The sequence below is a fragment of the Ammospiza caudacuta genome, chromosome 37 (genome assembly GCF_027887145.1).
Source record: "Ammospiza caudacuta isolate bAmmCau1 chromosome 37, bAmmCau1.pri, whole genome shotgun sequence".
NCBI classification, from domain to species: Eukaryota; Metazoa; Chordata; class Aves; order Passeriformes; family Passerellidae; genus Ammospiza; species Ammospiza caudacuta.
In genome coordinates, this window is record NC_080629.1 from 654,414 (window position 1) to 722,757 (window position 68,344).

A 68,344-nucleotide genomic window follows, 5' to 3' on the forward strand; every position below is an offset into this window, starting at 1 on the left:
TCACGGCGGCAAAAAAACAAATAAAACAAAATTAATGCGGAGATTAGTAAAAAAAAAAAAAAAACAAAAAAAAAACAAACACAAAAACAACAACAAAAAAAACCCCGTGGAAATGGTTCGAAAGGACCCAAAATGGGAGAAATTCCAGCCTGGAACGGGGAAATTCCACCCCAAAATGGCCCCAAAATGGCGAAATTCCACCCCAAAATGGCCCCAAAATGACCCAAAATGATCCAAAATGGGGGAAATTCCAGCCTGGAACGGGGAAATTCCACCCCAAAATGGCCCCAAATGACGCAAAATGGGGAAATTCCACCCCAAAATGGCCCCAAAATGACCCAAAATGACCCAACATGGGGAAATTCCGCCCCAAAATGGGGAAATTCCGCCCCAAAATGGCCCAAAATGGCCCAAAATGAGGAAATTCCACCCCAAATGGCCCAAAATGGCCCAAAATGAGAAAATTCCACCCCAAAATGGCCCAAAATTATCCCAGATGGGGAAATTCCACCCCAAAATGGCCCAAATTGGCCCCAAAATGGCCCAAAATGGGGAAATTCCGCCCCAAAATTACCAAAAATGACCCAAAATGGGGAAATTCCACCCCAAAATGGCCCCAAAATTACCCAAAATGGGGGAAATTCCACCCCATAATGGCCCAAAATGACCAAAAAGGGGCAAATTCCATCCCAAAATGGCCGAAAATGACCCAAAATGACCCAAAATGGGGAAATTCCACCACAAAATCACAGAAAGTGGCCCAAAATGGGGAAGTTCCACCCCAAATGAACCCAAAATGAGGAAATTCCACCTCAAAATGGCCCCAAATGGGGAAATTCCTCCCCAAGCAACCCAAAATGGGGAAGCTCCACCCTAAAGCGGCCCGAAATTACCCAAAATGGGAAAATTTTACCCCAAAATTCCCCCCAAAAAATCCCCCAAAATTCCCAAAAAAGTCCCAAAAAAATCCCAAAAATTCCCCAAAAATTAAAAAAAAATCCCCAAAAATCCCTGAAAATCCCCCCAAAAAATCCTCAAAACTTCCTAAAACATCCAAAAATATTCCCCAAAAAATCAAAAAAAATTCCAAAAAAAAATCCAAAAAAATCCCAAAAAATTCCCAAAAAATCCCAAAAACATCCCCCCCAAAAAACCCCAAAAACTAAAAATAAATTCCCAATAAATTCCCCAAAAACTAAAAAAAAAATCCCAAAAAATCCCCCAAAAAATCCCCAAAAAATTCCCAAAAAATCCCTGAAAATCCCCAAATCGCCCCAAACCCCCCAAAATTGCCCAAAACTGTGAATTTTTTGTCCCTGACCCACCTCTGGTCGCCCTGGCAGCGCCGCCCCCGGCAGGGCTGCCCCTCCCCCCAAATATCCCCAAAAAATCCCCAAAAAGTCCCAAAAATTAAAAATAAAATTTCCCAAAAATTCCCAAAAAATCTCCCAAAAATTCCCCAAAAAATCCGAAAAAATTCCCCAAAAAAATTCCCAAAAAATCCCTGAAAATTCCCCCAAAAAATCCCCAAAAAATAAAAAAAAATCCAAAAAAATCCCCAAAAAACCCCCCAAAAAATTTTAAAAAAATCCCAAAAAATTCCCAAAAAATCTCAAAAATTTCCCAAAAAATCCCCCCCCAAAAAAAAAAAAAAAAAAAAAATCCCAAAAATTAAAAAAAAAAAAATCCCAAAAAATCCCTGAAAATCCCTCCAAAATCCCCAAAAAATCCCAAAAATTCCCCAAAAAAATCCCCAAAAAAATCCCCAAAAATCCCAAACCCCCCAAAATTGCCCAAAACTGTGAATTTTTTGCCCCTGACCCACCTCTGGTCGCCCTGGCAGCGCCGCCCCCGGCAGGGCTGCCCCTCCCCCCGCGCCAGGCGGGTGCGGAACAGGAACGCCGGAGCCCAAAGGGCCAAAGCGCCCGTGACGAACGCCACCGAGGTGAACCCCAGCGTGGAGAGCACCAGGGTGCGGCTGCAACACACAAAAAATCGGAATTTACCAAAAAAAAACCGAAATCCCAAAAAAAACCCCGTTAAAATCGGGCAAAAAATCAAAATTCTGCTCTAAAATGGCTGAAATCCACCCAAAAATGGCTCAAATCCACCCAAAAAGTGAACCCCAGCGTGGAGAGCACCAGGGTATGGCTAAAATACACAAAAAATCAGAATTTACCAAAAATCTCCAAAATCCCCCCAAAAAAATCCTATTAAAATCGGGCAAAATATCAAAATTCTGCACTAAAATGGCTGAAATCCACCCAAAAATGAGTTTGGGGACACCCGTGACAAAGGACACCAAAGTGAACCCCAGCGTGGAAAGGATCAGGGTACGGCTAAAATACACAAAAAAATCAGAATTTACCAAAAATTTCCAAAATCCCCCAAAAAAATCCTATTAAAATCGGGCAAAAAATCAAAATTCTGCATTAAAATGGCTGAAATCCACCCAAAAATGGGTTTGGGGACACCCGTGACAAAGGACACCAAAGTGAACCCCAGCGTGGAAAGGATCAGGGTACGGCTAAAATACACAAAAAAATCAGAATTTACCAAAAATTTCCAAAATTCCCAAAAAAAAACCCCGTTAAAATCGGGCAAAAAATCAAAATTCTGCACTAAAATGGCTGAAATCCACCCAAAAATGGCTCAAATCCACCCAAAATGGGTTTGGGGACACTGAGGACACGCGGTGACAAAGGACACCGAGGGTGACGTCACAACTGGGGGACACAAAAAATCGGAATTTACCAAAAATTTCCAAAATCCCCAAAAAAACCCCCGTTAAAATCGGGCAAAAAATCAAAATTCTGCACTAAAATGGCCAAAAATGGCTGAAATCCACCCAAAATGGGTTTGGGGACAGGCGGTGACAAAGGACACCGAGGGTGACATCACAACTGGGGATACAAAAAATCGGAATTTACCAAAAATTTCCAAAATCCCCAAAAAAACCCCCCGTTAAAATCGGGCAAAAAATCAAAATTCTGCACAAAAATGGCCAAAAATGGTCACTCAGGGTCAGTGGTCACTCAGTGGTCACTCAGTGGTCACTCGATGATCACTGGTCACTCAGTGGTCACTCAGGGATGGTCAGTGGTCACTCAGTGGTCACTCATTGACCATTGGTCAGTCTGTGGTTATTGGTCACTCTATGGTCAGTGGTCACTCAGGGGTCACTCAGTGGTCACTCTATGGTCACTCATTGGTCAGTGGTCACTCAGAGGTCACTCAGTGGTCACTCTATGGTCACTCATTGGTCAGTGGTCACTCATTGGTCACTCAGTGGTCATTGGTCACTCAGTGGTCACTCAGTGGTCACTCAATGGTCACTCAGTGGTCACTCGATGATCAGTGGTCACTCAGTGGTCACTCATTGGTCACTCAGTGGTCACTCAGTGGTCACTCGATCATTGGTCACTCTGGTCAGTATTGGTCACCCCATGGTCAATGGTCAGCGGTCACTCACTGGTCATTGGTCATTCCTTGGTCACTCAGGGGTCACTCATTGGTCACTCAGGGGTCACTCAGGGGTCACTCATTGGTCATTGGTCACTCAGTGGTCACTCAGTGGTCACTCAGTGGTCACTCAGGGATGATCAGTGGTCACTCATTGGTCACTCAGGGGTCACTCAGGGTCACTCAGTGGTCACTCATTGGTCACTCAGTGGTCACTCATTGGTCATTGGTCACTCATTGGTCACTCAGTGGTCACTCAGTGGTCACTCAGTGGTCACTCAGGGATGATCAGTGGTCACTCATTGGTCACTCATTGGTCACTCAGTGGTCACTCATTGGTCACCCAGCGGTCACTCATTGGTCACTCAGTGGTCACCCAGTGGTCACTCATTGGTCACTCAGTGGTCACTCATTGGTCACTCATTGGTCACTCATTGGTCACTCATTGGTCACTCTATGGTCATTGGTCACTCAGTGGTCACTCACTTGCGGCCGAGCTCCCGGAGGTCGTGTCCCCACGAGCGGTCAGCGGTCACCCCCGTGGTCACTCCCGTGGTCACTCCGGTGCTCAGTGTGGTCACTCCCGTGGTCACCCCCGTGGTCACTCCCGTGGTCACTCCCGTGGTCACTCCCGTGGTCACTCCCGTGGTCACTCCGGTGCTCAGTGTGGTCACTCCCGTGGTCACTCCCGTGGTCACTCCGGTGCTCAGTGTGGTCACTCCCGTGGTCACCCCCGTGGTCACTCCCGTGGTCACTCCGGTGCTCAGTGTGGCCGGAGCCCCGTCCAGGCCGCCCCGGGGGGGGTCGCTGACCAGGGCCAGGAGCAGCAGCAGCGCCACGAGCCCCAGGACAGGGGTCACCTGCGGGGTCAGCGGGGTCACTGGGGTCACTCGGGGTCACTCGGGGGTCAGGGGTCACTCGGGGTCACTCAGGGGTCACTCGGGGGTCAGGGGTCACTCAAAGGTCACTCATTCAGGGGTCACTGGGGTCACTCAGGGTCACTCAGGGGTCACTCGGGGGTCAGGGGTCACTCAGGGGTCACCTGCGGGGGCACAGCGGGGTCACTGGGGTCACTCGGGGGTCACTCGGGGGTCACTCAGGGGTCACTCAGTGGTCACTCAGGGGTCACCTGCGGGGTCACTGGGGGTCACTTGGGGTCACTCGGGGGTCAGCGGTCACTCAGGGTCACTCACTCGGGTCACTCGGGGTCATTTGGGATCATTTTGAGGCGATTTAGGGGTCAAAACTGGGGAAATTGGGGGTCAGGGGTCACTCAGGGGTCACTCGGGGGTCACTCAATGGTCAGGGGTCACTCAGGGGTCACTCGGGGTCACTCAGGGTCATTTGGGGTCATTTTGAGGCGATTTAGGGGTCAAAACTGGGGAAATTGGGGGTCAGGGGTCACTCAGTGGTCACTCGGGGGTCACTCGGGGGTCACTCGGGGTCACTCAGGGGTCACTCAGTGGTCACTCGGGGGTCACTCGGGGTCACTCGGGGTCACTCAGGGGTCGCTTGGGGTCACTCAGGGGTCACTCGGGGTCATTTTGAGGCGATTTAGGGGTCAAAATTGGGGAATTTGGGGGTCAGGGGTCACTCAGGGGTCACCCAGAGGTCATTCAGGGTCACCCAGGGGTCAATTTCGGGGCACCTTGGGTGAATTTTTGGGGTAATTTTTGAGGTATTTTCGGGGTGAATTTTGGGCAATTTTGGGGTATTTTTGGGGTAATATTTGGGGTATTTTGGGTGAATTTTTGGGGTGAATTTTGGGGATATTTTGGGTGAATTTCTGGGGTATTTTGGGTGAATTTTTGGAGTAATTTTTGGATGAATTTTTGGGGTATTATGGGTGAATTTTTGGGATGCTTTGGGTGAATTTTTGGGGTGAATTTTGGGACGTTTTGGGTGAATTTTCGGGGTAATTTTTGGGGTATTTTGGGGTGAATTTTTGGGACGTTTTGGATGAATTTTGGAGTGAATTTTTTGGGTATTTTGGGGTGAATTTTCGGGATATTTTGGGTGAATTTCAGGATATTTTGGGGTGAATTTTTGGGGTATTTTGTGTGAATTCCTGGGATATTTTGGGTGAATTTTTGGGGGTGTTTTTGGGGTGAACTTTGGGATATTTTGGGGTGAATTTTTGGGGTATTTTGGGGTGAATTTCGGGAGAATTTTTTGGGGTGTTTTTGGGGTGAATTTCGGGCCATTTCGGGGTGAATTTTTGGGGTATTTTGGGGTGAATTTCGGGCTATTTTGGGGTGAATTTTTGGAGTATTTTGGGGGAATTTTGGGGGTATTTTGGGGTGAATTTCGGGCCATTTCGGGGTGAATTTTTGGGGGTGTTTTTGGGTGAACTTTGGGATATTTTGGGGTGAATTTTGGGATATTTGGGAGTGAATTTTTGGGGTGTTTTTGGGGTGAATTTTGGGCCATTTTGGGGTGGTTTTGCTGCCCCCCGCTCCTCCCCCGCTCACCCGCAGCGCCCAGCGCCAATCGGCCGCCAGGTCCTTGACCTTTGACCCCGCGATGTAACCCAGCCCGCTGCGGGGGGAGGGGCGGGGTCAGTGGGGGGGGGAGGGGCAGCCCCAGACCCCCAAAGCCCCTCCCCCGCCCCCGTAACCCACCCCAGCCCCTCCCCCACCCCAATTATCGATCCCAGCCCCTCCCCCCCGAGCCCCTCCCCCTTCGCCGCCCCTCCCCCACCCAGGCGCCAATAACAGGCCCTCCCCCCAAGCCCCGCCCCCTTTTCCTGCCCCTCCCTCCAACCCGATTGCAGCCCCTCCCCCACCCCAAACTGCCCCTCCCCCACAGCCCTTCCCCCCCCCACTCATCCTCCGTTCCCATTAGCGATCACAGCCCCGCCCCCATTCCCATAGCCCCGCCCCCACGTTTAGCCCCGCCCCATTCCCTCAGCCCCGCCCCCATTCCCTCAGGCCTGCCCCCTCTCACCTGCCCAGGGGCACGGCCAGGTAGAACCCACAGCCCCGCCCCCATTCCCTTAGCCCCGCCCCCATTTTTAGCCCCGCCCCATTCCCTCAGCCCCGCCCCCATGTTTAGCCCCGCCCCCTCTCTCTCACCTGCCCAGGGGCACGGCCAGGTAGAAGCCATAGCCCCGCCCCCATTCCCTTAGCCCCGCCCCCATTCCCTCAGCCCCGCCCCCTCTCTCTCACCTGCCCAGGGGCACGGCCAGGTAGAAGCCATAGCCCCGCCCCCATTCCCTCAGCCCCGCCCCCATGTTTAGCCCCGCCCCCTCTCTCTCACCTGCCCAGGGGCACGGCCAGGTAGAAGCCATAGCCCCGCCCCCATTCCCTTAGCCCCGCCCCCATGTTTAGCCCCGCCCCCTCTCTCTCACCTGCCCAGGGGCACGGCCAGGTAGAAGCCGCCCAGGGCGCGGCTGCGGGCGGGGCCGCGGAACAGGTCGGCCACCAGGGTGGGCGCCAGGGTGGAGTAGGCGGCCTCGCCCACGCCCACCAGCGCCCGGCCGGCCAATAGCGCGCCGAAATGCTGCCGGGGGGCGGGGCCGCGTCACTGACCCCGCCCCCAGCCCGCCGAACCCACCCCCTGCCCCGCCCGGCCCATCCCCCGCCCCGTGTTCTGCCCCAGGTGTGTTCTGGGCGTGCCCAGGTGTGCCCAGGTGACCCCAGGTGTGCCCTCAGGTGTGCCCAGGTGTGCCCACGTGCATCTCAGGTGTGACCCCAGGTGTGACCCCAGGTGTGCCCAGGTGTATCTCAGGTGTGCCCAGGTGTGTTCTATCTATCTCCAGGTGTGTTTTGGGTGTGCCCAGGTGTATCTCAGGTGTGCCCAGGTGTGTCCCTCACCTGAGGTGGCACGAAGCTGGTGGCCAAGGTGACGCCCGACCACAGCGCCAGCCCCAGGTGTGCCCAGGTGTGTCTCAGGTGTGCTCAGGTGTGTTCTATCTATCTCCAGGTGTGTTTTGGGTGTGCCCAGGTGTGCCCAGGTGTATCTCAGGTGTGCCCAGGTGTATCTCAGGTGTATTTAGGATACTCTCAGGTGTATCCCAGGTGTGCCCAGGTGTGTCTCAGGTGTGCTCAGGTGTGTTCTATCTATCTCCAGGTGTGTTTTGGGTGTGCCCAGGTGTGCCCAGGTGTATCTCAGGTGTATTTAGGATACTCTCAGGTGTATCTCAGGTGTGCCCAGGTGTGCCCAGGTGTGTCTCAGGTGTGCTCAGGTGTGTTCTATCTATCTCCAGGTGTGTTTTGGGTGTGCCCAGGTGTGCCCAGGTGTATCCAGGTGTACCCAGGTGTATCTCAGGTGTGCCCAGGTGTATCTCAGGTGTATTTAGGATACTCTCAGGTGTATCCCAGGTGTGCCCAGGTGTATCCCAGGTGTGCCCAGGTGTGTCTCAGGTGTACCCAGGTGTGTTCTATCTATCTCCAGGTGTGTTTTGGGTGTGCCCAGGTGTATCTCAGGTGTGCCCAGGTGTGTCCCTCACCTGAGGTGGCACGAAGCTGGTGGCCAAGGTGACGCCCGACCACAGCGCCAGCCCCAGGTGTATCTCAGGTGTGCCCAGGTGTGCCCAGGTGTGTTCTATCTATCTCCAGGTGTGTTTTGGGTGTGCCCAGGTGTGCCCAGGTGTATCTCAGGTGTATTTAGGATACTCTCAGGTGTATCTCAGGTGTGCCCAGGTGTATCCCAGGTGTACCCAGGTGTATCTCAGGTGTGCCCAGGTGTATCTCAGGTGTATTTAGGATACTCTCAGGTGTATCTCAGGTGTGCCCAGGTGTATCCCAGGTGTGCCCAGGTGTGTCTCAGGTGTGCTCAGGTGTGTTCTATCTATCTCCAGGTGTGTTTTGGGTGTGCCCAGGTGTGCCCAGGTGTGCCCCTCACCTGAGGTGGCACGAAGCTGGTGGCCAAGGTGACGCCCGACCACAGCGCCAGCCCCAGCGCCAGGAGCCGCTTGCGGCTGTGCCGATCCCCGAGGAAGCCGAAGAGAGGAGCCAGCACCAGGTAACTGCTGATGAACACTGCCACAGGTACGGCACAGGTGAGCGAAAATTAAAATAAATAAAATTAAAAAAGGAAAAAAAAAAAACAAAAAAAATCAGCCAAAAATGACCCAAAAAAAACCGGGAAAAAACAACCCAAAAATGGGCACAAAACACCCCAAAAATGCTGATGAACTCTGGGACAGGTACGGGACAGGTGAGCCAAAAATTTAAATAAATAAATTAAAAAAAAAAAAAAAAAACCAAACCAAAAAAAATGCCCCAAAAAATCAGCCAAAAATGACCCAAAAATGGAAAAAAAAGACCCAAAAATGGGCACAAAACACCCCAAAACTGCTGATGAACACTGCCACAGGTACGGCACAGGTGAGCGAAAATTAAAATAAATAAAATTAAAAAAGGAAAAAAAAACCAAAAAAAATCAGCCAAAAATGACCCAAAAAAAACGGGAAAAAACAACCCCAAAAATGCTGATGAACACTGGGACAGGTACGGGACAGGTGAGCCAAAAATTAAAATAAATAAATTTAAAAAACAAAATAAAACCAAACCAAACCAAAAAAAATGCCCCAAAAAATCAGCCAAAAATGACCCAAAAACAAAAGGGATAAAACAACCCAAAAATGGGCACAAAACCCCCCAAAACTGCTGATGAACACTGGGACAGGTACGGGACAGGTGAGCCAAAATTAAAATAAATACAATTAAAAACAACAAAAAAAAACAAACAAAAAAAAATCCCCCAAAAAATCAGCCAAAAATCACCCAAAAATCACCCCAAAATGACCCAAAAAACACCCAAAAAAGGAAAAAAAAAAACCAACCCAAAAATGGACAAAAAAGACCCCAAAACTGCTGATGAACTCTGGGACAGGTACGGGACAGGTGAGGGAAAAATTAAAATAAATAAATTTTAAAAAAAAAGACAAAAAACCCAAAAAAAATCCCCCAAAAAACCCCCCCAAAACCACCCCAAAATCAGCCAAAAATGACCCAAAAATGGAAAAAAAACGACCCAAAAATGGGCACAAACCACCACAAAACTGCTGATGAACACTGGGACAGGTACGGGACAGGTGAGAGAAAAATTTTTTAAAAAGAAATTTACAAAAACCCAAAAAAATCCCCAAAATATCACCCAAAAATCACCAAAAAATTACTAAAAAATCACCCAAAAATGACCCAAAAAAAGGGAAAAAATCGACCCAGAAATGGGCACAAACCACCCCAAAAATGCTGATGAACACTGGGACAGGTATGGGACAGGTGAGGGAAAAATTAAAAAAAAAGAAATTTACAAAAACCCAAAAAAATATCCCCAAAAAATCACAAAAGAAATTACCCAAAAATCACCCAAAAATCACCAAAAAAATCACCAAAAAAATGACCCAAAAATCACCCAAAAATCACCAAAAAATCACCAAAAAAATGACCCAAAAATCACCAAAAAATCACTAAAAAAATCACCAAAAAAAGGGAAAAAACCGCCCCAAAAATGGGCACAAACCACCCCAAAACTGCTGATGAAACTGCGACAGGTGAGACACAGGTACGGAAAAAAATTTAAAATAAATAAATTTAAACAATCAAACAAACAAATAAATATAAAAAAATTAAATTTTTAAAAAATCCTCCCCCCTTAAAAAAACCCCAAAATCACCAAAAATTAAAACCATTCCCAAAAAAAAAAAAAAAAATCCCCCCCCAAAAAAATTAGTTTTTAAAAATTTTCCCCCCAAAACCAAACCCGACCCCCCCCCGGGGACTGTGGGCGTGGCCGGGGTGGGCGTGGCCGGGGGTGGGCGTGGCCAGGGGGTGGGCGTGGCCTCACCTGTCTGCAGGAGGCCGGAGCTGCTGTCGCCGATCCCGAAATAATCCTCGACCTCGGGCAGCACACCTGGGGGCGGGGCAACGATGGGACACGCCCACAAATCACAGGGACACGCCCACAAATCCATGGGACACGCCCACACACTGTGGAAACGCCCACAAACCCATGGGACACGCCCACAAATCACAGGGACACGCCCACAAATCACAGGGACACGCCCACAAATCCATGGGACACGCCCACACACTGTGGAAACGCCCACAAACCCATGGGACACGCCCACAAACCCATGGGACACGCCCACAAATCACAGGGACACGCCCACAAGCAAGGGACACACCCATAAATCCCTGGGACACGCCCACAATGGACACGCCCAAAAAATAAATGGGAGACGCCCACAAATAAATGGGACACGCCCACAAATTACAAGGACACGCCCAAAAACCCCTGGGACACACCCAGAAATTACTAGGACACGCCCACAAATAACTGGGACACGCCCACAAATAACTGGGACACGCCCACAAATCCATGGGACACGCCCACAAACAATGGACACGCCCACAAATCCCTGGGGCACGCCCACAAATGACTAGGACACACCCACAAATCCTTGGGACACGCCCACAAATCCATGGGACACGCCCACAAATCCCTGGGACACGCCCACAAACGACTAGGACACACCCACAAATCCTTGGGACACGCCCACAAATAACAGGGACACGCCCACAAATAACAGGGACACGCCCACAAACAAGGGACACGCCCACAAATCCATGGGACACGCCCACAAACTGTGGACACACCCACAAACAACTAGGACACGCCCACAGACAACTAGGACACGCCCACAAAAAATGGACACGCCCACAAAGCCCCGGGACACGCCCACAAATTACTAGGACACGCCCACAAATCCCTGCGACACTAATTAATTACCTGCTACGGTGAAGCTGTCCATGTAATTAAGAAAATTAATCAAGCACTAATTAATTACCTGCCAGAGTGAATCTGTCCATGTAATTAAGTAAATTAATTAAGCACTAATTAATTACCTGCCACGGTGAAGCGGTCCATGTAATTAACTAAATTAATTAAGCACTAATTAATTAACCCCGCCCCCATTAATTAATTACCTGCCACGGTGAATCGGTCCATGTAATTAAGTAAATTAATCAAGTAGTAATTAATTACCTGCCACGGTGAATCGGTCCATGTAATTAAGCAAATTAATTAAGCACAGCACGGCCACGCTGAGGTGGGGGCGGGGCGGAGGGGGCGGGGCTTTGCCCGCGGGGGGCGGGGCCACCTCCGGCTCCGGCCCCGCCCCCACCGTGACGTCATCGGGGCGAGCCAGGGTGGGGGAGGGGCTGGGGGCGGCCATGGGGGGGGGGGGGAGGGGCTGGGGGGGGGAGAGAAAATGGAACAGAATCAACCAAAAGCGGCAAAATTCACCCCAAAAACCCAAAAATGTCAAAATTCACCCCAAAAAGAACAAAAATTCACCCCAAAACCCCAAAAATGTCAAAATTTACCCGAAAAAATCCCAAAATGAACAAAAATTCACCCAAAAAATCCCAAAATCAGCAAAAATTCACCGAAAAAATCCCGAAATCAACAAAAATTTACCCTAAAAAAAACCAAAATCAACAAAAATTTACCCCAAAAAGAACAAAAATTCACCCCAAAAATATCAAAATTCACCCCAAAATGAACAAAAATTCACCCCAAAAAATCCCAAAATGAACAAAAATTTACCCCAAAAAAATCCCAAAATGAACAAAAATTTACCCCAAAAAACCCAAAATGAACAAAAATTCACCCCAAAAAACCCAAAAATATCAAAATTTACCCCAAAAAGAACAAAAATTCACCCCAAAAAACCCAAAATGAACAAAAATTCACCCAAAAATCACCAAAATTTACCCCCAAAATACCAAAATTCATCCCCAAAATCACCAAATGAACAAAAATTTACCCAAAAACCCAAAATTTTACCCCAAAAATACCAAAATTTACCCAAAACCCCCAAAATTTACCCCAAAATTACCAAAATTAACAAAAAATTACCACAAAACCCCCAAAATTTACCCCAAAAATCCCAAAATGGACCAAAAATTACCCCAAAAAATCCCAAAATTTCACCCAATAGCAAAATTAACCCCGAATTTACCCCAAAAATCCCAAAATGAACAAAAATTTACCCAAAAAAACCCCAAAATTGACCCCAAACCCCCCAAATTGACCCAAAAATACCAAAATTTTCCCAAAACCCCCAAAATTTACCCCAAAATCACCAAAATGAACAAACAATTTTTGCAAAAACACCAAAATTTACCCCGAAAATACCAAAATTTACACAAAAACCCCAAAATTTACCCCAGAAAAACCAAAATTCAACCAAAATCCTCCCAAAATCGACCAAAATCCACCAGAAATTCAACAAAATTCAACAAAATTCAACAAATTTCCCTAAAATCGCCCCCAAATTGATAAAAATTCACCCGGCCGACCCCAAAGTGACCAAAATCCCCCCAAAATTTTCCCAAAATTCCAAAAAATTTCCCCAAATTCTCCCCCGAACCCCAAATTTCCCCAAATTTCCCCCAAATTTGCCCAAAATTCCCCATTTTCCCCCACATTCCCGAATTTCCTGCCCCAAACCCCGAAATCCAAAAATCCCCAAAAATTCCCCTCAAAAAATCCCCGAAAATTCCCGAATTTCCCCCAAAAAATTCCCAAAACTTTTCCCCAAATTCCCGAATTTTCCCCAAAAAATTCCCAAAACTTTTCCCCCAAAATTCCCGAATTTACCCCAAAAAAAATCCCCAAAAATTCCCGAATTTACCCCCAAAAAATTCCCAAAACTTTTCCCCCAAAATTCCCGAATTTACCCCAAAAAATTCCCAAAACTTTTCCCCCAAATTCCCGAATTTCCCCCAAAAAATTCCCAAAACTTTTCCCCAAATTCCCGAATTTACCCCAAAAAAAATCCCCGAAAATTCCCGAATTTACCTCAAAGAAAATCCCAAAACTTTTCCCCCAAATTCCCGAATTTCCCCCAAAAAATTCCCAAAACTTTTCCCCCAAAATTCCCGAATTTACCCCAAAAAAATTCCCAAAACTTTTCCCCCAAAATTCCCGAATTTCCCCAAAAAAAATTCCCAAAACTTTTCCCCCAAAATTCCCGAATTTACCCCAAAAAAAATCCCCAAAAATTCCCGAATTTACCCCCAAAAAAATTCCCAAAACTTTTCCCCCCAAATTCCCGAATTTCCCCCCAAAGAAATTCCCAAAACTTTTCCCCCCAAATTCCCGAATTTCCCCCAAAAAATTCCCAAAACTTTTCCCCAAAATTCCCGAATTTCCCCCAAAAAAATTCCCAAAACTTTTCCCCAAATTCCCGAATTTACCCCAAAAAAATCCCCGAAAATTCCCGAATTTACCTCAAAGAAAATCCCAAAACTTTTCCCCCAAATTCCCGAATTTTCCCCAAAAAATTTCCCAAAACTTTTCCCCCAAATTCCTGAATTTCCCCCCAAAAAATCCCCCAAAATTCCCGAATTTCCCCCCAAAAAATTCCCAAACTTTTCCCCCAAATTCCCGAATTTCCCCCCCCGGATCCCAAAACTCGCGCTCGGAACCCCCAAATTCCGCCCGAATTCCCCCCAAAATGCCCCGAACCCCCACGGATTTCTTTAAACTCCCCCAAAATTCCCGAATTTCCCCCAAAATTCCCAAATTTTTCCCGATTTTTCCCGAATTTTCCCGATTTTTCCCCAATTTCGCCGCCGGTACCTCAGCCGGGCCCCTCACGTGACCGCGCCCCTGCCACGTGACCGCGCCGCCCTCACGTGACTTCCCCCCCCACCGAACCCCGCCCGCGCCTCGCGCTGATTGGCTGGAGCCGCCAAACCCCGCCCTCCTACCGAATTTTCGCTCCTGATTGGCTGAAGCGCCGACGGTGGCGGGGATCTCGGCGCTGATTGGTTGAGGGGCGGGGTCTGGGGAAGGGGGCGGGGCCAAGGCGCCGCTTCGGAGCCGTTTGGGCCAAATTTGGACCAGTTTGGACCAGTTTGGACCAGTTTGAGCCCAGTTTGTCCCAGTTTGTCCCAGTTTAAAGCAGTTCGGACCAGTTTAATCCAGTTTGAGCCCAGTTTGGACCAGTTTGGACCAGTTTAAACCAGTTTGAGCCCAGTTTGAGCCCAGTTTGAGCCCAGTTTGTCCCAGTTTGGACCAGTTTGGACCAGTTTGGACCAGTTTGGACCAGTTTAAAGCAGTTTGGACCAGTTTAGTCCAGTTTGAGCCCAGTTTGTCCCAGTTTGTTCCAGTTTGTCCCAGTTTGTACCAGTTTAAAGCAGTTTGGACCAGTTTAATCCAGTTTGAGCCCAGTTTGTCCCAGTTTGGACCAGTTTAAACAGGTTTTGAGCAGTTCGGACCAGTTCAGACCAGTTTAAACCGGTTCAGACCAGTTTGTCCCAGTTCGGCACCAGTTTGAGTCCAGTCTGAGCCCGTTTCGACCACTTTGGACCGGTTCAGACCGGTTCAGACCCGTTTGGTCCAACTTTGGACCAGTTCGTCCCAGTTTGGGCCCACTTCAGACCAGTTTGGGACCCTTTGGGACCAGTTTGTCCCAGTTTGAACCAGTTAGGACCAGTTCAGACCGGTTTGGGCCGGCTTTGGACCGGTTCAGTCCAATTTGGACCCGTTCAAACCAGTTCAGACCGGTTTGGGCCCAGTTTGGACCGGTTTGAACCACTTGGAGCCCAATTTAAACCAGTTTGGACCAGTTCAGACCAGTTTAAACCAGCTTGGGACCAGTTTGGACCAGTTCAGCCCAGTTTGGACCAGTTTGACCTGGTTTAAACCAGTTTAAACCAGTTTGAGACCAATTTCGACCAGTTCAGACCAGTTCAGCCCAGCATGGACCAATCTGGGACCAGTTCGGACCAGTTTGAACCAGTTTAGGACCAGTTTGGGCCCAGTTCAAACCAGTTTGGACCAGTTTGGACCAGTTTGAACCAATTTGGGCCCAGTTCAAACCGGTTTGGACCGGTTTGATCCCAGTTTGGGCCCAGTTTGGGACCGGTTTGGACCAGTTTGAACCAATTTGAGCCCAATTTGAACCAGTTTGGACCGGTTTGATCCCAGTTTGGGACCAGTTCAAACCAGTTTGGACCAGTTTGGGACCAGTTTAGGCCCAGTTTGGGACCAGTTTGGACCAGTTTGATCCCAGTTTGGGACCAGTTCAAACCAGTTCAAACCAGTTCAAACCAGTTTGATCCCAGTTTGGGCCCAGTTTAAACCAGTTTGGGACCAGTTTGAACCAGTTTGGATCGGTTTGGGACCAGTTTGGGACCAGTTCAAACCAGTTTGGACCAGTTTGGGACCAGTTTGAACCAGTTTGGACCGGTTTGGGATCAATTTGAGCCCAGTTCAAACCAGTTTGAACCAGTTTGAACCAATTTGAGCCCGATTTGGACCAGTTCGAACCAGTTTGGACCGGTTTGTTCCCAGTTTGGGACCAGTTCAAACCAGTTCGGACCAGTTTTGGACCAGTTTAGGCCCAGTTTGGGACCGGTTTGGACCAGTTTGAACCAATTTGAGCCCAATTTGAACCAGTTTGGACCGGTTTGATCCCAGTTTGGGACCAGTTCAAACCAGTTCGGACCAGTTTGATCCCAGTTTGGGACCAGTTCAAACCAGTTCGGACCAGTTTGGACCGGTTTGGCCCCAGTTCGGTCCCAGTCCATCCCAGTTTGCCCCCCCCGCTTTCGCCGCCCCCTGTTCCCCTCCCCCCCCGTGCCCGGGTGGGGGAGGGGCAGCGGCAGGTGCGCGGCGGGGGAGGGGCGGCGGTGGGGGAGGGGCGGTTTCTATTTTGGGCCTCTGCCCCTTTAAGGGAACCCCGGGGCGCTCTGGGGGGGTGGGGGAGGGGCCCGGGGGGAGGGGGGGAGGGGTTCGGGGTGGGGGAGGGGCCGCCCCTCCCCCCCCTCCCCCCCCCCCCCCCCGGGGGCCATAAAAGGCGCGCGGAGGCTCCGGAGCCCCCCGGGAGACCCCGAGGGAACCGAGAGAGGAGAGAGCGGCCATGGTGAGGATCCCCAAAAACCCCGGCATTCACCCCAAAATTTACCCCAAAATTACCCCAAAATTTACCCCAAAACCCCCGGAATTTACCCCAAAATTTACCCCCAAATCCCCAAAATTTACCCCAAAATTTACCCCAAAATTACCCCAAGATTTAACCCCAAACCCCCGGAATTTATCCCCAAAATTTACCCCAAAATTACCCCAAAATTTACCTCAAAACCCCCGGAATTTATCCCCAAAATTTACCCCCAAATCCCCCAAATTTATCTCAAAATTTACCCCAAAATTACCCCAAAATTGTCCCAAAACCCCCGGAGTTTATCCCCAAAATTTACCCCAAAACCCCCGGAATTTACCCCAAAATTTACCCAAAATTACCCCAACATTTAACCCCAAACCCCCGGAATTTATCCCCAAAATTTACCCCAAAATTACGCCAAAATTTACCCCAAAACCCCCCAAATTTATCTCAAAATTTACCCCAAAATTACCCCAAAATTGTCCCAAAACCCCCGGAATTTACCCCAAAATTTACCCCAAAAACCCCCGGAATTTATCCCCAAAATTTACCCCCAATTCCCCCAAATTTATCTCAAAATTTACCCCAAAATTACCCCAAAATTTACCCCAAAACCCCCGGAATTTATCCCCAAAATTTGCCCCAAAAATTCCTGAAATTTACCCCCAAAACCCCCTGAAATTTGCCCCAAAATCTCCAGAATTTACCCCTAAAGTGCCCGGAATTTACCCCAAAATTTACCCCAAGATAGCCCTGAAATCCCTGAAATTTACCCCAAAATTCCTAAAATTTATCCCCAACATTTACCCCCCAACCCCCGGAATTTACCCCAAAATCTGCCCCGAAAACCCCGGAATTTACCCCAAAATAACCCTGAAATTTACCCCAAAATCCACCCACAATAACCCTGAAATTTACCCCAAAATTTACCCCAAATTTACCCCCAAATCCCCGGAATTTACCTCCAAAAATCCCCAGAATTTATCCACAAAATCCCCCGGAATTTACCCCAAAATCTGCCCCTAAACCCCCGGAATTTACCCCAAAATTTTCCAATAAACCCCTGGAATTTACCCCAACATTTACCCTAAAACTTACCCTAAAATTTACCCCAAAAATCCCTGGATTTTACCTCAAAATAGCCCTGAAATGGACCCCCAAATTCCTGGAATTTACCCCAAAAATTTACCCCAAAATATCCCCAGAATTTACCCTCAAATCCCTGAAATTTACCCCCAAATCCGCGGAATTTACCCCGTAAATTTACCCCAAAATAGCCCTGAAATTTATCCCAAAAATCCCCAGAATTTACCCCGAAATATCCTCGGAATTTACCCCAAAATAGCCCTGAAATTTACCCCAAAATTTACCCCAAATCCCTGGGAATCTACCCCAAAATCTACCCCAAAATTACCCCAAAAATTTACCCCCAAATCCACAGAATTCACCCCAAAAATCCCCGGAATTTACCCCAAAATAGCCCCAGAATTTAGCCTAAAATTTACCCCAAAACAACCCTAAAATTTATCCCCAAAATCCCGAAATTTACCCCCAAAAAAACCTGGAATTTACCCTCAAAACTTACCCCCAAATCCTCGGAATTTACCCTGAAATCCCCGGAATTTACCCCAAAAATTTACCCCAAAACAGCCCCAAAATCTCGAAAAAAAATCCTCCTGAAATCCCCCCCCGTGATGCCCAAAATTTCCCCCAAAATCCCCCAAATTTCCACTTTAAAGCCCTAAAATCCCCCCCAAAAATCTCCAAAAAATCCCCAAAACCCTAAAAAAAAAAACCCAAAACCCCCAAAAATCCGGGATTTTTCCCCAATCCAGGCCCCCAAGAAGGCAAAAACCTCCCCAAAAAATTTCCCCCCAAAATCCTCAAAAATTCCCTTTAAAATCCCTCAAACCCCCCCAAAAAATCCCCAAAACCGCCCCAAAAAATTCCCCAAAAATCCCAAAAAATCCCCAAAACCCCAAAATTCCCCCAAAGCCCCAAAATTTGGGATTTTTGCCCCATTTCCAGGCCCCCAAGAAGGCGAAGCGCCGCGCGGGGCGCCGAGGGCAGCTCCAACGTCTTCTCCATGTTCGACCAGACCCAGATCCAGGAGTTCAAGGAGGTGGGGGAGGGGCCGAAGGGTGGGGGAGGGGCTTGGAAAGGTGGGGGAGGGGCTAAAGTGGGGGGAGGGGCAAAAATCGCGGTGGTTTTAGGGCAAAAAATGGGGGAGAAATGGCCAAAAATGGTAAAAGGGGCGGGGCTAAATAAGGGGGGGTGGAGCTTAGAGAAGTGGTGAGGAGGTAAAAAGGGGGAGGGGCTAAATTGGTGGGAGGGGCAAAAATTGCGGTGGATTTAGGGCAAAAAATGGGGGAGAAATGGCCAAAAATGGGAAAAGGGGCGGGGCTAAATAAAGGGGAGGGGCTTAGAGAGGTGGAGAGGGGCTACAAAGGGGGAGGGGCTAAATTGGTGGGAGGGGCAAAAACCGCGGTGGTTTTAGGGCAAAAAATGGGGGAGAAATGGCCAAAAATGGTAAAAGGGGCGGGGCTAAATAAGGGGGGGGTGGAGCTTAGAGAAGTGGTGAGGAGGTAAAAAGGGGGAGGGGCTAAATTGGTGGGAGGGGCAAAAATTGCGGTGGATTTAGGGCAAAAAATGGGGGAGAAATGGCCAAAAATGGGAAAAGGGGCGGGGCTAAATAAAGGGGAGGGGCTTAGAGAGGTGGAGAGGGGCTAAAAAGGGGGAGGGGCTAAATTGGTGGGAGGGGCAAAAACCGCGGTGGATTTAGGGGAAAAAATGGGGGAGAAATGGCCAAAATTGGTGAAAGGGGTGGGGCTAAATAAGTGGGAGGGGCTTAGAAAGGTGGGGAGGGGCTACAAAGGGGGAGGGGCTAAATTGGTGGGAGGGGCAAAAATCGCGGCGGTTTTAGGGCAAAAAATGGGGCAGAAATGGCCAAAAATGGGGAAAGGGGCGGGGCTAAAAGGGGGTGGGGCTAGATAGGGGGAGGAGCTTGAGGAAAAGGGGATGAGCTTTAAGAAAAGGGGAGGAGCTTGAAGAATTGTGGGCGGAGCTTATAGCAAGCGGGAGGAGCCTCCGCTTTTTAAAAACGCCCCAAAATCCCCAAATTTTTCCCGTTTTTTACCCGGATTTTTTTGGGGGGGCGGGCATTTCTCGGGTGGGCGTGGCCACGACGCCCCTCCCCCATGACGCCCCGCCCCCATTTTGCCCCGCCCCGCCCCCAGGCGTTCACGGTGATCGATCAGAACCGCGACGGGATCATCGATAAGGACGATCTGCGCGAGACCTTCGCCGCCATGGGTGGGTGGGGCCTGGAGAGGGGGCGTGGTCACAGCCGGGGGGCGTGGCCAGCTCTGGGGGGGCGTGGTCTGGGTGCGGGTGGGGCAGGAATGAAAATGGGGGCGGGGTTTTTGGGGGAAAGGGGGCGGGGCTTCAATGGAGGGGCGAAGATTAAGGGGTTGGAGGGAAGGGGAGGGGCTTGAAGAAAAGGGGCGGAGCTTAAAGGGGAGGGGCTTAAATAGAAGGGTTAATGGAAGGGGGAGGGGTTTAAAGGGAAAGGGGAGGGGCTTACATAGAAGGGGCGGGGCTTAAAGGAAATGGGAGGGGATGAAACGGAAGGGGAAGGGATAGGAAGGGAAGGGGAGGGGCTTAAAGGGAAGGGGAGGGGCTTAAAGGGAAGAGGAGGGGCTTAAAGGGAAGAGGAGGGGCTTAAAGGGAAGGGGAGGGGCTTAAAGGGAAGAGGTTTAATGGAAGGGGAGGGGCCTAAAGAAGGGGAGGGGCTTAAAGAGCATGGGAGGGGCTTAGAGGGAGTTAATAAAGGGGTGGGGCTGAACGGGGTAAAATTAGAATGGGAGGGGCTTCATGAGAGTGGGAGGGGCCTAATTGGGCAAAAAATCAGAGTGGCGCAAATGAAGGGGCGTGGCTTTGGTATTTAAGCAAAGTGGGCGTGGCTTAGAGAGGCGTGGTCTGCCTGAAACGGGCGCGGCCGAGCTTTGTAAGCAAAAGGGGCGGGGTTCGATTGCTGTGGGCGGGGTTTGCGAGGGCGTGGCTGGTGTGGGCGTGTCCCGACGTGGCCCCGCCCCTTCCTCCCAGGGCGGCTGAACGTGAAGAACGAGGAGCTGGACGCGATGATCAAAGAGGCCTCGGGGCCGATCAACTTCACCGTGTTCCTCACCATGTTCGGGGAGAAACTCAAGGGTGAGGACCCCAAAAAACCCCAAAATCTGGAAAATTCACCCCAAAATATCCCAAATAGCGAAAATCCCATCCGAAATAACCCAAAATAACCCAAAATAATCCAAAATAACCCAAAATAACCCAAATTCCACCCAAAATAACCCCGATCAACTTCACCGTGTTCCTCACCATGTTCGGGGAGAAACTCAAGGGTGATGGACCCAAAAAACCCAAAATCTGGAAAATTCACCCCAAAATATCCCAAATAGCGAAAATCCCATCCGAAATAACCCAAAATAGCCAAAATTCCATCCAAAATAACCCAAAATAACCCAAAATAACCCAAACCAACTCCACCGTGTTCCTCACCATGTTCGGGGAGAAACTCAAGGGTGAGGACCCCAAAAAACCCCAAAATCTGGAAAATTCACCCCAAAATACCCCAAATAGCGAAAATCCCATCTAAAATAACCCAAAATAACCCAAATCAACCTCACCGTGTTCCTCACCATGTTCGGGGAGAAACTCAAGGGTGAGGACCCCAAAAAACCCCAAAATCTGGAAAATTCACCCCAAAATATCCCAAATAGCGAAAATCCCATCTAAAATAACCCAAAATAACCCAAAATAACCCAAATTCCACCCAAAATAACCCAAATTCCACCCAAAATAACCCCGATCAACTTCACCGTGTTCCTCACCATGTTCGGGGAGAAACTCAAGGGTGAGGACCCCAAAAAACTCCAAAATCTGGAAAATTCACCCCAAAAATGTCCCAAATTCAACTCAAAATAATCCAAAACAACCCCAAAGTAACACAAAACAACCCAAAAATGCCCCAAAATTCACCCCAAAAATGCCCCAAAAATCATCCTGAAGTGCCCAAAATTCAACCCAAAATGCCCCAAAATTCACCCCAAAAATGCCCCTAAAATCATCCTAAAGTGCCCAAAATTCACCCCAAAATTTCCCAAAATTCACCACAAAAATGCCCCAAAATTCACCCCAAAAATGCCACAAAAATCACCCTAAAGTACCCAAAATGTCCCAAAATTCACCACAAAAATGCCCCAAAATTCACCCCGAAATCCCCAAATTTCACCCCAAAACTCCCCAAATTCCCCCCAAAATCCCCCCTGGCGCCACTGGGGGTGGCTCCCCAAGCCCCTCCCCCTTTTCCCCTATGGCCACGCCCCCCGGGGCACTGACCACGCCCCTTTTCCTTTGGCCACGCCCCTTTAGGGGCGGATCCCGAGGACGTCATCATGGGCGCCTTCAAGGTGCTGGACCCGGACGGGAAAGGGTCAATCAAAAAGAGCTTGTGAGTGGGGGCGGGGCTAAAGGGGGCGGGGCCAGAGTGGGCGTGGCCTAAATGGGGAGGAGCCCAAAAGGGGAGGAGCCAATGAGAAATGGGGAGGAGCCAAAGCAGGGCTTTGTTTAATTGGCTCCTCCCCCCCGGTCAATCAAAAAGAGCTTGTGAGTGGGGGCGGGGCTAAAGGGGGGGGCGGGGCCTGAGTGGGCGGGGCCTAAAGGGGCGTGGTCAGACCGGGGTGGGGGAACTTTAAATTGGGAGGGGGGAGGGGCCAAAATTTGGGGGGAGGGGCTAAAATTTGGGGGGGATGGGGGGAGGGGCTGAAATTGGGGTCGCGGGGGAGGGGAAACCTCAAATTTGGGGGATGGGGGAGGGGCCAAAATGGGGGGGCGGGGCTAAAATTCCGTGCGGTGGGGGAGGGGCTGAGATTCGGGGGTGGGGGAGGGGCGACCCCAAATTTGGGGGGTGGGAGGAGCCAAAATTAAAGAGGGTGGGGGAGGGGGAGCCCCGAATTTCGGGGGGGGGGGAGGGGTGGAAATTTTGGGAATTTGGGGCAATTTGGGGAATTTGGGGCAATTTGGGGGAGGGGTCTGAGGGATGTTTTGGTGTGACCCCTCCCCCCCCCCCCCCCGTGCCCCTCCCCCAGCCTGGAGGAGCTGCTGACGACGCAGTGCGACCGCTTCACCCCCGAGGAGGTGAGACCGAATATCCCCAAAATCGGCCCCAAAAGGGCCAAAATCGGCCCAAAAATCGGCCCCAAAATGGCCAAAATAAGGCCCAAAATCGGCCCAAATATGGCCAAAATCAGCCCAAAATCGGCCCAAAAAGGCCAAAATCGGCCCAAAAATCGGCCCCAAAATGGCCAAAATAAGGCCCAAAATTGGCCCAAATATGGCCAAAATCAGCCCAAAAATCGGCCCCAAAAAAGGGCCAAAATCAGCTCAAAAATCAGCCCCAAAATCGGCCCCAAAATGGCCAAAATAAGGCCCAAAATCGGCCCAAATATGGCCAAAATAAGGCCCAAAATCGGCCCAAATATGGCCAAAATCAGCCCAAAAATTGGCCCAAATATGGCCAAAATCAGCTCAAAAATCAGCCCCAAAATCGGCCCCAAAATGGCCAAAATAAGGCCCAAAATTGGCCCAAAAATGGCCAAAATCAGCCCAAAAATCGGCCCCAAAAAGGGCCAAAATCAGCCCAAAAATCAGCCCAAAAATGGCCAAAATAAGGCCCAAAATCAGTCCCAAAATGGCCAAAATCAGCCCAAAAATCGGCGCCAATATGGCCAAAATCAGCTCAAAAATCAGCCCCAAAATCGACCCCAAAATGGCCAAAATAAGGCCCAAAATTGGCCCAAAAATGGCCAAAATCAGCCCCAAAAATCGGCCCCAAAAAGGGCCAAAATCAGCTCAAAAATTGGCCTAAAAATCGGCCCCAAAATGGCCAAAATCTGCCCCCCAAAACCCCTAAATGGGCCCCAAAATTCACTTAAAAATCAGCCAAGATCGGCCCAAAATCGCCCCAAAAATCAGCCCAAAAATAGCCAAAGTCAGCCCAAAAATACCCCAAAATCAGCCAAAATTGGCCCAAAAATAGGAAAAGCCAGCCCCATAATCAGTGACCCAAACACCCCTAAATCACCCCAAAAATCGGCCCCAAAATCACCTCAAAATCAGCCCAAAAATAGCCCAAACACCCCTAAATCAGCCCAAAACTTGGCCCAAAAAAACTCCAAAAATCACCCAAAAATCACCCAAAAAATCACCTCAAAATCAGCCAAAATCACCCCAAAAATCGCCCAAAAATTCCCAAAAATCACTCCAAAAAAATCACCTCAAAATCAGCCAAAATCACCCCAAAAATTCAAAATAAATTCCCAAATTTTCTCTAAAATCCCAAATTTCCCAAAGTTCCGGAATTTTCCGTTCCAGATCAAGAACATGCGGGACCCCAAACCCCTCCAAAAAAATTTCCCCTTTTAGACCCTTTAAACCCCAATGAATCCCAATTAAACATCCCAAAATTCAAATTTTCCCCCAAAACTTCCCCAAAAAATTCCTAAATTTCACCCAAAATTTGCCCGGATTTCCCTCCAGCATTCCCATCCCAAAATTCAAAATTTCCCCCTAAACTTCCCCCAAAAATTCCTAAATTTTGCCCAAAATTTGCCCGGATTTCCCTCCAGAATTCCCATCCCAAAATTCAAATTTTCCCCCAAAACTTCCCCAGAAAATTCCTAAATTTCCCCCAAAATTTGCCCGGATTTCCCTCCAGCATTCCCATCCCAAAATTCAAATTTTCCCCCAAAACTTCCAAAACTCCCCCCAAATTTGCCCCAATTTCCCTCCAAAACCCCCAAAACTACACCCAAAACCCCCTCCAGAATTCCCAAAAATCCCCAAAATTCCCCCCAAATTTTCCCCCCAAAATTCCAAAATCTCCTCCCAACATTTCAATATTCAGCCCAGAATTGAGAAAAAAAAATCCCAATTTTCCACCTGAAATTCCCCAAAAATCGCCTAAAAATGGCCCAAAAATCGCCAAAAAATCACCAAAAAATCGCCAAAAAATCCCCAAAAATTGCCTAAAAATCACCAAAAAATCGCCAAAAAATCACCAAAAAATCACCAAAAAATCGCCAAAAAATTCCCAAAATTCCCAAATTTCCCAAATTGCCGATTTTTGTGTTTTAGATCAAGAACATGTGGGCGGCGTTTCCGCCGGACGTGGCGGGGAACGTGGATTACAAGAACATTTGTTACGTCATCACCCACGGCGAGGACAAGGAGGGCGAGTAGGGACCCCAAAATCCACCAAATTCAGCCCGAAAAATATTCAGGAATTTACCCCGAAACGCCCTGGAATTATCTCAAAAAATTCATTAATAAAGCTTGAAAAATTCAGGAATTATCCCCAAAAAATCTGGGAGTTTACCTCAAAATACTCTGGAATTATCTCCAAAAAAATTCATTATTAAAGCTCAAAAAATTCAAAAATTAGCCCCCAAAAATATTCAGGAATTTACCTCAAAACACCCTGGAATTAAATAAAAAAAAAATCAGGAATAAAGCTTGAAAAATTCAAGGATTATCCCCAAAAAGTTTGGGAATTTACCTCAAAACACCCTGGAATTATCTCAAAAAAAATTTCAGGAATAAAGCTCAAAAAATTCAAGAATTATCCCCAAAAAATTTGGGAATTTACCTCAAAACGCCCTGCAATTATCTCAAAAAAAATCAGGAATAAAACTCAAAAAATTCAAGAATTTTCCCCAAAAAATTTGGGAATTTACCTCAAAATACCCTGGAATTATCTAAAAAAAAATTCAGGAATAAAGCTCAAAAAATTCAGGAATTATCCCCCAAAAATCTGAGAGTTTACCTCAAAATACCCTGGAATTATCTCAAAAAAATTCAGGAATAAAACTCAAAAAATTCAGGAATTATCCCCCAAAAATCTGAGAGTTTACCTCAAAATACCCTGGAATTATCTCAAAAAAATTCAGGAATAAAACTCAAAAAATTTAGGGATTATGCCAAAAAAATCTGGGAATTTACCTCAAAATACCCTGGAATTATCTCAAAAAAATTCAGGAATAAAACTCAAAAAAATTAGGAATTCTCCCCCAAAAAATCTGGGAATTTGAGGATTTTCCGGGGGAATTTGGGGGCGATTTTTGAGGTTTTCAATTGGAATTTTGGGGTTCTTTTGTTGTAATTTTGGGGTTTGGGGATGGAATTTTGGGGATGGAATTTTGGGGATTTTCGGGCGGAGTTTGGGGTTTTTGGTCGCAAATTTTGGGGATTTTTTTGGGACGAAATTTTGGGGTTTTGGGATGAAATTTTCATTTTTGGTTGGAATTTTGGGGGTTTTTGGGGGGGTTTTGGGCGGAATTTGGGACACTGCCCCTCCCCCCCCTTTCCCCGCCCCTCCCCCCCTCACAAACCACACCGCAAAAGGGGGCGTGGCCAAACCCGCTTTATTCCACATGGTGGGCGGAGATTGGTGGTGACCACGCCCCCTTCCACTGCCCCTCCCACGCACAAACCACACCCCAAAAGGGGGCGTGGCCAAAACCGCTTTATTCCACATTGTGGGCGGAGATTTGTGGTGACCACGCCCCCTTTCCACGCCCCAGTAACACAAAAAGGGGGCGGGGCCAAATCCTCTTTATTCCACATTGTGAGGGCGGAGCTTGGTGGTGACCACGCCCCTCCCCCCACACCTCCCTCACAAACCACACCCAAAAAGGGGGCGGGGCCAAACAATATTCATTCCACATTGAGGGGGCGGAGCTTGGTGGCGACCACGCCCCCTTTCTTCGCCCTCACAAATCACACCCAAAAAGGGGGCGGGGCCAAACATTCTTTATTCCATTGTGGGCGGAGCTTGGTGGTGACCACGCCCCCTTTCTTCGCCCTCACAAATCACACCAAAAAGGGGGCGGGGCCAAACATTCTTTATTCCCTTGTGGGCGGAGCTTTGATGTGACCACGCCCCCGGTTTTTTTCCCATACGGGCTTTTTTGGGGGTGGGGGGTGGGGCCTGGGCGTGGTTTGGCCCCTCCCCCTTTGGCAGAAGGGGGGTGGGGGCGGGGCCGGAAGTTGGGGGCGGGGCTTAGGAGCCTTTCCGGGCCCGCTCGGCCGCGTCCAGGGCGGCCACGCCCCTCAGGGCCCCGCCCAGCTGCAGAAGGTTCAGGAAGGATTTGAGGGCGGCCAAAGGGGCCGAGAGCCACAGGAGGAGCCGGAACAGCCCCGGCGAGCCCGGGAACGCTGCGGGAAACCAGAAAAAAACCGGTCAGAACCAGTACAAACCAGCACAAACCAGTACAAACCAGTACGGAGCAGTACAAACCAGCAGCAGTTAAAAAAAAACCCCAAAAAACCTGAAAAAAACGGTTAAAAAACCGGTAAAGAACAGTTAAAAATGGTTTAAAACCAGTCAAGACCAATTAAGGACCAGTAAGATCCAGTTAGAACCAGCACAAACCAGTACAAACCAGTATGGAGCAGTACAAACCAGCAGCAGTTAAAAAAAACCCCAAAAAACCGGAAAAAAACGGTTAAAAAACCGGTAAAGAACAGTTAAAAATGGTTTAAAACTGGTCAAAACCAATTAAGGACCAGTAAGATCCAGTTAGAACCAGTACAAACCAGTACAAACCAGTACGGAGCAGTACAAACCAGCAGCAGTCAAAAAAAACCCCCAAAAAACTGGAAAAAACGGTTAAAAAACCGGTAAAGAACAGTTAAAACTGGTTTAAAACTGGTCAAAACCAATTAAGGACCAGTAAGATCCAGTTAGAACCAGTACAAACCAGTACAAACCAGTACGGACCAGTACAAATCGAAAATCCTAGAAAAACCCCCCGGGAAAACGGTAAAAAAAAAAAAACAGTTAAAACTGGTTAAAAACCAGTTAAGAACCAGTTAAACCCGGTTTGAAACCAATTAAGAACCGCTACAAACCAGTTAGAACCAGTATAAACCAGTACAAACCAGTACAGACCAGCACAAATCTGAAAACCTAGAAAATACGGCAAAAACCCCAGGAAAAACAGTAAAAAAACCCAGTTAAAACGAGCTCAAAACCGGTTAAAACCAGTTTAGAAACCAGTTAAACTCTGCAAGGAGCAGTTAGAACCAGTATAAACCAGTACGGACCAGTATAAACCAGTACGGACCAGTATGAATTAAAAAAAAAAAAAAAAAAAAAACCAACAGAAAAATTGGTAAAAAAAAACAATTAAAACCAGCCTGAAACCAGTTAGAACCAGTTTAAGCGGTTTTGAATCAATTAAACCAGTATAAACCAGTGCAAACCAGTATAAACCAGTGCAAACCAGTATAAACCAGTATAAACCAGTATAAACCAGTCCAAACCAGTATAAACCAGTCCAAACCAGTATAAACCAGTCCAAACCAGTACAAACCAGTATAAACCAGTATAAACCAGTATAAACCAGTATAAACCAGTATAAACCAGTATAAACCAGTCCAAACCAGTTCAAACCAGTTCAAACCAGTATACACCAGCATGCACCAATGGTTTCCTACAATCGGGCGCCATCTTGGGCGGCCATTTTGGGCGGCCATCTTGTGAACTCTAGTACAGGCCGCCATTTTGAATAAATCCCTTAAACACAAAATACACCAGTACAAACCAGTACAAACCAATACAAACCAGTACAAACCAGTACAAACCAGTATAAACCAGTATAAACCGGCACAAACCAGTCCAAACCAGTATAAACCAGTCCAAACCAGTACAACTCACGTTTTGGGCCCTCTCCCCAGTACAGCAGGTACAGGCAGCAATGGAATCCCTCATTTCCGGCGCACAGGAGGAAGAGGAGGGGCTGGGGGGTGTGGCCAAAAGGGGCGTGGCCCAAAAAAGAGGCGGGGTTATTTTGGGTAGGGACACGCCCATTCCCAGTTTTGGCCCCGTTTTATTCCCAGTTCTGTCTTTAACCCTTCCCAGTTTAAACCAGTTCATCCCAGTATAACCAAGCTCATCCCAGTTCATCCCAGTTTGTCCCAGTTCTCTCCCAGTATAAACCAGTTCATCCCAGTTCACTCCCAGTCCCTCCCAGTTCATCCCAGTTTTATTCCCAGTTTCATCTCGAACCCCTCCCAGTATAAACCATTCCCTCCCAGTTTGATCCCAACCCCTTCCCAGTACAAACCAGTACAAACCAGTACAATCTAGCCCCCCATTAACCCCTCCCAGTCCATCCCAGTCCATCCCAGTTTGTTCCAAATCCCCTCCCAGTGCCCCCCAGTATAAACCAGTTCACCATTAACCCATCCCAGTCCCTCCCAGTCCATCCCAGTATAAACCAGTCCCCCATTAACCCCTCCCAGTCCAACCCAGTCCATCCCAGTTTGTTCCAAATCCCCTCCCAGTCACCCCCAGTATAAACCAGTTCACCTTTAACCCCTCCCAGTACAAACCAGTACAAACCAGTACAATCTAGCCCCCCATTAACCCCTCCCAGTCCATCCCAGTTTGTTCCAAATCCCCTCCCAGTCCATCCCAGTATAAACCAGTCCCCCGTTAACCCCTCCCAGTACAAACCAGTACAAACCAGTCCCTCCCAGTCCCCCATTAACCCCTCCCAGTACAAACCAGTCCCTCCCAGTTCCCCGTTAACCCCTCCCAGTCCATCCCAGTCCATCCCAGTTTGTTCCAAATCCCCTCCCAGTCCATCCCAGTATAAACCAGTCCCCCGTTAACCCCTCCCAGTCCCTCCCAGTACAAACCAGTTTATCCCAGTCTCACCCTGCTCTGGTAGTAGCGCCTCAGCAGGGGGTGCCCCTCCCCCCCCACGCTCTTGTGCGACGACGCCCCCTGGAGGGTGGAGCTAAAAAAAAGAAAAAAAAAAAAAAAAAGAAGGGGGCGTGGTCAGACAACGGACACGCCCACATAGCCATAAACGGCGTGGCGATAAACAACGCCGCCATATATGGAGCGGTGACCACGCCCGCATTGAAAAATATGGAAATAAACCCACATTAGCATAAGTGAAGGCGAGGCCACGCCCACATTGCCATATATGGAGTGCAAACTCCCCCCCCATATTACGGAATATGGAGCAGAGGCCACGCCCACAGTGCCATATACGGAGTGGAATAAACCGCATTGCCATATATGGAACATAGGCCACGCCCACACTGACAAATATGGAGCGTGGCTGCCATATTGTGATATGTGAAAGAGGCCACACCCACATTGCCATATATGGAGTGCAACCCCCCCATATTACGCAATATGGAGCAGAGGCCACGCCCACATTGACAAATATGGAGTGTGGCTGCCATATTGTGATATGTGAAAGAGGCCACGCCCACACTGCCATATACGGAGTGCAGCCGCCATATTGCGATAAATTAAATTGCGGCCACGCCCACAATTCCGTATATGGCCTAGTGGCCACACCCGGGGTCGATCCCAGTTAACCTCACCCACATAAACCACGCCCCCTTCCAATTTAAACCACGCCCCCAACTCCCCATTTCCCAATTTCTTCTCCATTTTCCCAATTTTCCCCTTTTTTCCCCATTTTTCCCCGCCTGACCCAAGCCAGACCACACCCACTTAAGCCCCACCCCTTCACATTCAAGCCACGCCCACTCCCACTAAAGCCACGCCCCCAACCCCCATTTCCCCCTCAATTTCTTCCCCATTTTCCACCATTTTCCCTTTTTTTTTCCCATTTTCCCCCCAATTTTTTCCCTCCCAGCCCCACCCTGACCCCACCCCATAAGCCACGCCCCCTCCCATTAAACCACACCCCCAACTCCCATTTTCCCTCCAATTTCATCCCCATTTTCCCCTATTTTCCCCCATTTTTGCACCTCCCGACCACGCCCCAACAAGACCCACCCCTAACACTTAAGCCACGCCCCCCTCCCAATAAACCACGCCCCCAAACCCCCATTTCCTCCCAATTTCCCACATTTTTTCCCCCCATTTTTTTCCCCTCGAGGCCCCGCCCACCAGTGCATGTGCAGCCAATGGCTGGCGACGTCGAGCGCCATGCTGAGCTGGAAGAGCCCCGCCCACTGCGGGTAGAGCAGCGCCAGGTTGAGCAGCAGGCACAGGGAGCTCAGCCTGTCCGTCAGCATGTCCAACATGGCCCCCAGCCGCGAGCCTGGGGGGCACAAACCAGTACAAACCAGTACAAACCAGTACGGACCAGCACGGAGCAGCTTTGGGGCGAGAAAAGCCGAAAATCGGCGAAAAAAGTCGGAAATTCTGGAGGTGAAATGTCAAAATTCTGAGGGGGAAAAGCCACAAAAGGGGAATCCAAGATGGCGGTGGGGGCGTGGCCAAATGGGAGCTCGAAGTTTGGGGGCAAAAAGTCGAAATTCTGGGGAGAAAATGTCAAAATTCGGGGGGAAAAAGTTCAAAATTTGAGGTAAAAAAAAGCCAAAGTTTGGAGGGAAAAGGAGGAAAGGAGAATCCAATATGGCGGAGGGGGCGTGGCTTAATGGACGCACCCATTTAGACCACACCCCACTGAAATATTTCAGCATAAACCACGCCCACAATGACATCATAGCTAAACAAGGACGCATGGCGTCATCTACACAAACCACGCCCCCATCACATCACTCACCTCCGGCCACGCCCACAAATTCCCAAGCCACGCCCCCAGATTTTAAACCACGCCCCCAGTTACCAAACCACGCCCACCGCCGCCATTTTGGGCCCTTCCCCATCCCCTTTTCACCCGCCCAGTTCATCCCAGTTTGTCCCGACCCGCTCCCAGTATAACCCAGTAAAAACCAGTACAACCAGCACAAACCAGTATAAACCAGTATAACCCAGTATAAACCAGTATAACCCAGTCCCCTGTCCCAGTACAAACCAGTACAAACCAGTATAGCCCACTATAACCAATACAAACCAGTATAAACCGGTATAACCCAGTGCCCCCAATGCCCCATCCCAGTACAAACCAGTATAAACCAGTATAGCCCACTATAACCAGTACAAACCAGTATAACCCAGTACAAACCAGTGCTCCCAGTGCTCCATCCCAGTACAAACCAGTATAAACCAGTATAAACCAGTACAAACCAGTGCCCCCAATGCTCCATCCCAGTACAAACCAGTACAAACCAGTGCTCCCAGTGCTCCATCCCAGCACAAACCAGTACAAACCAGTATAAACCAGTATAGCCCACTATAACCAGTACAAACCAGTATAACCCAGTACAAACCAGTGCTCCCAGTGCTCCATCCCAGCACAAACCAGTACAAACCAGTATAAACCAGTATAACCCAGTACCCTGTCCAAGCATTCTGGCCGCGTGTCCGTCCACGGCGTCCAGCAGTCCGGCCAGGAGCCCTCCCAGTACAAACCAGTACAAACCAGTGCTCCCAGTGCTCCATCCCAGCACAAACCAGTACAAACCAGTATAAACCAGTATAGCCCACTATAACCAGTACAAACCAGTATAAACCGGTATAACCCAGTGCCCCCAATGCCCCATCCCAGTACAAACCAGTATAAACCAGTATAGCCCACTATAACCAGTACAAACCAGTATAACCCAGTACAAACCAGTGCTCCCAGTGCTCCATCCCAGTACAAACCAGTATAAACCAGTATAAACCAGTACAAACCAGTGCCCCCAATGCTCCATCCCAGTACAAACCAGTACAAACCAGTGCTCCCAGTGCTCCATCCCAGCACAAACCAGTACAAACCAGTATAAACCAGTATAGCCCACTATAACCAGTACAAACCAGTATAACCCAGTACAAACCAGTGCTCCCAGTGCTCCATCCCAGCACAAACCAGTACAAACCAGTATAAACCAGTATAACCCAGTACCCTGTCCAAGCATTCTGGCCGCGTGTCCGTCCACGGCGTCCAGCAGTCCGGCCAGGAGCCCTCCCAGTACAAACCAGTACAAACCAGTGCTCCCAGTGCTCCATCCCAGCACAAACCAGTACAAACCAGTATAAACCAGTATAAACCAGTATAACCAGTACCCTGTCCGAGCACTCTGGCCGCGTGTCCGTCCACGGCGTCCAGCAGTCCGGCCAGGCCGTAGCAGGCGGCCGCGGGGCCCGGCCGGGTCGGCATCAGCCAGAAGGAGACGGCGGCCAGCAGGATGCGGGCGTACCCTAAAAACCAGTAAAAACCAGTAAAAACCAGTATGGACCAGTATAAACCAGTATGGACCAGTATGGAGCAGTGTTAACCAGTATAACTCCAATTTCGGGCACCAAAATGGCACCAAAATGGGTCCCTGAGTGATGGAGGTTCAGTGGATGACCAGTATGGACCAGTATAAACCAGTATGGACCAGTATAAACCAGTATAAACCAGTATGGACCAGCATGGACCAGTATGGACCAGTATAAGTCCGGTTTTGGGCACCAAAATGTCCCCAGATGGCACCAAAACGGGTCCCTGGTTGGCACAGAGTGAGAAGGATGACCAGTATAAACCAGTATAAACCAGTATGGAGCAATATAAACCAGTATAAACCAGTATAAACCAGTATAAACCGGTATGGGTGGGCGTAAACCAGTATAAACCAGTAACACTCCCAGTACAGCCCCACTGGGAACGCCCCAATCCCCTCCCAGTCCATCCCAGTATAAACCAGTAACCCCGAGTTCTCTCCCAGTCCATCCCAGTCCATCCCAGTATAAACCAGTACCCCCAAAACCCATCCCAGTATAAACCAGTTCCCCCCAAAACCCCTCCCAGTCCATCCCAGTATAAACCAGTGTCCCCGAGTTCTCTCCCAGTCCATCCCAGTTCCCTCAAATCCCCCTCAGACCCCTCCCAGTCCATCCCAGTATAACCCAGTTCCCTCCCAGTCCACCCCAGTCCCCTCCCAGTTTATCCCAGTCCCTCCCAGTCACCCCAAATCCCCCTCAATCCCCTCCCAGTTTGTCCCAGTATAACCCAGTTTCCCCCCAAACCCCTCCCAGTCCATCCCAGTATAACCCAGTTCCCTCCCAGTCCCCTCCCAGTTTATCCCAGTGCCCTCCCAGTATAACCCAGTCACCCCCAAACCCCTCCCAGTCCACCCCAGTCCACTCCCAGTTTATCCCAGTCCCTCCCAGTGACCCCAAATCCCCCTCAATCCCCTCCCAGTTTGTCCCAGTATAACCCAGTTCCCCCCAAAACCCCTCCCAGTTTAACCCAGTCCATCCCAATCCCCCCCAAACCCTTCCCAGTCCCTCCCAGTATAACCCAGTTCACCCCAGTCCCTCCCAGTCCCTCCCAGTATAACCCAGTTGACCCCAGTCCCTCACAATCCCCCCCCCCCCCCCCATTTCCCTCCCAGTTTATCCCAGTTTGGCGCTCACCGATCAGGTTGGGCACGAACAGGAACACGCTCCTCACGTCCTCCCCCCCCATTGGCCCCGGGACCCCCCAAAATTCCCCAAAATCCCCAAAATTCCCCCAAAAATCCCCCCCAAAAAAATCCCCGGGCGCGGCGCGGCCCCTTTAAGAGCGCCGCGGGTCACGTGGTGCCGGAAGCGGAAGGAACGCAGGAGTCGCAGCCAATCAGAGCACGGCTGAACGCGCCTGCGCCAATCACAGCACTCCAATAAACACCTCAGCCAATCAGAGCTCGCCTAGCGTAGCCGCGTACACTAGAGCCCCCCCTAAAACGCCTCCACCAATCAGCGCACGCGAAGCAACGCCGTAACCAATCAGACCCCGCCTAACAACGCTGCAACAGATCAGAGCCCGCCTGGCAACGCTGTAACCAATCAGAGCGCTCTTAGCAACGCCTTAGCCAATCAGCGCCGCATCCCAACCTAGCCGCGCTTCCGCATTGGACCACGCCCCCTCACGTTGCCATGGCAACCCGGAAGTGCCGCGTTATTAGCGCGGTAATTATGGGATGGGAATTATTAATTATTAACGCCTTAATTAGGAACCGCGGGGGTCATTAACGATTCCCAACGCCCTCCCGCGTCCCCCTGACTCGGTTTCCCTTTAATTAACCCCTTAATTAATCCCTTAATTAACGCTACATGCCACAAAGAGGGCGGAGCCAATGACGTCACCAGCGTCCTGTTTATTAATATCATTAATGAGCTTAATTAACGCCTCCGTTTAATTAGAGGCGGGGAAAGGGGGGTTGGGAGCTGATTTTTCCTCCCAAGTGAAAGTTTTGGGGATTTTTTCCCAATTTTTGGGGTTTATCCCCCAATTTTTGGTGTTTTTTGGGGTTTGGCCCTCAGGAAAAATTAAATTTTGGGGTAAAATTGGGCGATTTTGGGTCCCTGCCGGTCAGAAAATGGGGAATTGGGGGAATTTGGGGAATTGGGCCCAGACGAGCTCCGGGAATTTCGGGATCTTTCCGGAACGTTCCGCCCGCGGCCGCTCCGGAACCTGAGGGGGAAAAACGGGGAGGGAGCCCCAAAATCCACCAAAAATAACCCAAAATAATCCAAAAAAATCCGAAACTGCGCCCCAAAAAACCCAAAATCCCAACAAAAACATGAAGTTCCACAGAAATCCCCCAAAAAAACCCCAAAATTTCACTCCAAGAAATCCAAATTGCAACGGAAAAAATCCCAAATTCCACCCAAAGAAAGCGAAAAAATCCACCCATAAAAAAGAAAATTCCACCCAAAAAAACCCAAAGTTCCACCCCAAAAGATTTAGATTTCACTAAAGTAACCCAAAATTCCACCCAAAAAACCCCAAATGGCAACAAAAAACCCCAAAAGTCCCACAAATAAAAACCAAAATTCACCCGAAAAATTCCAAATTCCACCCACAAAAACCAAAATTGCAGCAAAAAACCCCAAAATTCCACAAAAAAAATCCAAGTTGGAACTGAACACCCAAATTCCACTCAAAATAACCCAAAATTCACCCCCAAAAAATCCAATTCCACACAAAATCACAAATTTTACCTGAGACACCCCAAAATTCCAACAAAAACCCCAAATTCCCAGCAAAAAATCCCCAAAATTTCCACAAAAAAATCCCCAAATTTATCAATTTTCCCTCGAAACCCCCAAACCCTCAAAAATTCCTTTTTTCCCCCTAAAATTTCACTTTTCCCTCCCAAATTTCCATTTTTTCTCTCCCAAGTTTCAATTTTTACCCCCAAAATTTCCGTTTTTCCACCCCAAGTTCGTTTTTTTTTCCCCAAAATTTCCATTATTTCCCCCCAAAAATTCCATTTTCCCCTCCCAGAACAACCCCAAAAAACAAACGAAAAAGGAAAATCTGGATGTTTTAAATAATTATATTTTAAATAAAATTAATTGCAAAGAAAACGACAACGAAACCAAAGAATAAAATCCAAAAAAAAACCCCGAAAATAACAAAAATTCCAACAGAAAAAAAATCTTAAATTTAAAAAAAATGGGAAAAATAAACAAAAACATCCCAAAATGACCCAAAAGCGCCACCCCTCCCCCCAAAAATGGAATTGGGGGGATCCCTCTGGGAAAATAAATACGGAAAAAAAGGAGAGACCCCAAAAGTTTGGTGGAAAAAAGCTCAAAAAATTGGGAAAATCCCAAATTTGGGGAGTTTAAAAACCAAATTTTGGGATTTTTTGAGGCAAAATTTTGGGGGTTTTGAACCCCAAGTTTTGGGTTTTTTTTTTCCTTTTTACCCAAAAACCTCCCCCAGATTTGTGAATTTTGGGGTTTTTGGAGCTTTAGACCCCAAATTTTTGATTTTAACCCCAAGACCATCACAAATTTTAGGATTTTTTGGGGATTTTGACCCCAAATTTTTGCTTTCAGCCCCAAAACCATCCCCATATTTGGGGATTTTGGGGTTTTTTTTTACCCCGATTTTTGGGATTTTGGGGCTTTTTGACCCCAATCTTCTGATTTTTGGCTCCAAAACCGTTCCCAAACTTTGAGGATTTCTGACCCCAAATTTTTGGTTCTGCCCCCAAAATCGTCCCCAGGTTTGGGATTTTCGGGGTTTTCGACGCCACATTTGGGATTTTTGGGGATTTCGACCCGAAATTTTTGGTTTTGGCCCCAAAACCTCCCCCAAAATTTGGGAATTTGGAGATTTTTGGGGTTTTTCGGACCCCAAATTTTGGCGTTTTTGGGGTCCCGTAGTGTCCGGCCGCCCCTCCCCCCCCTCCCCTCCCCCCATCACCTCCAGGGCCTGCGGGGTGGGGGAGGGGCGGGGTGGGGGAGGGGCCCCCCCCGATTTTGGGGTCCCTTTTTGGGGGGTGGGGGGAGGGGCCGGGGGGCGGGGCGGGGGATGCGGCTGGGTGGGGGAGGGGCGGCTTTCCCGCCTTTCAAAAAGCCCCAAAACCTCCCGAAAAAAGCCCAAAAAACCCTCCTGGATTTATCGACAAATCCCAAAAACCTCCGGGAATACCTGGAGGAGGAGGAACCCCCACCCCGAGAGCGTTTTTGGGGCACGGGGAGGCGGCTCCTGAACCTCATTTTGTTGGTTTTGGGGAAAAAAGCGAAAAGGCCTCGCTCGGAGGCCAAACCCAAGCGGGAAAAGGCGCGGAAAAGAGGAGGGGGCAACCCCAAAAGCGCCCTGAGCCACCAACGATGGGCGCGACCCCCTCGGGAGAGCTCGCCCAGGACGTAAAGAGGTAAAAACAACCAAGGAGAAAACCAAAGTTGGGCGGCCAAAACCACCACGGGAACGTAAAGGCGGCGGCGCCGAGCGCTGAGACCTAAAATGGAGGCCAGGCCCAAAATGGCCGCCAGGGCTGAGGCGGCCGAGGAGGGACCCCCGAGGTGAGGGTGGAGGGGGAGGAGGGCGTGGGCCAGCGCCAGCCCGGTGGCGCCGCACTCCAGAGCGGAGAGAAAACCCCGAAATCGCCGTTTTTGAGCCCAAAGCGCGACCAGGAGGAGGAGGAGGGAGGGGGGTGAGGGGTGGAGGGCGGCGGTGAAGGCCAGCAGGGAGCAGAGGAAGTGGGGGAGGAGGGAGGGCGTGGGGACGGGGATGGTGGCGCGGCGAGGGGTGGGAGGGGGGTAAAAGGAAGGGTGGCGGGAGGAAATGGGGGTTTTGGGGGAAAAAATGGAGGTTTTGGGGGGAAAAATGGGAGTTTTGGGCGGGAAAATGGAGGGGGTGGGCGGGGACAAGATGGCGGCCAGAGAGGAGAAAATGGCGGGCTGAGGGAAAGGGGGGTTTGGGGAGGGGGGATTTGGGTCTGGGGGTGGTAAAATGGCGTTTTCTGAGGGGAGATTTGGGTCTGGGGGGGATAAAATGGGGTTTTCAGGGGAAAAAGTGGGGTTTTGAGGGGAAAAAGTGGGGTTTTGGGATGGCAAAATGTCAGTGGGGTGGGACAAAATGGCCGATGGTGGGGGCGATGTGTTCAGAGGTAAATCGGGGTTTTGTGAGGGGAAATTTGTGTCTGAGAAGGATAAAATCGTGGTTTTATGGGGTGAAATTGTGTTTTGAGGGGATAAATTTGTGTTTTCAGGGGGGAAATTTGGGTCAGAAAAGGGTAAATCGGTGTTTTGAGGGCATGAGGTCGGTGAAGACAAAATGGCGGCCTGAGGGGAAGAGGGAGGGAAAATGGCGGCGGAGGGGGGTGAGGGGGATGAAAGGGAGTTTTGGGTAGAAAAATCGGGATTTTGGGTGCAGGAAATGGGGGTTTGGGTGCAGGGAATGGGGGTTTGGGGGGAAAAAAGGGGATTTTGGGGGGAAAAAAGGGGATTTGGGGAGGGTAAAGTTGAGGAGTTTGGGGTGTCTGGGGGAGACAAAATGGCGGCCTGAGGGGACAAGATGGCGGAAATGGCGTCGTCCTGAGGAGAGAAAATGGGGAAAAATGAGGGGAAAACGGGAAAGAAACAAGGAAAAAATGAGGGGGAAATGTGAAAAAATGAGGGGAAATGCCAAAAAATGAGGGGAAAAAATGGGGGGGAAAGACCAAAAAAAAAATTGAGGGGAAATGGGGGAAAAATTGGGAAAAAATGGGGGAAAAAAACAAGGAAAAAATGAAGGGAAAATGAGGTGAAAATGGAAAAATGGGGGGAAAATGGGGAAAGAAACGAGGAAAAAATGAGGGGAAAATGGGGAAAAAATAAGGAGAAAATGGGACGAAAAAGGGGAAAAAAAGGAAAAAGTGACGGGAAAACGGGAAAAAAATGAGAGGGAAAAAATAAAGGAAAAATAAGATGAAAGTGAGAGGAAAATGGGGAAAAATGAGGGGGAAATGGGAATTATGGGGGAAAATGATAGAAATAGGAAGAAAAGGGGAAAATTGAGGAAAAGGGGATGGAGAAAAAAATTGGCACCAAGGAAAACAAAATGGCGCCGTTTGTGAGGGAAAAAAGAATAAAAATTTTTTTTTAGAGAAAAACGGCAAAAAATTAAAAATAGTGGGCCGTTTATGAGGAGAAAAATGGGATTAAATGTAATCTTTAGGGAATTTTAGGACAAAAATCGATGTTTTTGAGAGAAAAATGAGATTTAAAAATGAGATAAAATTTCCTCACAAGTTTTTGAGGGTCGAGAGGGAATTTTTGGGAGGGAAGGGAAGGGAAAGGTGACCCCAAAAGGAAAGAGCCCAAAACCCCCCAAATTCCACCCAAAATTCTCCCAAAAGCATCAAAATTCCCCACAAATCTCCCAAATTCTTCCCAAAATTCCCCCAAAACCTCAGAAAATTCCCAGTTTTCCCAGATTTCTCCCAAAGTTCCCAAATTTTCCCAGAATTACCCAAAATTTCCCCCAAAATTCCCCAATTTTCACCTCAAATTTCCCTCAAAATTTAAAAATTCCCCCAAATTTTCCCAATAATTCCCCCATAATTCCCCCCAGTCCCCAAATTTCTCCCAAAATTCCCCAAAAATTCCCAAATTTTTTCCAAATTTCCCCTTCAAAATCCCAAATGTTTCCCCAAAATTCACCAAAAACTCCCCAAAGTTTCCCCAAAATTCCTCGGAAAATTAAAAAAAAATCCCTCAAATTTTCCCCAAAATTCCCCACATTTTCCCAAAATTCCCACATTTCTTTCCAAATTTCCCCCCCAAAATCCCAAATTTTCCCCAAATTTCCCCAAAAACTCCCAAATTTTCCCCAAAATTCCTCAGAAAATTTTAAAAAAATCCCTCAAATTTTTCCCAAAATTCCCCCAAAATTCCCAATTTTTCCCCAAATTTTCCCCAAAATTTCACCAGAAAACTCCCCAAAATTCCTCAGAAAATTTAAAAAAAAATCCCTCAAATTTTTCCCAAAATTCCCCAATTTTTTTTCCAAATTTCCCCCCCAAATCCGAAATTTTCCCCAAAATTCCTCAGAAAATTTAAAAAAAATCCCTCAAATTTTCCCAAATTCCCAAAATTTTCCCGGAATTATCCAAAAATTCCCAATTTTTTTCCAAATTTTCCCCCAAAACTCCCCAAAATTCCTCAGAAAATTTAAAAAAAAAAAAAAAAAATCCCTCAAATTTTTCCCAAAATTCCCCAAATTTTTCCCGAATCCCCTCCCCCACCCCGACTCACCTGAGGGGGGGTCCCCGGGGGTCCCTCCCCTCCCCCCTCGGCCTCGGGGTCCCCCGGGCTGGGGGGGTCGCTGGGGGGGTCACTGGGGGCGTCGCTGCTCAAACTGGGAGAACTGGGAGCGCTGGGGGAGGGGCTGGGCCCCGCCTGCGGGGGGGAGGGGGGGAAACGTTGGACTGGGTAAACTGGGATGGACTGGGAGGGACTGGGAATGGACTGGGAGGGGCTGGGAGGGGTTTGCGTTATACTGGGATATACTGGGAGGGACTGGGATATACTGGGATAGACTGGGAACGGACTGGGATAGACTGGGATAGACTGGGAACGGACTGGGAATGGACTGGGTTATACTGGGAATGGACTGGGTAAACTGGGATAGACTGGGAATGCACTGGGTTATACTGGGAATGGACTGCGTAAACTGGCTTATACTGGGAATGGACTGGGTTACACTGGGAATGGACTGGGTAAACTGGGATAGACTGGGAATGGACTGGGAATGGACTGGGAGGGACTGGGAATGGACTGGGTTACACTGGGAATGGACTGGGTTACACTGGGATAGACTGGGATAGACTGGGTTATACTGGGAATGCACTGGGTTATACTGGGAATGGACTGGGTAAACTGGCTTATACTGGGAATGGACTGGGTTACACTGGGAATGGACTGGGTTATACTGGGAATGGACTGGGTTATACTGGGAATGGACTGGGTTATACTGGGATAGACTGGGAACGGACTGGGAGGGACTGGGTTATACTGGGAATGCACTGGGTTATACTGGGAATGGACTGGGTAAACTGGGAATGGACTGGGTAAACTGGGTTATACTGGGATAGACTGGGAATGGACTGGGTTATACTGGGAATGGACTGGGAGGGACTGGGAATGGACTGGGTTATACTGGGATAGACTGGGAACGGACTGGGTTATACTGGGATAGACTGGGAATGGACTGGATTATACTGGGATAGACTGGGAACGGACTGGGTTATACTGGGATAGACTGGGAATGGACTGGGATATACTGGGATAGACTGGGAACGGACTGGGATATACTGGGATAGACTGGGAATGGACTGGGATATACTGGGATATACTGGGAATGGACTGGGTTATAGTGGGATAGACTGGGAATGGACTGGGAATGGACTGGATTATACTGGGAATGCACTGGGTTATACTGGGAATGGACTGGGAGGGACTGGGAACGGACTGGGTTATACTGGGATAGACTGGGTAAACTGGGATAGACTGGGAACGGACTGGGAATGGACTGGGAATGGACTGGGTTACACTGGGAATGGACTGGGTTATACTGGGATAGACTGGGAACGGACTGGGATAGACTGGGAATGGACTGGGAGGGACTGGGTTATACTGGGAATGCACTGGGTTATACTGGGAATGGACTGGGTAAACTGGCTTATACTGGGAATGGACTGGGTTACACTGGGAATGGACTGGGTTATACTGGGAATGGACTGGGTTATACTGGGATAGACTGGGTAAACTGGGATAGACTGGGAACGGACTGGGAATGGACTGGGTTATACTGGGATAGACTGGGATAGACTGGGATAGACTGGGAATGGACTGGGAATGCACTGGGTTATACTGGGAATGGACTGGGTAAACTGGGATAGACTGGGAACGGACTGGGAATGGACTGGGAATGGACTGGGTTATACTGGGATAGACTGGGATAGACTGGGAATGGACTGGGTTATACGGGGATATACTGGGAATGGACTGGGAATGGACTGGGAGGGACTGGGTTATACTGGGATAAACTGGGAATGGACTGGGTTATACTGGGATAGACTGGGAGGGACTGGGAATGGACTGGGAGGGGTTCAAGGGGGACTGGGATGGACTGGTTTGTACTGGGAGGGGACTGGGAGGGACTGGGAACAAACTGGGATTCATACTGGTCCATACTGGTTCATACTGGTCCATACTGGTCTATACTGGTCCATACTGGTTTCTATGGATTTCCATGGATTTTCACGGGGATTTTTGGGTCCATACTGGTCTATACTGGTCTATACTGGTATATACTGGTTTCTATGGATTTCTATGGATTTTTATGGGGAATTTTGGGTCCATACTGGTCTATACTGGTCCATACTGGTTTCTATGGATTTCCATGGATTTTCACAGGGATTTTTGGGTCCATACTGGTCTATACTGGTCCATACTGGTTTTTATGGATTTCTATGGATTTTTATGGGGATTTTTGGGTTCATACTGGTCTATACTGGTCCATACTGGTTTCTATGGATTTCCATGCATTTTCATGGGGATTTTTGGGTCCATACTGGTCTATACTGGTCTATACTGGTCCATACTGGTTTTTATAGATTTCCATGGATTTTCACAGGGATTTTTGGGTCCATACTGGTCTATACTGGTCTATACTGGTCTATACTGGTTTCTATGGATTTCCATGGATTTTCACGGGGATTTTTGGGTCCATACTGGTCTATACTGGTCCATACTGGTTTCTATGCATTTCCATGGATTTTCACGGGGATTTTTGGGTTCATACTGGTCTATACTGGTCCATACTGGTTTCTATGGATTTCCATGGATTTTCACGGGGATTTTTGGGTCCATACTGGTCTATACTGGTCTATACTGGTTTCTATGGATTTCCATGGATTTTCACGGGGATTTTTGGGTCCATACTGGTTTATACTGGTCCATACTGGTCCATACTGGTGTCACTCACCCCGTCCCTGGCGCTGGTTCTGCGCAGCAGCTCCGGGATCACCCCTGGGCGGCGCTGCTGGGCCAGGAACTCGTGCTGGGAACACCGAAAATTGCAGCTTTTTACTTTATTTTTGGGGTTATTTTGGGGGTATTTTTGGGGTTATTTTGGGGTATTTTTTGGGTTATTTTTGGCGTTATTTTGGGGGTATTTTTGGGGTTATTTTTGGGTCATTTTGGGTTATTTTTGGGGTTATTTTTGGGGTTATTTTGGGGGTATTTTTGGGGTATTTTTGGGGTATTTTTGGATTATTTTAGGGGGTTATTTTATGGGGTTATTTTAGAGGGAATTGTGGGTTATTTTTGGGGTTATTTTTGGGTTATTTTGGGGTATTTTTGGATTATTTTAGGGGGTTATTTTAGGGGGTTATTTTTGGGTTATTTCTTGGGTTACTTTTGGGGTTGTTTTGGGGTATTTTTGGGGGTTATTTTGGGTTATTTTTGGGTTATTTTTGGGGGTTATTTTGGGTTATTTTTGGGTTATTTTTGGGGGTTATTTTGGGTTATTTTTGGGGTTATATTGGGGTATTTTTGGGGGTTATTTTGGGTTATTTTCGAGGTTATTTTTTGGGTTATTTTTGGGTTATTTTGGGTTATTTTTGGGGTTATTTTTGGGTTATTTTTGGGGTTATTTTTAGGTCATCTTGTGTTATTTTGGGGAGTTATTTTTGGGTTATATTTGGGGTTATTTTTGGGTTATTTTTGGGGGTTATTTTGGGTTATTTTTGGGGTTATTTTTGGAGTTATTTTTAGGTCATTTTGGGTTATTTTTGGGGGTTATTTTTGGGTTATTTTTGGGGTTATTTTGGGTTATTTTTAGGGTTATTTTTGGGGTTATTTTTAAGTCATTGTTATTTTGGGGGGTTGTTTTTGAGCTATTTTGGGGGTTATTTTTGGGTTATTTTTGAGCTATTTTGGGGGTTATTTTTGGGTTATTTTTAGGTCATTTAGGGTTATTTTTGGGGGTTATTTTGGGGTATTTTTAGGGGTTATTTTTGGGGTTATTTGGGTTTATTTTTGGGTTATTTTTAGGTCATTTTGGGTTGTTTTCAGGGTTATTTTTGGGGGTTATTTTTAGGTCATTTTGGGTTATTTTCGGGGTTATTTTCGGGGTTTTTGGGGCCCACCTGCAGCAGCTCCCGCGCTCGGGGCCGTTCCTGCGGAAGCTTCCGGAGACAGCGAGAGACGAAATCCAGAAAGTGCCGGGACCTGGGGGGGGATGTGGGGCAGGGATTGGTGATCTATGGGGTGAATCTGTGGGGCAGGGATGGAGCTGTGGGGTGAATCTGTGGGGCAGGGATGGAGCTGTGGGGTGAATCCGTGGGGCAGGGATTGGTGATCTATGGGGTGAATCTGTGGGGTAGGGATTGGTGATCTATGGGGTGAATCTGTGGGGCAGGGATGGAGCTGTGGGGTGAATCCATGGGGCAGGGATTGGTGATCTATGGGGTCAATCTATGGGGTCAATCTATGGGGCAGGGATGGGTCTGTGGGGCAGGGATGGAGCTGTGGGGTGAATCCGTGGGGCAGGGATGGATGAGCTGTGGGGCAGGGATGGATCTACGGGGCAGGGATGGATGATCTATGGGGTAAATCCGTGGGGCAGGGATGCAGCTGTGGGGTGAATCTATGGGGTGAATCCGTGGGGCAGGGATTGGTCATCTATGGGGTGAATCTATGGGGTGAATCCGTGGGGCAGGGATGGAGCTGTGGGGCAGGGATTGGTGAGCTGTGGGGTGAATCTGTGGGGTGAATCTGTGGGGCAGGGATGGATGAGCTATGGGGTGAATCTATGGGGTAAATCTATGGGGCAGGGATTGGTGAGCTGTGGGGTGAATCTATGGGGCAGGGATGGATGAGCTGTGGGGCAGCGATGGCTCTGTGGGGCCGGGATGGATGATCTATGGGGTGAATCTATGGGGCAGGGATGATCCATGGGGCACATCTATGGGGCAGGGATGGATCTGTGTGGCAGGGATGATCTATGGGGCACACAGGATGATCCATGGGGCAGATCTATGGGGCAGGGATGATCTATGGGGTGAATCTATGGGTTCCTCACCACTCCATGGGGTGTTTGAAGCTCGGGGGCTCCCTCTGTGCGATGTGGTACAGGGCGCTGTGGGGCAGGGATGGATCTATAGGGCAGGGGTTCAGGATCTATGGGGCAGGGATGGATCTATGGGGCAGATCTATGGGGCAGGGATGATCCATGGGGCAGATCTATGGGTCACACAGGATCTATGGGGCAGCGCTCACCACTCCTGTGGGTATTTTAACGTGGGGGGCTCCCTCTGTGCGATGTGGTACAGGGCGCTGTGGGGCAGGGATGGATCTATGGGGCAGGGATGGATCTATGGGGCAGATCTATGGGGCAGGGATGATCTATGGGGCAGGGATGGATCTATGGGGCAGGGATGATCTATGGGGCAGCGCTCACCACTCCGTGGGGTGTTTCAATGTCGGGGGCTCTCTCTGCGCGATGTGGTACAGGGCGCTGTGGGGCAGGGATGGTCTATGGGGCAGGGGTTCAGGATCTATGGGGCAGGGATGGATCTATGGGGCAGGAATTCAGGATCTATGGGGCAGGGATGGATCTATGGGGCAGGGATGATCCATGGGGCAGATCTATGGGTCACACAGGATCTATGGGGCAGCGCTCACCACTCCGTGGGGTGTTTCAATGTCGGGGGCTCTCTCTGTGCGATGTGGTACAGGGCGCTGTGGGGCAGGGATGGATCTATGGGGCAGGGATGGATCTATGGGGCAGGAATTCAGGATCTATGGGTCACACAGGATCTATGGGGCAGCGCTCACCACTCCTGTGGGTATTTTAACGTGGGGGGCTCCCTCTGTGCGATGTGGTACAGGGCGCTGTGGGGCAGGGATGATCCATGGGGCAGATCTATGGGGCAGGGATGATCTATGGGGCAGCGCTCACCACTCCGTGGGGTGTTTGAGGCTCGGGGGCTCTCTCTGCGCGATGTGGTACAGGGCGCTCATGGCGTTCAGCTGGAACAGGGGCGGCCTCCGCTCGGCTGTGGGGCGGCAAAACCGCACCAAAAATTGGGGATTTTGCCCAAAACTCAGGCCCCAAAACGCCCTGCAGACCCCTCCCCAAATATCAGCAGCCCCCTCCCCAAATTCCCTGCAGACCCCTCCCCAAATTCTCTCCTCGTACCCACCCCAAAATGCCCCAAAACCACCCAAAAATCCCCCCCAAAAATACCCAAAAATCCCCCCCAAAAATACCCAAAAATGGCCAAAAAAACTCCAAAAAATGCCTGGAAAAAAAAAAACCCAAAAAAAGCCCCAAACCACCTCAGGACCCCTCCCCAATATCAGCAGCCCCCTCCCCAAATTCCCCTGCAGACCCCTCCCCAAATTCTCTCCTCGTACCCACCCCAAAATGCCCCAAAACCACCCAAAAATCCCCCCCAAAAATACCCAAAAAACGCCAAAAAAAAAACCCCAAAAAATCCCAGGAAAAAAAACCCCAAAAAAACCCAAAATACCCTGGAGACCCCTCCCCAATATCAGCAGCCCCCTCCCCAAATTCCCCCCTCTTACCCACCCCAAAACCCCCAAAACCACCCAAAAATCCCCCCCAAAAAATCCCCAAAAATGGCCAAAAAAAAACCCCAAAAAAATCCCGGAAAAAAACCCCAAAAAACCCAAAATTCCCTGGAGACCCCTCCCCAATATCAGCAGACCCCTCCCCAAATTCTCTCCTCGTACCCACCCCAAAACCCCCCAAAAATCCCCCCCAAAAATCGCCAAAAAACCCCAAAAAATCCCTGGAAAAAAAACCCCAAAAAACCCAAAATCCCCTGGAGACCCCTCCCCAAATCCCCCCTGAAGCCCCCTCCCCAAATTGGGGCTGACCCATCTCGATGCAGGCGATGCCCAGGGACCCCAAACACCCCAAAAATATCCCCAAAAATCGCCAAAAATCGCCAAAAATCCCGGGAAAAAAACCCCCAAAAAAGCCCCAAACCCCCTCAGGACCCCTCCCCAAATCCCCCTGAAGCCCCCTCCCCAAATTGGGGCTGACCCATCTCGATGCAGGTGATGCCCAGGGACCACACGTCGGCCCTGCCGTCGTAGATCCCCTCGTCCATGGCCAGAATCACCTCGGGCGCCATCCTGGGGTCGGGGGTCAGAGGTCACGGAGGGGTCACGGTCTCGGGGGGCGACCCCTGACCCCTGACCCCCGGCCCCGCCCCCCCCTCACCAGTACGGGGTCCCCACCAAGGAATTGGCCGGGGCGGCCTCGGCGGCCGAGCCGAAATCGCCGAGCTTGACCCGGCCCGGGGGGCACAGCAGGATGTTCCCCGCCTTGATGTCCCTGTGAGGGCAGAGGTCAGAGGTCACTTGGGGTCATTTGGGGTCACTAGGGGTCAGGGGTCATGGAGGGGTCAATGACCCGGCCCAGGGGCACAGCAGGATGTTCCCCGCCTTGATGTCCCTGTGAGGGCAGAGGTCAGAGGTCATCTGGGGTCACTAGGGGTCAGGGGTCATGGAGAGGTCAGGGGTCATGGAGGGGTCAGGGACCCGGCCCGGGGGGCACAGCAGGATGTTCCCGGCCTTGACGTCCCTGTGAGGGCAGAGGTCAGAGGTCACTTGGGGTCATTTGGGGTCATTGAGGGGTCAGGGGTCATGGAGGGGTCAGGGACCCGGCCCAGGGGCACAGCAGGATGTTCCCCGCCTTGACGTCCCTGTGAGGGCAGAGGTCAGAGGTCAGGGGTCATCTGGGGTCATCTGGGGTCATTTGGGGTCAGGGGTCATTGAGGGGTCAGTGACCCGGCCCAGGGGCACAGCAGGATGTTCCCCGCCTTGACGTCCCTAAAAGGGCAAAGGTCAGAGGTCAGGGGTCATCTGAGGTCAAAAGTTAAATGTGAGGGGTCATTTGGGGTCAGGGGTCATTTGGGGTCACTGAGAGGTCGTTTGGGGTCACTGGGGTCACTGAGAGGTCATTTGGGGTCACTGGGGTCAGGGGCTCTCAGCAGGAAGTTCCCCACGTCGATGTCCCTGAAGGGGGCAAAGGGCAAAGGTTAAAGGTCAAACGCCAGGATCTGTGGGGCAGGGATGGATCCATGGGGCACAGGATCCGTGGGGCACAGGGGATGTGTGGGGCACAGGATCCATGGGGCACAGGATCCGTGGGGCACAGGATCTGTGGGGCACACAGGGTCTATGGGGCACACAGGGTCTATGGGGCACAGGGATGATCTATGGGGCACAGGGGATGTGTGGGGCACAGGATCTGTGGGGCACACAGGGTCTATGGGGCACAGGGGATGGATCTATGGGTCAGACAGGATCCATGGGGGCACAGGATCTGTGGGGCAGGGACGATCTATGGGGCACAGGGGATGTGTGGGGCACAGGATGTGTGGGGCAGGATCTATAGGGCAGATCTATGGGGCAGGGATGGATCTATGGGGCACACAGGGTCTATGGGGCACAGGGATGATCTATGGGGCACAGGGGATGTGTGGGGCACAGGGGATCTATGGGGTGGATCTATGGGGCACAAGGATGATCTCTAGGGCAGATCCATGGGGCACAGGATCTATGGGGCACAGGGATGATCTATGGGGCAGATCCATGGGGCACACAGGATCTATGGGGCAGATCCATGGGGCACAGGATCTATGGGGCAGATCCATGGGGCACACAGGATCTATGGGGCACAGGGATGATCTATGGGGCACAGGATCTATGGGGCACAGGGATGATCTATGGGGCAGATCCATGGGGCACAGGATCTATGGGTCAGACCTGTGGATGACCCCCAGGCCCTGCAGGGATGATGATCTATGGGGTGAATCAATGGGGTCCATGGGGCACAGGATCTATGGGGCACAGGGATGATCCATGGGTCAGGATTCCAGGATCTATGGGTCACACAGGATCTATGGGGCACACAGGATCCATGGGTCAGGATTCCAGGATCTATGGGGCACACAGGATCCATGGGGCACACAGGATCTATGGGGCACAGGGATGATCTATGGGGTGAATCAATGGGGGCACACAGGATCTATGGGGCACAGGGATGATCTATGGGGCACACAGGGATGATCTATAGGGCAGGATTCCAGGATCCATGGGGCAGCCCCACACCTGTGGATGACCCCCATCCCGTGCAGGTACCCCAGGCCCTGCAGGGCCCCCTCGGCGATGGCCCCGATCTCGTCCTCGCGCAGCGGCTGCTGATGGGCTGGGGGGCACAGACACAGCGGGGGCTGCGCCAAAACCCCCCAAAACCGACCCAAAAACCCACCCCAAACACCCCAAAACCAACCCAAAAACCCACCCCAAACACCCCAAAAATTGACCCAAAATTACCCCAAAAACTGACCCAAAAATCCACCCCAAACACCCCAAAACCAACCCAAAAATTGACACAAAATCACCCCAAAAATCGACCCAAAAACCCACCCCAAACACCCCAAAACGAACCCAAAAATTGACACAAAATTACCCCAAAAATTGACCCAAAAACCCAGCCCAAACACCGCAAAACCAACCCAAAAATCCACCCCAAACACCCCAAAACCAACCCAAAAACCCACCCCAAACACCCCAAAAATTGACCCAAAAATCCACCCCAAACACCCCAAAAACTGACCCAAAAATTGACCTAAATTACCCCAAAAATCCACCCCAAATACCCCAAAACGAACCCAAAAATTGACCCAAAATTACCCCAAAAGTTGACCCAAAAACCCACCCCAAACACCCCAAAATGAACCCAAAAATCCACCCAAAATTACCCCAAAAATTGACCCAAAATTACCCCAAAAATCGACCCAAAAATCCATCCCAAACACCCCAAAATGAACCCAAAAATCCACCCCAAATACCCCAAAAATTGACCCAAAATTACCCCAAAAATTGACCCAAAAACCCACCCCAAACACCCCAAAAACTGACCCAAAAATCCACCCCAAATACTCCAAAATAAACCCAAAATCCACCCCAAACATCCCAAAAATTGACCCAAAAATCCACCCCAAATACCCCAAAATGAACCCAAAAATCCACCCCAAACACCCCAAAAATTGACCCCAAATTACCCCAAAAATGCACCCCAAGCACCCCAAAATGAACCCAAAAATCCACCCCAAACACCCCAAAAATTGACCCAAAAATCCACCCAAAATACCCCAAAAATTGACCCAAAAATCCACCCGAAATACCCCAAAATTGACCCAAAAATCCACCCCAAACACCCCAAAAATTGACCCAAAAATCCACCCCAAATACCCCAAAACCGACCCAAAAATCCACCCAAAATTACCCCAGAAATTGACGCAAAATTACCCCAAAAATTGACCCCAAAATCCACCCCAAACACCCCAAAATGAACCCCAAAATCCACCCAAAATTACCTCAAAAATCCACCCAAAATTACCCCAAAAATTGACCCAAAAACCCACCCCAAACACCCCAAAATGAACCCAAAAATCCACCCCAAACACCCCAAAAATCCACCCCAAACACCCCAAAAATTCACCCAAAATTCCTCAGAAAATGCCCCCAAAAACTAACCCAAAATTCCCCAAAAATCCCTCAGAAAAAGCCCCAAAATTCCCCGAAAATGCCGAATTTCCGCAGCTCTCACCTTCCAGCAGATCCAGGGCCGATCCCACACAGAACTCCATGGCCAGCTGGGGACCCCGGGACCCCAAAATGATCCCAAAATCTCCCCAGAAATCTCCAACATCCCCCCAAAATCCCCCCCAAAATCCCCCCCAAAACCCCAAAAATTCCCTCAAAATTCCCCAAAATTCCCTCGAAAGTCCCCCCAAAATACCCTCAAAAATTCCCCAAAAATCCCTAAAAAATTCCCCAAAATTCCCTCGAAATTTTCCCCAAAATTCCCTCAAAAATTCCCCAAAATTCCCTCAAAAATTCCCCTGCAAATTTCCTCAAAATTCCCCAAAATTCCCTCAAAAATTCCCTCCAAATTCCCCCCAAAATCCCTCAAAAATTCCCAAAAATCCCCCAAAATTCCCTCAAAAATCCCCCCAAAATTCCGTCAAAATTCCTTTGAAATTCCCCCCAAAACCTGCCCAAAATTCCCTCAAAAATTCCCCCAAATTCCCTCAAAATTCCCCAAAATTCCCTCAAAAATTCCCTAAAATTCCCTTGAAATTCCCCCCAAAACCCCCCCAAAATTCCCTCAAAAATTCCCCAAAATTCCCCCAAAAATTCCCCAAAAATCCCCCCAAAAATTCCCCAAAATTCCCTCAAAAATTCCCTCCAAAATCTCCTCAAAATTCCCCCCAAAAGCCCCCAAAATTCCCCCCCAAATCCCCTCAAAAATCCCCCAAAATACCCTCAAAAATCCCCCCAAAAATTCCCCAAAATTCCGTCAAATTCCCCCGAATTCCCTCAAAATTCCTTCAAAAATTCCCTAAAATTCCATCAAAATTCCCCCCAAAATTCCCTCAAAAATTGCCCAAATTCCCCCAAAAATCCCCCAAAATTCCCTCAAAATCACCCCCAAAATTCCCTCAAAAATTCCCTCGAAATTCCCCCCAAAACCTCCCCAAAATTCCCTCAAAAATTCCCCCAAATCCCCCCCAAAAATTCGCCCAAATTCCCTCAAAAATTCCCTCAAAAATCCCCCCAAAATCCCTCAAAAGTCCCCAAAATTTCCCCCAAAATTCCCTCAAAATTCCCCCAAATCCCCCAAACTTCCCTCAAAAATTCCGCCCCAAAATCCCCCCAAATTGCCTCAAAATTCCCCAAAATTCCTTCAAAAATTCCCCAAAATCCCCGAGAAATTCCCCAAAATCCCCCCAAATTCCCTCAAAATTCCCCCCAAAATTCCCGAGCCCCCTCCCCACTTTTGGGGACCCCTCCCCAGTTTTGGGGCTCACCCAGGCCGTGTTGTCCCTGAGGTAGCAGCCCCTGAAGGCCAAAAATTGCCCCCAAAACCCCTCAAAAACCCCAAAAAATCCCTAAAAAATTCCCAAATCCCCCCCAAAAGTCCCCCAGGACCCCTCCCCACTTTTGGGGACCCCTCCCCAAATTCAGGGTCTCACCCAGACCGGTTTTTATCACCCCTTGAACCCCTAAAACCCCCCAGAAATCCCCAAAAAATTCACAAAAAATCCCCAAAAACCCCCCAAAAAATCCCAAAAAATTCCCAAATCCCCCCCAAAAGCCCCCCAGGACCCCTCCCCACTTTTGGGGACCCCTCCCCAGTTTTGGGGCTCACCCAGGCCGTGTTGTCCCTGAGGTAGCAGCCCCTGAATGCGACGGTGTTGGGGTGTCGGAGCCTCTGCAGCACCTTCACCTCCCTGACGATGTCCTGCCACTTCTGGGGGGCAAAACACCAAATTTTGGGGATTTTTAAATTTTTTAAAGAATTTTTTAAGAATTTTTAGGAATTTTGGGGGGATTTTGGGGGATTTTGGGGGGATTTTGGGGGTTTTACCTCGCTGGAGGCTCGGCCTCTGTACGACATTTTCTTGATGGCCACCAGCTCGTGGGAGCGCAGGTCGCGGGCCTGGGGAGGATTTGGGGAGAATTTGGGGGATTTTGGGGAAATTTGGGGATTTTTGGGGGTTTTTGGGAAAATTTTGGGGTTTTGGAAGAAAATTTAGGGGATTTTGGGGGGGTTTAGGGCGATTTTGAGGGGATTTGAGGGGAGGTTTGGGGGGGATTTGAGAGAGTTTTGGGGATTTTGGGAAATTTTGGGGTTTTGGGGAGAATTTGGGGGATTTTTGGGAAATTTTTGGGGATTTTGGGGTTTTGGAAGAAAATTTAGGGGATTTTGGGGGGGTTTAGGGGGGTTTTGAGGGGATTTGAGGGGAAGTTTGGGGGGGATTTTTGGGAAAATCTTGGGGTTTTTGGGGAAATTTGGGGATTTTTCGGGGTTTTTGGGAAAATTTTGGGGTTTTGGAAGAAAATTTAGGGGATTTTGGGGGGGTTTAGGGGAGTTTTAGGGCGATTTTGGGGGGATTTGAAGGAAGGTTTGCAGAGGATTTGAGGGAGTTTTGGGAAAATTTTGGGGGATTTTTGGGTAATTTTGGGGAAATTTGGGGAATTTGGGAAATTTCGGGGGATTTTTGGGGTTTTGGAAGCAAATTTAGGGGATTTTGGGGTGGTTTAGGGGGGTTTTAGGGGGGTTTAGGGGGAATTTGAGGGGATTTGAGGGGAGGTTTGGGGAAGATTTGAGGGAGTTTTGGGAAAATTTTGGGGAATTTTGGGAAAATTTTGGGAAATTTTGGGGTTTTGGGGGCAATTTTGGGGATTTTTGGGAAATTTTGGGTTTTGGAAGAAAATTTAGGGGATTTTGGGGGATTTTTGGGGATTTTGGGGAGATTTAGGGGGGTTTTGGGCAATTTTGGGGGATTTTGGGGAAATTTGGGCAATTTTGGGGGATTTTGGGGAGATTTGGAAGATTTTGAGCAATATTGGGGGGATTTGGGGGCATTAGAGGAGATTTTTGGGGGGTTTTGGGAGAGTTTAAAGGAGATTTGGGAAGGATTTGGGGAATTCAGGATATTTAAGGAAGCTTTGAAGGGATTTGAGGCATTTTAGGGAGTTTTGGGGTTTTAGGTGATGCCACACAAATTTGGAGATGGTTTGGGGGTCCCTCAGGAGTTTTGGGGTGATTTTGGGGCGGTTTGGATGAATTGGGGCTATTTTGGGCTGCTTTGTTAAATTTCATCAAATTTGTGTGGATTTTGAAGCTTTTCAAGACATTACGGACAAACTTTAGGGCATTTTAGAGAATTTAACTTCAATTTAGCCACATTTGAAGCCGATTTTAAAAAGTTTTGGCCTCTTCCGGGTGGATTCTGAGGCGTTTTATTGGATTTTGGGGCTGGTTTCGGATAAATTTCAGGCGGATTTTGGTTTTTTTCCCCACTCACACTGAACACAGCCCCGAAACTGCCGTGGCCGATCTCTCGCAGCTCCCCAAAAACCTTCTCGGGATCATCTTTGAGGAACAATTCCGCAACTTCGGGGTCCCGGAGGCTCCCGGGCCGGGCTGGGGGACGAGGAGCCGGCATGGCAAGAGTGAAACTGAGGAAAAAAACCCGAAATTCACCCTAAATCCCCTTTTTATCCCACAAAAATCCACCCCCAAACCCACCTTTACCCCTCAAATCCGTGAGGGGCCTCATGATTCCCTCATGGTTTACCCATAAATTTTGAAATAACCCCTCCAAAGTTCGAAAAGCGGCTCTAAATTGAACGAGAGACCCTAAAAAAGGCAAAATTGCCTCAGGACCCCCCCCCAAATTCCGCTTTCCCCTCAGGCCGCCCCCCCCGCCCCTCACCGGCGGCTCCAGCTCCGCTCCCGGCGGGCGCTGGGGGAGCCCGGGCCGCCCCCCCCCCGGCCGCTGCAGCTCCGGGGGGGGGCTCCGGTCTCCCCCCGACGCCTCCTGAAGGTTCGGGAGGCTCAGAAGCCCCAAAATCGCCGAATTTCACCTCAAAAAAGCGGCGGGAATGAGGCGGGGGGGGGGGGAACCCCCCCGGTGCCGCCTCAGCGCCCCGGGCAAGATGGCGCCGGCGGGAGGAGAGGAAAGGGACTGCGCATGCGCGGTGACGTCGGTGAAGGCGGGAGGGGCGCGTGCCAGGAGTCGGGCGGAAATGAGGCAGCCAATGAGAGTAAAGAGCGGGAAAAAAAGAGGAGCGGGATTGGTGGAGAGAGGAAGAGGGCGGGAAGAAAGGAGGAGTGGGATTGGTGGAGACACGAAGGGGCGGGACGATGTGGGGAGAGAAGGGCTGTGATTGGATGAGAGGGGAGGAGAGAAAGGCGGGAAGCTGTGAGGGAGAAGCAAGATGGCGGCGGAGAGCCCGGGAGGTCTCAGTGTGTTCTGAGGGGAGAGAAGCGGCTCCGTGACGTCACAGTTTCCTCCCGTGACGTCACATGTTCTGGTGCGTATAATACGCCCTCTAAGCCCTCCCCTCGACTGTGATTGGCTGAGAGTGAAAATGGGAAGATCCGATCATTCTGATTGGACGACGAGCGTGGCATCTTATGACCGCACCTCGTTTTCCTTTTATGGTTTTGGTTTTTTCTCTATATAAGGAAATGTGGGCGGAGCCACGAGCATCCATATATGGCATAAAGGGGCGTGGCCACATGGGGAGGGCGGGGCTTGAGCCTTGAAGGCCCCAAAATGGCCAAAAATTGAAGGGAAAAAATCCCAAAATTGGGCAAAAATCCCCCAAAAGGGCCTGGAACGACCCCGAGTAGGTGCAGAATGGACTCAAAGTGAGGAGAAGTGGCCCCAAAGTGACCAACAATGACCAAAATCACCTAAATTCACCAAAAATAACAAAAAGCTGCTGCTTTCACCCGTTATTTTATTCGCTCCAAACGCGACCCCAAAACCGCCCAAATTCACCCCAAAAATCCTCACCCGAACCCCTCCCCCACCCCCGCTCGGGGGGTCCCCACAATTCCAGAAGGTCCCAGAAAGTTCCAGAAAGTTCCAGAAGGTCCCAAAATTTTCCAGCCGGGTCCCCAAATTTTCGGGGCTCCCCGTGACGCCATCGTCACCTGGGGTGGCCCCAAAGGTCCCAAAATTGTCCCCAAAAGGTCCCAAAGTTGTCCCCAAGGTCCTTTTAGGGTCCCCAAAATCCTCAAAATTGTCCCCAGAATAATTTTTGGTGTCACCAAGGCCTTCTTAAAGGTCCCCAAAATTGTCCCAAGTGTCATTTTTGGTGTCCCCAAGGTCATTTTAAGGTCCCCAAAGTTCTTTTGGTGTCCCCAAAATTGTCCCCAAGGGCTCTTTTGGTGTCCCCAAGGTCCTTTCTGGTGTCCCCAAGGTCCTTCTTGGGATCCTCAAGGTCATTTTAACGTCCCCAAAATTGTCCCCAAGGTCCTTTTAGGGTCCCCAAAATTGTCCCAAATGCCATTTTTGGTGTCCCCAAGGTCCTCAAAACTGTCCCCAAGATCCTTTTTGGGGTCTTCAAGGTCCTTTTAAGGTCCCCAAAATTGTCCCAAATGTCATTTTTGGTGTCCCCAAGGTCCTCAAAACTGTCCCCAAGGTCCTTTTTGGTGTCCCCAAGGTCATTTTTGGGTCCCCAAAATTGTCCCAAATGTCATTTTTGGTGTCCCCAAGGTCCTTTTTGGGGTCTTCAAGGTCCTTTTAAGGTCCCCGAAATTGTCCCAAATGTCATTTTTGGTGTCCCCAAGGTCTCAAAACTGTCCCCAAGGTTCTTTTTGGTGTCCCCAACGTCATTTTTGGGTCCCCAAAATTGTCCCCAAGGTCCTTTCACCGTGACCCCTCTTCCTCCATGGTGTCACCCTCCTCCTCCTCCTCCTCCTCGCTGTCCCCAAACCGCCCCACCCCCACCAGGGGGTCCCACCCCTCGCTCAGCCAATCGGGGGCGTGTCCATCCTCTTGGTGGGCGTGTCCATCCTCTTGGTGGGCGTGTCCATCCCCGCGTTGGGCGTGTCCAAACTCGCTGTGGGCGTGTCCATCCGCACTGTGGGTGTGTCCAAACTCGCGTTGGGCGTGTCCATCCCCTCGGTGGGCGTGTCCATCCCCGCGGTGGGCGTGTCCATCCCCTCGGTGGGCATGTCCATCCCCTGGGTGGGCGTGTCCATCCCCGGGGTGGGCGTGTCCGACGGCGTCCATCAGCGCCCGCAGCAGCCGCGGGGCGTCCCGTGCCGCCCTGGCCACGGCCACCAGCCCGGGCGCCACCCGCGCGGCGACGTCACCGGTGCCGCCCGCGGCGCCCACGACGTCCTCGGCCGCCCTGCGCGCCAGCCGCGGGCACCCCCAGCGCTCGGCCAGCGCCCAGAGCTCGGGCGGCGTCCCCGACACCACCGCGGCCGCCACGGGCGCGAAGGACGGCACCAGGAAGCGCCGCGACAGCGCCAGCGCCGCGCCCGCCGTGGCGGCGCCCACCGAGTTCGGGGACATTTGGGGACACCTCGGGGGGCGGCAGCCGTGCAGGAAATGCAGCAGCAGCAGCAGGGCGGCGCGGGGGCAGCGGCGCAGCGTCACCCGGCGCTGGCGGCCCTCGAGGAAGGGCCCGGACAGGAGCGCGGCCAGGACGGGGGACAGGAGGGACAGGGCCCGGCGCGAGGCGGGGACGCCGGGGGGGACGTCGGGGACCAGGGACACGTCCCAGGGGGACAGCGAGTAGGGACAGGGACAGGGACGGGGACGGGGACGGGGACGGCCATCGGGGCTTGGCGACGCTCGGGGACAGGGAATTGGGGGGTTTGGGGACGTTTGGGGACAGGGATTTAGGGGGTTTGGGGACGTTTGGGGACAGGGATTTGGGGGGTTTGGGGACGTTTGGGAGAGGTTTGGGGACATTGGGGACACTTGGGGACAGGGATTTGGGGACGTTTGGGAGGGGTTTGGGGACACTTGGGGACAGGGATTTGGGGGGTTTGGGGACGTTTGAAGGGGGTTTGGGGACATTTGGGGACAGGGATTTGGGGGGTTTGGGGACGTTTGGGGACACCGTTTCGGGGGGTTTGGGGACGTTTGAAGGGGGTTTGGGGACACTTGGGGACAGGGATTTGGGGGATTTGGGGACATTTGGGGACAGGGATTTGGGGGGTTTGGGGACGTTTGAAGGGGGTTTGGGGACACTTGGGGACAGGGATTTGGGGGGTTTGGGGACATTTGGGACAGGTTTGGTGACGTTTGGGGACATCCAGGAGGGTTTGGAGACATTTGGGGAGAGGAATTAGGGGGGTTTGGGGACATTTGGGAGAGGTTTGGGGACATTTGGGGACAGGAGTTTGGGGGGTTTGGGGAGGTTTGAGGGGGATTTGGGGACATTGGGGACACTTGGGGACCAGAATTGGGAGGATTTGGTGACATTTGGGGACAGGGGCCGGGGTTTGGGGACACTGGGGACGTTTGGGGACAGGGGTTTGGGGGGTCTGGGGACGTTTGGGGCGGATTTGGGGACATTGGGGACACCTGGGGACACGAATTGGGAGGGTTTGTGAGGTTTGGGGATGTTTGGGGACAGGGGTTTGGGGGGTTTGGGGACGTTGGGGACACCTGGGGACAGGGATTGGGGACATTGGGGGACACTCGGGGACGTTTGGAGGGGGGTGGGGACATTGGGGACACCCGGGGACGGCAGCTGGGGACGTTTGGGGACGTTTCCGGGGGCTCTGGGGACACTCGGGGACGTTTGGGGGCTCTCGGAGCCACCTGGGGCCACCTGGGGCCAGGTGAGGTGTCCCCAGTGTCCCCAAAGGTGTCCCCAAAGGTGTCCTCGACGTCCCCAAGTCCATTCCGGGTGTCACCAGGTGTGTCCAGGTGGTGCCAGGTGTCCCCAGGTGTGTCCTCAATGTCCCCAAATCCGTTCCCGGTGTCCCCAGGTGTGTCCCAGGCGTGTCCAGGTGTGTCCACGTGGTCCCAGGTGTCCCCAAATCCGTTCTGGATGTCCCCAGGTGTGTCCTGGATGTCCCCAGGTGTGTCCCGGATGTCCCCAGGTGTGTCCACGTGGTCCCAGGTGTCCCCAAATCCGTTCTGGATGTCCCCAGGTGTGTCCCTGATGTCCCCAGGTGTGTCCTGGATGTCCCCAGGTGTGTCCCTGATGTCCCCAGGTCCGTTCTCAATGTCCCCGTGGCCGTTCACCTGCCGGTCCAAAACACCTCAGGCGTGTCCCCAACATCCCCAGGTGTGTCCCCAGTGTCCCCTCACCTCTCCCAGGTGTCCCCAATGTCCCCAGTGTCCCCTCACCTGTCCCAGGTGTCCTCAGGTGTGTCCCCAATGTCCCCCATGTCCCCAGTGTCCCCCCAATGCCCCCAATGTCCCCCCTGTCCCTCACCTGTCCCCAAAGTCCCCCCAATGTCCCTCACCTGTCCCAGGTGTCCCCAACGTCCCCAATGTCCCCCCCACTGTCCCCAATGTCCCCCCCCACCTGTCCCAGGTGTCCCCAATGTCCCCCCCAATGTCTCCCCCTCACCAGGTGTGTCCCCAATGTCCCCAAAGTCCCCATTGTCCCCCCCCTCACCTGTCCCAGGTGTGTCCCCAATGTCCCCCCATTGTCCCCCCTCACCTGTCCCAGGTGTCCCAATGTCCCTCCCAATGTCCCCCCCCCACCTGTCCCAGGTGTCCCCAATGTCCCCATTGTCCCCCCTCACCTGTCCCAGGTGTGTCCCCAATGTCCCCCCCAATGTCTCCCCCCACCTGTCCCAGGGGTCCCCAATGTCCCTCCCAATGTCCCCAATGTCCCTCCCATTGTCCCCCCTCACCTGTGCCAGGTGTGCCAATGTCCCCCCCATTGTCCCCCCCTCACCTGTCCCAGGTGTCCCAATGTCCCCAATGTCCCCCCACTGTCCCCCCCTCACCTGTCCCAGGTGTGTCCCCACTGTCCCCACTGTCCCCCCTCACCTGTGCCAGGTGTGTCCCCACTGTCCCCACTGTCCCCCCCTCACCTGTGCCAGGTGTGCCCTCACGCTCCCGATGGCGGCGGCCGCGTACAGCGCCAGCACTGCGGGGGGAGGGGCGGCCCCGCCCCCATTGGCTCCGCCCCCGTTGGCTCCGCCCTCGTTGGCTCCGCCCCCTCGGCGCGCGGCGGCGATGGCGGCTCCGAGCAGCAGCGGCAGCGCCCCTCCCCCACCCCAGAGCAGCGGCCACAGCGCCGAGCCCGGCCTGGATTGGGGGAGAGATTTGTGTCACGATATATCGCGATATGACATCATCGCCCCGCCCCCACCCAGAGCAGCGGCCACAGCGCCGAGCCCGGCCTGGGGAGAGAGATTGTGTCACGATATATCGCGATATGACACCATGTGAGGGTGGGGGAGGGGAGATTCATGTCACGATATATCGCGATATGACACGATCTGAGGGTGGGGGAGGGGAGATTCGTGTCACGATATATCGCGATATGACACCATGTGAGGGTGGGGGAGGGGAGATTCGTGTCACGATATATCGCGATATGACACCATCTGAGGGTGGGGGAGGGGAACGCGGGGCAGGGAGGGGTTGATGTCGCGATATGGGGAAATATCGGGGGGGGGTTGGGGATTTTTGGGGGAGTTTTGGAAGAATTTGGGGGGATTTTGGAGGTGATTTTGGGGGATTTTTGAGGTGATTTTTGGGGGATTTTTGGGTGATTTTGGAGGTGATTTTTGAGGTGATTTTCGGGTGATTTTTGGCTGATTTTAGGGTGATTTTTGAGGTGATTTTTGGGTACTTTGGAGGTGATTTTTGGGTGATTTTGGGGTGATTTTTGAGGTGATTTTTGGGGGGATTTTTGGGTGATTTTGGGGGGATTTTGGAGGGATTTTTGGGTGATTATTGGGTGATTTTTGAGGTGATTTTTGGGTGATTTTGGAGGTGATTTTTGAGGTGATTTTCGGGTGATTTTTGGCTGATTTTCGGGTGATTTTTGGCTGATTTTTGAGATGATTTTTGAGGTGATTTTTGGGTGATTTTGGAGGTGATTTTCGGGTGAATTTTGGGTGATTTTGGAGGTGATTTTTGGGTGATTTTCGGGTGATTTTTGAGGTGATTTTTGGGTGATTTTTGGGTGATTTTTGAGGTGATTTTTGGGTGATTTTTGAGGTGATTTTTGGGTGATTTTTGAGGTGATTTTCGGGTGATTTTTGGCTGATTTTCGGGTGATTTTTGGGTGATTTTGGAGGTGATTTTTGGGTGATTTTGGGGGTACTTTGGAGTTTTTACGGGCAATTTTTGGCAATTATGGGGCACGTTTTTGTGGGGACTTTGGAGAATTTCTAGGATGATTTTGGGCCAATTTTCAGTCGATTTCCGAGGAGATTTCGGGTCAATTTTGGGGTATTTTTGGGGGCGATTTTGATGGATTTCTCAGGAAATTTCAGGCCGCATTTTGCGAGTTTCCGGGGGGGTTTTGGGGGGGTTCGGGTGATTTGGGGAGGGGTCTCACCGTGCCAGCAGGGGCAGGGCGGCGGCGCAGGCCAGGCGGGCGGGGGGGCTCCCACTCCTCAGGCCGTGGGTCAGGACCCCCACCCCAAAGGGCGACGCCGCCGTGGCCGCCAGGCTGCGCAGCAGCGCCTCACCTGCACGGGGAATTTGGGGAAAATTTTGGGGTCCCAAAATTCACCCGGGACCCCCAGCGTGGAGCTCGGGACGGCCCCAAACCCCCCGAATAAAAAAATCCCAAAAAAATCCCACAAAATTTGTGAGAATTGCGAGAAATCTGTGAAAAATCGGCCCCAAAAAAGAAAATTTTACGCCAAATCCGTCCCAGAATTTCCCCAAATCCCCCAATTTCCCCCAATTTTCCCCAAAATCCCCCCAATTTTTCCCTCCCAAACCCCTCCAATCCCCCAATTTTCCCAATTTCCCAATTTTTCCCCCCAAACCCCTCAGAATCCACCCCAAACCCCCCAATTTTTCCCCAAATCCCCCAATTTCCCCCCAAATTTCCCCAAACCCCCCAATTTCCCCCCCAATTTCCCAACTTTCCCCCCCAAAACCCTCAGAATCCACCCCAAGTTCCCCAATTTTCCCCAAAATCCCCCCCCAATTTTTCCCTCCCAAACCCCTCCAATCCCCCAATTTTCCCCCCAAACCCCTCAGAATCCACCCCAAACCCCCCAATTTCCCCCCCATTTCCCCCCAAATCCCCCAATTTCCCCCCAAATTTCCCCAATCCCCCCAATTTCCCCCCAATTTTCCCCAAAATCCCCCTCAAACCCCTCCAATCCCCCAATTTCCCAATTTTTCCCCCCCAAACCCCTCAGAATCCATCCCAAATTCCCCAATTTCCCCCCAATTTTCCCCCAAATCCCCCAATTTCCCCCCAATTTTCCCCAAATCCCCCAATTTCTCCCCAGTTTTCCCCCAATTTCCCCATTTTTTTCCCCCCAATTTTTTCTCCCCCAAACCCCTCCAATCCCCCAATTACCCCCCCAATTTCCCAATTTTCCCCCCCAAACCCCTCAGAATCCACCCCAAACCCCCCAATTTCCCCCCAATTTCCCCCCCAAACCCCTCAGAATCCACCCCAAAACCCCCAATTTCCCCCCAATTTCCCCCCCAAACCCCTCAGAATCCACCCCAAAACCCCCAATTTCCCCCCAAATTTCCCCAAGTTCCCCAATTTTTCCCCAATTTCCCCCCAATTTTCCCCCAAACCCCCCAATTTCCCCCCAATTTCCCCCCCCAGTGTTTCCCCCTCAGACTCACCGAGCTCCCTGAGCCTCTCCCTCCTCTCGGCCGCCATTTCGGGGCTGGGGTCTCTCCCCTCCTCCATCCCGGCCGCCATTTCGGGGCTGGGGTCTCTCCCCACGCCCCCTCCCCATTTTTGGGGGCGCACCCCCAGCACCAGCCGGCAGTGGATGAGGGAGGGGCCGTAGCCCCTGATGAGGAGCCCCAAAAATTGGGGGTTTTGCACCAAAAGCTGCAGCAGGCGGGGGGCGCGGGGGGAGGGGCGCGGGACCCCCGTCAGGTACCCCAAAATGGCGGCCAGCACGGGGGGGGAGGGGAGGGCGGGGGAGGGGCGGGGGGGGAGGGCCAGGCGCTCCAGCAGCAGCAGCGCGGGGGCCTCGGGGGGGCGGGGGTCCCCCAAAAGGAGGGCGGGGATGGGGGGCAGGGCCAGGGAGAGCAGCGAGGGGGGGGAGGGGCGGGCGGGCTTTGGGGCTGGGGGCGTCGGGGGATGGGGGAGGGGAGGGGGGAGGGGAGCCGGGGGGGGAGGCGGCGCTGCCGAGCCAGGCCCTGCCGTGGGAGGGAAGGGGTTAAAAGTGAGGGGAGCGCAGAGGAAAAATGAGCCCAAAATTGGGTTAAATAAACGCGAAATCAGGCAAAAATTCCCGTTCAATAAACCCCAAACTCCCGTTAAATAAACCCAAAAATTCCCGTTAAATAAACCCAAAAATTCCTGTTAAATAAAGCCAAAATTCCCGTTAAATAAAGCCAAAATTCCCGTTCAATATACCCATAAATTCCCGTTAAATAAACCCAAAATTCCCATTAAATAAACCCAAAAATTCCCGTTAAATAAAGCCAAAATTCCCGTTAAATAAAGCCAAAATTCCCGTTCAATATACCCATAAATTCCCGTTAAATAAACCCAAAATTCCCATTAAATAAACCCAAAATTCCCGTTAAATAAAGCCAAAATTCCCGTTCAATATACCCATAAATTCCCGTTCAATAAACCCAAAATTCCCATTAAATAAACCCAAAAATTCCCATTAAATAAACCCAAAAATTCCTGTTAAATAAACGCAAAATTCCCATTAAATAAACCCAAAACTCCCGTTAAATAAACCCAAAGCTTCCTGTTAAATAAACGCAAAATTCCCGTTAAATAAACCCAAAATTCCCGTTAAATAAACCCAAAAGTTCCCCTTAAGTAACCCCGAAATCACCCCAAAAATTCCCTTAAATAACCCCAAAACTTCCCTTAAATAACCCCAAAAATTTCCTTAAGTAACCCCAAAAAATCCCTTAACTAACCCCAAAAATTCCCTTAAATAACCCCAAAACCCCCCTAAAATGGCCCCAGGTCTCCTCCAGGACCCCTCCCCAATATCCCAAATACCCCTAAAGCCCCAAAACTCACGCAAGACCCCTCCCCAATATCCCAAATACCCCAAAACTCACCCAAGACCCCTCCCCAATATCCCAAACCTTTCTAAACCCCCTCCCCAATATCCCAAACTCCCTCCCCGCTCACCTGAGCCCCCTGCGGCTTCCCGCCGCCGCCTGGCCGGCAGCCCCCAGCCCCAATTCCCGCGGCCAATCCGCCGATGCCGCCCCCTGAATCCCCCTCCCCAATACCCCAAATACCCCAAAACTCACCCAAGACCCCTCCCCAACATCCCAAATCCCCCCCAAATCCCCTCCAATCCCCCCCAAACCCCCTGAATCCCCCTCCCCAATATCCCAAATCCCCCAAAAACCCCCTCCCCAATATCCCACATCCCATCTAAGCCCCCTAAACTCATCCAAGACCCCTCCCCAATATCCCAAATCCCCCCCAAATCTCCCCCCAAATCTCCCCTCAAAACCCCCCCCAAACCCCAAGAAATCCCCTCCAGGACCCCTCCCCAATATCCCAAATACCCCAAAACCCCCAAAACTCACCTAAGCCCCCTCCCCAATATCCCAAACCTTTCTAAACCCCCTCCCCAATATCCCAAACTCCCCCAAAACTCACCTAAGCCCCCTCCCCAAAATCCCAAACCCGCCCAAATCTCACCCGGAGCCCCCTCCCCGCTCACCTGAGCCCCCTGCGGCTGCCCGCCGCCGCCTGGCCGGCAGCCCCCAGCCCCGATTCCCGCGGCCAATCCGCCGATGCCGCCCCCTGAATCCCCCTCCCCAATATCCCAAATCCCCCAAAAACCCCCTCCTAAATATCCTACATCCCATCTAAGTCCCCTAAACTCATCCAAGACCCTTCCCCAATATCCCAAATCCCCCCCCAAATCTCCCCCCAAAACCCCAAGAAATCCCCTCCAGGACCCCTCCCCAATATCCCAGGCCCCCTCCCCAATATCCCAAATACCCCTAAACCCCCTAAACTCACCCAAGACCCCTCCCCAATATCCCAAACCTTTCTAAACCCCCTCCCCAAAATCCCAAACCCGCCCAAATCTCACCCGCAGCCCCCTCCCCGCTCACCTGAGCCCCCTGCGGCTGCCCGCCGCCGCCTGGCCGGCAGCCCCCAGCCCCGATTCCCGCGGCCAATCCGCCGACGCCGCCTCGGCGTTCTCCAGGTCGTGGCGCGGGCAGGGCTCGGGCCGGGCGGGCGGCAGCAGGGCGCGGGCGAGCAGCGGCACCGCTCCGCAGAGCTCCAGGCGGCGCAGCGCGGGCGGGTCCCAGGCGAAGGCGCCCAGCGCGAGCAGCACGGCGCGGTGCCAGCGGCCGCAGCGCCGCTCCCGCAGCGCCCCGAGCAGCGCGCCCAGGCCCCCGCAGCGGCGCACGCGCGCGCGGTTCACGGCCTCGCGGCACAGCAGGCACAGCGCGCGCAGCGCGCACTCGAACGCGGGGCACGAGAGCGCGGGGAGGGAGCGGGGGGAGGAGAGGCCCGAGCCTGAGCGGGGACTGCGGACCCCAGACTCAAATCGGGGGGAGGAGACCCCAGACTCAAATCGGGGAGAGGAGACCCCAGACTCAAATTGGGGGGAGGAGACCCCAGACTCAAACACGGGGCAGGAGAGCGCAGGGACGGAATGGGGAGAGGAGACCCCAGACTCAAATCGGAGAGAGGAGACCCCAGACCCAAACACGGGACAGGAGACCCCGGAGCCTGATTGGGGACAGGAGACCCCAGACTCAAATTGGAGAGAGGAGACCCCAGACTCAAACACGGCAGAGGAAACCCCGGACCCTGATTGGGGACAGGAGACCCCAGACTCAAATTGGAGAGAGGAGACCCCAGACTCAAACACGGGGCAGGAGAGCGCAGGGACGGAATGGGGAGAGGAGACCCCAGACTCAAATTGGAGAGAGGAGACCCCAGACCCAAATACGGGACAGGAGACCCCGGACCCTGATTGGGGAGAGGAAACCCCGGAGCCTGATTGGGGACAGGAGAGCGCAGGGACGGAATGGGGACTGCGGACCCCAGACTCAAATTGGGGAGAGGAGACCCCAGACTCAAATTGGAGAGAGGAAACCCCGGAGCCTGATCGGGGAGAGGAGAGCCCGGAGCCTGATTGGGGACTGCGGACCCCAGACCCAAATTGGGGACAGGAGACCCCAGAGCCCTGAGCGGGGAGAGGAGACCCCAGACTCAAATACGGGGGAGGAGACCCCGGACCCAAATCGGGCACGACCCCAGACTCAAATACGGGAGAGCAGACCCCAGACTCAAATTGGGGAGAGGAAACCCCGGAGCCTGATTGCGGACAGGAGAGCCCAGACCCAAATTGGGCACTGCGGACCCCAGACTCAAATTGGGGAGAGGAGAGCGCAGGGACGGAGTGGGCACTGCTGACCCCAGACTCAAATCGGGGAGAGGAGACCCCAGACTCAAATCGGGGACTGCGGACCCCAGACCCTGATTGGAGAGAGGAAACCCCGGAGCCTGATTGGGGACAGGAGACCCCAGACTCAAATACGGGAGAGCAGACCCCAGACCCTGATTGGGGAGAAGAAATCCCAGACCCAAATTGGGGACAGGAGACCCCGGACCCTGATTGGGGACAGGAGACCCCAGACTCAAATACGGGAGATGAGACCCCAGACTCAAATTGGGGAGAGGAGAGTGCGGGGACGGATTGGGGACTGCGGACCCCAGACTCAAATCGGGGAGAGGAGACCCCAGACTCAAATACGGGAGAGGAGACCCCAGACCCAAATTGGGGAGAGGAGACCCCAGACTCAAATTGGAGAGAGGAAACCCCGGAGCCTGATCGGGGACAGGAGACCCCAGACCCTGATTGGGGACTGCAGACCCCAGACCCAAATTGGGGACAGGAGACCCCAGACTCAAATACGGGACAGGAGACCCCAGACCCAAATTGGGGACAGGAGAGCCCAGACTCAAATCGGGGAGAGGAGACCCCAGACTCAAATTGGGGACTGCGGACCCCAGACCCTGATTGGGGACAGGAGACCCCAGACCCAAATTGGGGAGATGAGACCCCAGACTCAAATAGGGGAGAGGAGACCCCAGAGCCGGACTGGGGACTGCAGACCCCAGACTCAAATTGGGGGGATGAGACCCCAGACCTAAATTGGGGATTGCAGACCCCAGACCCAAACTGGGGACAGGAGACCCCAGACCCTAATTGGGAACCCTTAGATTCAAATTGGGAACCCCCAGACCCAAATTGGGGAGAGGAAAGGGAGACCCCAGACCCAAATTTGGGATTTGGACCCCCAGACTCAAATTGGGGGGACGAGACCCCAGACTCGAATTGGGAACGGCCAGACCCAAGTTGGGAACCCCCAGACCCAAATTGGGGGGTTTTGTCTGATTTGGGACCCCCAGACTCAAATTGGGGGGTGGAGAGGGAGGAGGAGACCCCAGACTCAAACTGGGGACCCCCAGACTCCAATTGGGAACCCCCAGACCCAAATCTGGGATTTTCACCCAATTCAGAACCCCCAGACCCAAACTGGGGACCCTCGGTCCTGGATTTGGGACCCCCAGACCCAATTTTGGGGTCCTGGCGCTCAGATTTGGGACCCCCACCCTTAAATTTGGGATTTTCACCTAATTTGGGACCCCCAGACCCAAATTGGAGCCCCCCATTCAAATGGGGACCCCCACCCAATTTGGGACCCCCACCCCCAAATTTGGGATCCCCACCCTTAATTTGAGACCCCCCACCCAATTTGTGACCCCCTCTCAGTTTAAGGTTCCCACCCCCCAGTTTGGGACCCCCACCCAATTTGGGATCCCCACCCCGAAGTTTGTGACCCCCACCCTCAAACTTGGGACCCCCCACTCAATTTGTGACCCCCACTCAATTTAGGACCACTCTCAAACTTGGGACCCCCACCCAATTTGTGTTGTGCCTCACATTTGGGACCCTCACCCCCAATTTCACACCCCGCACCCCCAATTTCACACCCCCCACCCCCAAACCCATGCCCCCCACCCAATTCACCATCACCCCCAAATTTGGGACCCCCGCCCAATTTGTGTCTGGCCTCACATTTGGGACCCTCACCCCCAATTTCATACCCCTCACCCCCAAATTTGGGACCCCCACCCCCAAATTTGGGACCCTCACCCAATTCAAGCTCACCCCCAATTTCATACCCCCCACCCCCAATTTCATACCCCTCACCTCCAAATTTGGGACCCCCACCCAATTTGTGTCTGGCCTCACATTTGGGACCCTCACCCCCAATTTCACACCCCCCACCCCCAAACCCGTGCCCCCCACCCAATTCACCATCATCCCCAAACCCCCCACCCCCGCCCCCCATCTCCCCCTCCTCATCGGGCAGCCCCAGCCCCCTCCTCACGGCCTCCGCTGCCGCCTCCACGGCTCCGGCCGCCCCCAGGCCGGGCCGCAGGGCGCCGTGGGCGCTGAGCGCGGCCAGCGCGGCCATGGCGGAGCCGCGGGCGTCGAGCGCCGGGCGCGCGGCCAGAGCCACCAGAGCGGCGGCGGCCGGAGCCGCGGCCTGCGCCAGCGCGGCCGGGCAGGGGCTGGGCAGCAGCAGCGCCTGCAGCGCCCGCGCCAGCGCCGGAGACGCGGGGTCGGCGGCGCCCAGCGCGCTCAGCCGGCCGGACAGCGCCGCGGCCGCTCGGACGCGCTCGGCCAGGGGGAGAGCGGGGTCCTGAGGGGGCCTCGGGGGTCTCGGAGGGGCGCTGAGGATGCGCAGGGCGCGGGCGGCGCTCAGCAGGCAGGCGGCGGCGCTGCAGGTGCTGGTGAGGGCGATGAGCAGCGGAGCGGCGCCTGAGGGGTTAAAGAGGGATTGGGGAGAAAAATGGTACAAGATGGGTAAAGTTGAGGGTGAAATTATGCATAAGATTCATGTGAATCGCCACCAAAATTTCCCACAAGTTGCCTGCAAATCGCCACCTCAAAGTTGCCAAAATTGCCCCAAGTCAGTCCCAAAAATTCCCACAAAATTCACTCAAACCGCCCCCAAAATTTACCACAAATTACCTCCAAATCGCCACCTCAAAGTTGCCAAAATTGCCCCGAGTCAGTCCCAAAAGTTCCCACAAAATTCACTCAAGCCGCCCCCAAATCGCTCCCAAAATTCCCCCAAAATTCCCTCAAACCGCCCCCAAAATTTCCCACAAATTACCTCCAAACCGCCATCAAATTACCCCTCAAAGTTCCCAAAATTCCCCCAAATCAGTCCAAAAATTCCCACAAAATT

At 51.3% G+C, this 68,344-nt stretch overlaps 5 protein-coding genes across 11 annotated transcripts in view; 1 reads left to right on the forward strand and 4 right to left on the reverse strand.

Annotated features, from left to right (window-relative positions):
• Positions 1-11,340, reverse strand: part of SPNS1 (SPNS lysolipid transporter 1, lysophospholipid) — a 15,740-nt gene extending 4,400 nt beyond the window's left edge. The window contains exons 1-8 of the mRNA XM_058823073.1: positions 11,319-11,340; positions 10,258-10,323; positions 8,308-8,444; positions 6,812-6,963; positions 5,934-6,000; positions 4,222-4,322; positions 3,949-3,984; positions 1,826-1,978 (exon numbers count right to left, since the gene is read on the reverse strand). Coding sequence (XP_058679056.1) covers positions 1,826-1,978; positions 3,949-3,984; positions 4,222-4,322; positions 5,934-6,000; positions 6,812-6,963; positions 8,308-8,444; positions 10,258-10,323; positions 11,319-11,340 — 734 coding nt within the window. The remainder of the gene's footprint in view (positions 1-1,825; positions 1,979-3,948; positions 3,985-4,221; positions 4,323-5,933; positions 6,001-6,811; positions 6,964-8,307; positions 8,445-10,257; positions 10,324-11,318) is intronic.
• Positions 11,341-16,281: 4,941 nt separating this feature from the next.
• Positions 16,282-25,564, forward strand: MYL11 (myosin light chain 11). The gene is made up of 7 exons (XM_058823078.1): positions 16,282-16,351; positions 18,398-18,491; positions 19,606-19,681; positions 20,474-20,578; positions 21,800-21,878; positions 22,516-22,564; positions 24,563-25,564. The coding sequence occupies exons 2-7, from the start codon at positions 18,456-18,458 to the stop codon at positions 24,665-24,667; spliced, it is 450 nt and encodes a 149-aa protein (XP_058679061.1). The 5' UTR covers positions 16,282-16,351; positions 18,398-18,455; the 3' UTR covers positions 24,668-25,564.
• A 463-nt stretch (positions 25,565-26,027) lies between these two features.
• CDIPT (CDP-diacylglycerol--inositol 3-phosphatidyltransferase) lies at positions 26,028-33,764 on the reverse strand. Of its 2 annotated transcripts, XM_058823076.1 has the most exons (6): positions 33,711-33,764; positions 32,376-32,510; positions 30,369-30,522; positions 29,151-29,232; positions 28,146-28,227; positions 26,028-26,641 (listed from the first exon to the last, which is right to left on the reverse strand). In XM_058823076.1, exons 1-6 carry the CDS (start codon positions 33,760-33,762, stop codon positions 26,487-26,489), a joined length of 660 nt encoding a protein of 219 aa, XP_058679059.1. In that variant the 5' UTR covers positions 33,763-33,764; the 3' UTR covers positions 26,028-26,486. The 2 variants fall into 2 exon arrangements, with proteins under 2 accessions (XP_058679059.1, XP_058679060.1); XM_058823077.1 differs by lacking the exon at positions 33,711-33,764 and having other exon boundaries at positions 30,369-30,580; positions 32,376-32,508.
• Positions 33,765-34,441: 677 nt separating this feature from the next.
• LOC131570695 (serine/threonine-protein kinase TAO1-like) lies at positions 34,442-54,121 on the reverse strand. Of its 6 annotated transcripts, none has more exons than XM_058823072.1 (13): positions 53,897-54,121; positions 53,486-53,639; positions 52,042-52,113; positions 51,823-51,924; positions 50,218-50,263; positions 48,714-48,810; positions 46,819-46,932; positions 46,639-46,730; positions 45,526-45,622; positions 43,712-43,793; positions 42,547-42,621; positions 39,813-39,956; positions 34,442-34,749 (listed from the first exon to the last, which is right to left on the reverse strand). In XM_058823072.1, exons 2-13 carry the CDS (start codon positions 53,624-53,626, stop codon positions 34,648-34,650), a joined length of 1,164 nt encoding a protein of 387 aa, XP_058679055.1. In that variant the 5' UTR covers positions 53,627-53,639; positions 53,897-54,121; the 3' UTR covers positions 34,442-34,647. The 6 variants fall into 6 exon arrangements, 4 of the variants coding, with proteins under 4 accessions (XP_058679055.1, XP_058679052.1, XP_058679053.1 ...); XR_009275903.1 differs by having other exon boundaries at positions 34,519-34,749; positions 46,836-46,932; XM_058823069.1 differs by lacking the exon at positions 34,442-34,749 and adding an exon at positions 35,655-38,111.
• A 1,722-nt stretch (positions 54,122-55,843) lies between these two features.
• Positions 55,844-68,344, reverse strand: part of ARMC5 (armadillo repeat containing 5) — a 15,881-nt gene continuing 3,380 nt past the window's right edge. Inside the window, exons 3-10 of the mRNA XM_058823042.1 lie at positions 67,426-67,911; positions 64,175-64,586; positions 63,775-63,922; positions 61,736-62,093; positions 60,471-60,603; positions 58,990-59,206; positions 58,742-58,806; positions 55,844-56,768 (exon numbers count right to left, since the gene is read on the reverse strand). Of these exons, the coding sequence (XP_058679025.1) occupies positions 55,844-56,768; positions 58,742-58,806; positions 58,990-59,206; positions 60,471-60,603; positions 61,736-62,093; positions 63,775-63,922; positions 64,175-64,586; positions 67,426-67,911 (2,744 nt within the window). The remainder of the gene's footprint in view (positions 56,769-58,741; positions 58,807-58,989; positions 59,207-60,470; positions 60,604-61,735; positions 62,094-63,774; positions 63,923-64,174; positions 64,587-67,425; positions 67,912-68,344) is intronic.

Coding starts and splice junctions, on each gene's coding strand:
- MYL11 (XM_058823078.1), top strand. CDS start 18,456: ATGTTCGACCAGACCCAGATCCAGGAGTTCAAGGAG. Junction 19,682..20,473: donor CGAGACCTTCGCCGCCATGG/GTGGGTGGGGCC, acceptor CCTTCCTCCCAG/GGCGGCTGAACGTGAAGAAC. Junction 22,565..24,562: donor ACCGCTTCACCCCCGAGGAG/GTGAGACCGAAT, acceptor TTTGTGTTTTAG/ATCAAGAACATGTGGGCGGC.
- CDIPT (XM_058823076.1), bottom strand. CDS start 33,762: ATGGGGGGGGAGGACGTGAGGAGCGTGTTCCTGTTCGTGCCCAACCTG. Junction 30,523..32,375: donor GGCCAGAGTGCTCGGACAGG/GTACTGGTTATA, acceptor TGTGCCCCCCAG/GCTCGCGGCTGGGGGCCATG. Junction 26,642..28,145: donor CTGGGGAGAGGGCCCAAAAC/GTGAGTTGTACT, acceptor GGTTTCCCGCAG/CGTTCCCGGGCTCGCCGGGG.
- LOC131570695 (XM_058823069.1), bottom strand. CDS start 53,626: ATGCCGGCTCCTCGTCCCCCAGCCCGGCCCGGGAGCCTCCGGGACCCC. Junction 46,933..48,713: donor GGGATGGGGGTCATCCACAG/GTGTGGGGCTGC, acceptor CTGCCCTCACAG/GGACATCAAGGCGGGGAACA. Junction 43,794..45,525: donor CTCAAACACCCCACGGAGTG/GTGAGCGCTGCC, acceptor ATCCCCCCCCAG/GTCCCGGCACTTTCTGGATT.